Consider the following 60,948-nt stretch of genomic DNA (forward strand, 5'->3'; position numbering starts at 1 on the left):
TTTTAATTTATTTATTTTTGGCTTTGCTGGGTCTTCGTTGCAGTGCACAGGCTTCTCATTGTGGTGGATTCTCTTGTTGCGGAGCACAGGCTCTAGGCACACAGGCTTCAGTAGTTGTGGCACGTGGGCTCAGTAGTTGTGGCTCGCGGGATCTAGAGCGCAGGCTCAGTAGCTGTGGCACACAGGCTTAGTTGCTTTGCGGCATGTGGGATCTTCCGGACCGGGGATCAAACCGGTGTCTCCTGCATTGGCAGACAGATTCTTAACCACTGCACCACCAGGGAAACCCTACTCTGGGTATTTTTACGTTTTGAAGGCCATTGTATAAACTTGCTCTTTTCTGTTTGAAATCTACGCTATTTTTATAATTGTTGATATTTCCTCTCTCTTTTTAAACTGCGGTGAAATTCAAATAACATAAAATCAATCGTTTTCAAGTGTACAATTATGTGTCATTAAGGACATTCACAGTGTTGTACAAACAACACTTTTATCTAGTTCCAAAACAGTTTCCTTGCCTCCAAATGAAATATCCCATATCCATGAAGTAGTTACTCCCCATTCCTTTCTCCCCTTAGTCCCTGGCAACTATGGTTCTGCTCTCCATCCCTATGGATTTACCTTTTCTGGATATTTCTTATAAATGGAATCATACAGATGACCTTTTGTGACTGACTTCTTTCACTTGGCATAATATTTTTGAAGTCCATCAACATTGTAGCATGTATCAATACTTCATTCCTTTTTATGGCTGAATACCGTTGCATTCCATTGTATGTATATGTCACAATTTGTCTATCCATTTATTGGTTGATAGATATTTGGTTTGTTTCTGTTGTTTAGCTATTGTGAATGGTGCTGCTGCGAACATATGTGTACAAGTATTTGTTTGAGTACCTGTTTTCAACTTTTGGGGGCATATACCTAGGAGTAGAACTGCTATGGTAATTCTACGTTTAACTTTTTGAGAAACTGCCTTTTTTTCCTCAGCCACTGCACCATTTTATATGCCCGCCAGCAATGTATGAGGGTTCCATTTTCTCCACATCCTCATCATGCTTGTTACTTTCTGTTTTTTTTGGATTACAGCCATCCTAGTGGATATGAAGTGGTATCTCATTGTGGTTTTGGTTCCTTCTCTTTTCTTTTTTTTTTTTTGGTCTTGCCATGCGGCATGTGGGATCTTCGTTCTCTGACAAGGGATTGAACCCTCGTGGAGTCTTAACCACTGGACCACCAGGGAAGTCCCTCATTGTGGTTTTGATTCTTACTTTTAGGAAGTAACAAGGTACCTTTCATATTACCACCACTCCAAGCCAGTATAAGAGCTAATAGATGCCAGGCAAATCCTTTGGCAAAATTCATTTGAACCACCAATCTCTTCTGTATACCTGGCCACTTACTTTCACGCCTGTCTCAATCTTGTTCCTAGGGTACAACTCTGTGTCTTTGTGTGAAATGTCTTTTACTGACCCTTTGTTTGTCCTAACAGAAAATACTTAAAAAAAAATCATATGCAAAAAAGGGTATGAAAGCCAAGATTCGAGGAGGGAAGTGTTTTGTTTTGGTCAATATTCACCGAAAGATACTGGGTTCTTTTCTCTGGGAGAGGTTCTAGGTGAGATAGTTAATTACTCCTGGTCCTATGTGGAGTTGGGTGCACCAAGAGCATCTTCTTGGACAGACGTCTGGAGATCCACACCAACTGATTTAAACACTTGGTCTCTTTGAGGCATGCTTGAAGTTGCTTTTTGTACCACACTCAAAGGGTAGTCTGTACCTCACCCACCTGAGAAGTGCTGCTTCTGCAGAGGATGCCCTTGGATTTCTAACTGCAGTGGTTCCATCCTGAGGGAACTATACTCAGGTGGTTGATCAGCACAGAGGAAGGTGAACAACTTCCCCTTCTGAATTCCAGACTTAAGAGTGTCATAGTCAGTAAGGTCTGGTAGGCTGGCAGGTGGCTAAGATTAGCCGGGGTTAGTTGTTTCCCATTGCCATCTGAGTGACCTTTCAAATCAGGAATTTCTTCTCTTTCCTCATACACCATTCCTCTTGCCAGTCAGTCAAGGCCAAGGTCAACATTTTCTATGGACAGTCCAGTTTTTAAAAATTTGAGGAGGGGAGGTTCTCTAGCTTCTGTGGTTAATGAGATTTGCCCACCCTCTATTATAAAATAAAGCACCAAGGAGTTAAGAAAACTTATTTAAAACTTGGAAGTAAGACAGAACGATAGGTACTATATGTCCTTTTAACATCATCTAGGGGCATAGTTTAGCAGCTCCACCCGAGGGGTATTTAGGCAGGAGAATATGCTTTGTTCATCCCAACCATTATTTTTCATTAAAATTTCCAGACTCAGTGAAGTCACATGTTAACATGTAGATTTGGCAAATAATTTCTGTTCAGTATAATAGATAACCCCAAAGGTTATGGCTTATTGCTCTCTAGGTCATTAGCCAGTTTTGTATTTAACATCGTGATCTTGTTCTAATGTTGTTCCACATGCTTATGAAAATCTAGATCCTGAAAATGCTCTTTGAAGGAGCTTTACCATCTTAACGTTTCCCTCATTAATTAACAAGTTGGATAACATCTTTGACACATGTTCATTTGATATTTGGATGAGAGTCATGTTTTTCACTTTTTGAAAATTACAGTTTCAGAAGATTTTACTGGAAACCCAAGGGAGGATGGAATTGGGTCAAAGCTAGTATCAGTAAAGGGATTATGTCCCACAGGGAGTGCTATCATATGCTTTTCTAGACAAGATGATCATGGGTCTGTTTGCTGGGTCTAGCTGAGCAATGCAGATTTTGGGTTGTGGGGTGTATTTGGCTCTTCTAACTTTAAGACTATGACTCACGGTGTTTCACAGCCTTGCCTTCCATTGCCAATGATAATTCTGCCCAACATTGGGACTTCTGCTCCTGGCTTCTCTCTGCTCTTCCAGCTCTTCAGTGTCTTTCTATTCCCAACCCAAACAGACAACTGGTGAGTCCTTTCACTCCCAACTTCTTTTAATCTCCCTCTCTTGAGAGTGAGACTTCTGTACTTAGAGGTTCTAAAAGCTGGATTTTCAAGCCACTCATCAGTACTTGCTGACACTCGTTTCACCTCCTGGCTGTCTGTGGGGCACATATCTGATCTGGCTGGAGAAGAAACGCTGGGGCAGTATTTTTTACAAGAGCAACTTGTGAGTTCTAAAGTAAAATCTTGCCTTCAGACTGAGTTGAGTCTTTTCTAGTCTTTGGGGATGAGTGATCCTGTGTGCTCAATTATATCACTGCTGTAATTGGAAATCTACTTGTCATCAGTTCGTCAGGCTGTTTAATCTCTTGGTCACTCATTGGCAGCTTGGGCTGTTCTGTTTTTCCCTCTGATGTGTTATTTCTTCCCACAGTTCAAACCAGGATTTTCTGGAATGTGGGCTCCTTTTGTTACTCCTTCCTCTTCTCCCACCCCTCAGAGAGCATTACTCCTCTTTCTTTTAGCTCAGAGTTAGTTTGTGTTTTATCTTCTCTCTGCTTCTTGGATGGAATGAGCTCTTGAGAGGCAGATCATCCTGTCTTGATTTAGGCTGAGGAAAGATTAATTTTATTGGTAGGGCTTCTTTCTTGCCTTTCTATTCTCCTCTCTTCTCATAATGGCTTCTCTGAGGTGTCTCATTTCTCTCAACTTCTGGGATTCCAGGGGAGGTCAGGGCCGAAGAGCTGAGGGACTGGCTCTACATGCAGAGGTCCTGTCTGTCCTGAGGTAAGCTCAGCTTTCCCCTCCAGCCGTATATCCATGTTGACGTCCATCTTTGGGTCAAAGGTGTCATAATGCCTGCTCTGGCACAGGCTTGTTAGAGTCTGGAGGAAGCTATGACCTCACCTCTGTTTCCCAGGTCATCAGAATCTTTGTAAGGGGCTTCTCAGGGGCAGCAGGGAAGGAAGTGTCTTTATGCCTCCCAGAAGCACTTTTTACATTTTGCCATGGGATGTGATGATGTACGCTTTATAGGTCCCCCACAATGCCCAGAATAGTTGCAAAAAGATGTTGCTCAGTCTGTGTTTGATGAATAAATGAATGAATCAAATTAGTGGGATTTATTTTGACACTTGAGTTCCACTTCGAGCCTGGATTGGTTCATATAGCATTTCCATAGATCTAGCTTTATAGTCTTCATTATTTAAACTGTTATTGTAATAATAATTTAAGAAATTTCATATAAAATACAGATGCTGGTATAAGTATAGTTGCCTATATAATTAAAAGCTGGGGTCTTTCTGTTTTTAAAATTCTGCAAAACACAATTTCTAGCTATATTGAGAAAATTCCAGGCATGGCAGGTCTATGAGGTGCACGTGAGACCAGGACTGCATTAACAGCTCAGCCGCCGCCTGTGGTTGCACCAGGGGAAGGAGGTCAGTTGTGGAGTTTAGTCCTGACTAAAGACTAATAAATGTTATTAAACTGTTTGATTACTTAATACAAAAGAAGAATAGAATCTTCCCTGTATAGACTGACTGCACACTGATCGCCAGAGTTTCCTTTCTGTACACAGACTGAAGAAAGATTATTTTAATTTTTAAAACTTCTTTTTGTTTAAAACATCTTTATTGGGGTGTAATTGCTTTACAGTGGTGTGTTAGTTTCCGCTTTATAACAAAGTGAATCAGTTATACATATACATATGTTCCCATATCTCTTCCCTCTTGCGTCTCCCTCCCTACCACCCTCCCTATCCCACCCCTCCAGGCGGTAACAAAGCACCTAGCTGATCTCCCTGTGCTACGCGGCTGCTTGCCACTAGCTATCTACTTTACATTTGGTAGTGTATATATGTCCATGCCTCTCTCTCGCTTTGTCACAGCTTACCCTTCCTGATCCCCATATCCTCAAGTCCATTCTCTAGTAGGTCTGTGTCTTTATTCCTGTCTTACCCCTAGGCTCTTCATGACATTTTTCCCCCTTAATTTCCATATATATGTGTGTGTGTGTGTGTGTGTGTGTGTGTGTGTTAGCATACGGTATTTGTCTTTCTCTTTCTGACTTACACTCTGTATGACAGAATCTAGGTCTATCCACCTCATTACAAATAGCTCAATTTCGTTTCTTTTTATGGCTGAGTGACATTCCATTGTATATATGTGCCACATCTTCTTTATCCATTCATCCAATGATAGACACGTAGGTTGTTTCCATCTCCAGGCTATTGTATATAGAGCTGCAAGGAACATTTTGGTCCATGACTCTTTTTGAATTATGGTGTTCTCAGGGTATATGCCCAGTAGTGGGATTGCTGGGTCATACGGTAGTTCTATTTGTAGTTTTTTAAGGAACCTCCATACTGTTCTCCATAGTGGCTGTACCAATTCACATTCCCACCAGCAGTGCAAGAGTGTTCCCTTTTCTTCACACCCTCTCCAGCATTTATTGTTTCTAGAATTTTTGATGATGGCCATTCAGACTGGTGTGAGATGATATCTCATTGTAGTTTTGATCTGGATTTCTCTAATGATTATTGATGTTGAGTATTCTTTCATGTGTTTGTTGGCAGTCTGTATATCTGCTTTGGAGAAATGTCTATTTAGGTCTTCTGCCCATTTTTGGATTGGCTTGTTTGTTTTTTTTGTTATTGAGCTGCATGAGCTGCTTGTAAATTTTGGAGATTAATCCTTTGTCAGTTGCTTCATTTGCAAATATTTCCTCCCATTCTGAGGGTTGTCTTTTGGTCTTGTTTATGGTTTTCTTTGCTGTGAGAAAGGTTTGAAATTTCATTAGGTCCCATTTGTTTATTTTTGTTTTTATTTCCATTTCTCTAGGAGGTGGGTCAGAAAGGATCTTGCTGTGATTTATGTCAGAGTGTTCTGCTTATGTTTTCCTCTAAGATTTTGATAGTTTCTGGCCTTAGGTTTACGATTTTAATCCATTTTGAGCTTATTTTTGTGTATGCTGTTAGGGAGTGATCTAGTCTCATACTTTGACATGTACCTGTCCAGTTTTCCCAGCACCACTTATTGAAGAGGCTGTCCTTTCCCCACTGTACATTCCTGCCTCCTTTATCAAAGATAAGGTGACCATGTGTGCGTGGGTTTATCTATGGGCTTTCTGTCCTGTTCCATTGATCTATCTTTCTGTTTTTGTGCCAGTACCATACTGTCTTGATTACTGTAGCTTTGTAGTATAGTCTGAAGTCAGGGAGCCTGATTCCTCCAGCTTCGTTTTTCGTTCTCAAGATTGCTTCGGCTCTTCAGCATCTTTTGTGTTTCCATACAGATTGTGAAATTTTTTGTACTAGTTCTGTGAAAAATGCCAGTGGTAGTTTGATAGGGACTGCATTGAATCAGTAGATTGCTTTGGGTAGTAGAGTCATTTTCACAATGTTGATTCTTCCAATCCAAGAACATGGTATATCTCTCCATCTATTTGTTATCATCTTTAATTTCTTTCATCAGTGTCTTATAATTTTCTGCCTACAGGTCTTTTGGCTCCTTAGGTAGGTTTATTCCTAGATATTTTATCCTTTTTGTTGCAATGGTAAGTGGGAGTGTTTTCTTGATTTCACTTTCAGATTATTCATCTTTAGTGTATAGGAATGCCAGAGATTTCTGTGCATTAATTTTGTATACTGCTACTTTACCAAATTCATTGATTAGCTCTCCTCTCACTGTTGTGGCCTCTCCTGTTGCGGAGCACAGGCTCCGGACGCGCAGGCTCAGCGGCCATGGCTCATGGGCCCAGCCGCTCCACCGCATGTGGGATCTTCCCGGACCGAGGCACGAACCCGTGTCCCCTGCATCGGCAGGTGGACTCTTAACCACTGCGCCATCAGGGAAGCCCTGTTTGTAGATTTTTTGATGATGACCAGTATGAGGTAATACCTCATTGTAGTTTTGATTTGATTTCTAATGATTACTGATGTTGAGCATATTTTCATGTGTTTGTTGACAATCTGTATATCTTCTTTGGAGAAATATCCGTTTAGGTCTTCTGCCCATTTTGGGAGTGGTTGGTTTTTTTTTTTTTGATATTCAGCTGCATGAGATACTTGTATGTTTTGGATATTAATACTTTGTCAGTTGCTTCGTTTGCAAATATTTTCTCCCATTCTGTGGGTTGTCTTGTCATCTTGTTTAGGGTTTCATTTGCTGTGGAAAAGCTTTTTAGTTTCATTACGTGCTATTTATTTTTGTTTTTATTGCCATTTCTCTAGGAGGTGGGTCAAAAAGGATTTTGCTGTGATTTATGTCATAGAATGTTCTGCCTTTGTTTTCCTCTAAGAGTTTTATAGTGTCTGGCCTTACATTTAGGTCTTTAATCCATTTTGAGTTTCTCTTTGTCTATGCCGTTAGGGCGATTTCTAATTTCATTCTTTTACACGTAGCTGTCCAGTTTTCCCAGCACCACTTATTGAAGAGACTGTTTTTCCTCCATTGTTTATTCTTGCCTCCTTTAACAAAAATAAGGTGACCATATGCGCATGGGTTTATTTTTGGGCTTTCTATCCTGTTCCATTGATTTATATGTCTGTTTTTGTGACAGTACCATACTCTCTTGATTACTGTAGCTTTGTAGTACAGTCTAGTGTCTGTGAGCCTGATTCGTCCTGCTCTGTTTTGTTTTCCTCGAGATTGTTTTGGCTATTTGGGGTCTTTTGTGTTTCCATACAAATTTTGCAATTATTTGTTCTAGTTCTCTGAAAAATGCCATTGGTAGTGTGATAGGGATTGCACTGAAGCTGTAGATTAATTTGGGTAGTATACTACTACCCACAATGTTGATTTTCACAATGTTGATTCTTCCAATCCAAGAACATGGTATATCTCGCCATCTGTTTGTATCGCCTGTGATTTCTTTCATCATTGTCTTATAGTTTTCTGCATACAGGTCTTTTGTCTCCTTATGTAAGTTTATTCCTAGGTATTTTATTCTTTTTGTTGCAATGGTAATTGGGAGTGTTTCCTTAATTTCTCTTTCAGATTTGTCATCATTACTTGATAGAAATGGAAGAGCTTTCTGGGCATTAATTTTGTATCTTGCTATGTTACCAAATACAATGATTAGCTCTACTAGTTTTCTGGTAGCATCTTTAGGATTCTTTATGTATAGTATCATGTCATCTACAAACACTGACAGTTTTACTTGTTCTTTTCCAATTTGGATTCCTTTTATTTCTTTTTCTTCTCTGATGGCTGTGGCCTTTCAAATTGTTCTGAAAAAAAGAGGATACTAGTTCCACTGAAAGGTACACAGGTTTTCATTGTACATTTCTTTCAATTTTCTATTTGAATTTATTATAGAATGTTGGAAGAAATGAAAAGTAAGAACTGTCTAAATGTAACTTTCTTGATTTGGACATATTTTAACCAGGCCACAGAATGGCATAAACCTGGTGTCTTAAGTAAATTAGTTTTTTAAATGAAATATTTTGCAAGTATTATTTGTGTTTTGTGAAAGGAAGATGGTAGATATATGTTTTAAGAACTTATCACAGAAAGGTGCTCAGAAATTGTATGTAATCATACCAAGATAGAATGGTAAAATAAGCCAAGCATTTCTAGATATATCCAGGTAAATCCATATAATTTGAATAGTATATTTTCCCTTGCTCCTTCAAATGATTTGGGAAGTATAAATTTTCCTATATATCAGTGCCATATTTTATTTGATAGTTTATTTTTAATTTGCAGGAATCATGCATCTCATGCTAAGCCATATTTGCATAGATATCAGTTGAAAATAATTTTCTGAATTATTTTTATAAATTGACTTTTATTGAATTCTCTTATATTAAATATAGTAACTAAATAAAACTTTTGGGGCAATATGATCTAAATAAATAATGTCCACTAGAGATTGCCAACTTAGAATACTGTTTTGTTATTCACAATATTGATCTGAATCAAACTGTCATCACTAGGTGATTGCTGTCATCACTGGGGATTTAATGTTACATGACTAGAACAACACTTGTGAAATTGGCAGTGTGATACTGTGCTGTTTTAAAATTGAAGTATAGTTGATTTACAATGTTGTGTTAGTTACAGGTGTACAGCAAAGTGATATATTGTGTGTATATATATATATGTATGTATGTATGTATATGTATATATATTCTTTTTCAGATTCTTTTCCATTATAGGTTATTCTGATATATAGTTCCTAGAGATTATCATACTAAGTGAAGTAAGCCAGATGTAGAAAGACAAATATCATATATCATTTATATATGTGGAATCTAAAAAAATGATACAAATTAAAGTATTTACAAAACAGAAATAGACTCACAGACATAGAAGACAAACTTATGGTTACCAACTGTGATATTGTGCTTTTGCTTTACACTGTCTGTTGGAGACAACTCTCCATGGGTGGCTCACATTTCTGCATGTTTTGCAAACAAATACTGTCAACCCTTGAATAACACAAGGGTTGGGGCCCTAACCCCCTAGCAGTTGAAACTCTGCATATAAGTTATAGCCAGCCAACTTACAGTCTGCCCTCTGTATCTGTAATTCTACAACTGTGGATTCTCCCAAGTGTGGATCATGTAGTATTATGTTATTTATTATTGAAAAAACTCAGTGTATAAGTGGACCCTAGCAGTCCAAACCTGTGTTGTAATTAACTGTCCTTTGTTAACAAACTGTATTTTCAAGGATTTTGGTATACCTTGATAGAGAGAAATAGTGTCTCCTGCTGGAGCAAAACCAGGCATGCTTAGGTTATTCTGCAATTGGTTAAAGAGAACGTCTTCCTCCAGAGCAAAGGGCAGCATTCTTTCTGCCCATTCAAATATAGTCAGGTTCGGTCAGCTCAGAGTTCCTCTCCTGCACTAAAGCTACTGCATGGGCAGGCATTCATCTGACCTCATTCACACCACCCCTGTGGAACTTGGGGGCAAGGGGAAATTACACAAACATGCCATAAAATTAGAAATGCTTAACTTACTTTTAACATTACATAAAGGAAATTTAATAGTGTTTCATCTGGGCTGATATAAATGTGCTAGCAATATAGATCCATCTTAATATTGAAATAGATATACATTATGTATTATTTTTTTAAAGATTAGGCTAGAAAACTTATTCTAAAATGATTCCAGACTAGATAATGAAGATCAACCTGCATTTTGTCATCCATACACTTATCGTGCACAGTCAAAGTTGTATTATAAGTAGATGGAACCATGATTGACAGGTGTTTTCACAGGTATCTAATACAAATTAAATAAATTCCTTTCTTTACATTTATAGTAAAACTCTCCACATTCATATATATCTATAACCACACCCTCATCTCATTTATATAGCCTCTTATTCACATCAGATGAGTTTCTGAAATCCAGCTCCATTCCTTGCCACTGCCTTGATTTAGGCCTTCCTCTTCCTTTGGCTGGCTTTCCACCATCAACCTCTATGCAATTTGAACAATCTTCTATACCATTTTCATAATTATCATCTAAAAATTGTAGTATTCATAGCACTTTTCTTTTTTACATATGAGTCGTTTCTAATATTTAAGTTTGACTGAGGTCCAGTCTTTCTTTCCAGTTTCTCTATGGCTACCAGACACTTTCTTAATATCTTATCTTACATGTGATACATTCTGTGAAAAATTTACCACTCCTGTGCACAGAAGCAGTTGCCCCATCAGCAATGTTCCCCTTGTACTTTAGTCTTAGTCCATTCCATCCTTAATGCTGTAAAATTCCATGGGCATTTCCGAGTTGGTCTCCAGACTAAGGGTGGTGCCTGGATACCAGCATTTTGGTAATGGTGGTTTCATCTGGAAATGGAATGAGGTCATCTGTGGGTCAAAGGACACTCTGTTTCTTTTTTTAAAAAGTGAATGTAGTAGCATATTTTGCCAGTACCAGTGAAAATAATAATTTTTAATATCCAAAGCATCTCATGTAAATCTTCTAAAGTAGGGGGTTTAACTCAATCCACAGGTTTCCTGGTAACCAAGAAGGAGAAAAACATTGAACCCAGAGGACACCAATAAGAGATGTACCAAGAGCAGACCTGATGAGACTATTCTAAGACCACATCCTTGAATGTGCCTGCTGCTCATCTATCCCCTAAAACATTCTGAAATTAATTTTTAGGAAATATCTAACCTAGACAAAACTACAACTTAGAAAAGAATCAACACTTATGCAGTTTGTACTATGTTCCAAATACTATTGTAAGTCTTGACTTATATTGACTCATTTAATTGTCACAATATACCTATGAAACAGTTACTACTAACAGATGAAGAAGCCACAGAGTAACCTGTCCAAGGTCACAAAAGAAGGGGCAGAGAAGAGATTTGAACTCAGATAATTTGCTTCCAAAGTAAACAACTTAGTGTCGAAACTAACCTGTTACAAGTTAGAATAAACATTGCTGAAAACAATGTTAGGGTAAGGGGGAAGAATCTTTAGAAAACGGAGCAAAATGAAATAGAAAATAAAGCAAAGGTAACAGCATCATTTCCTTGGCAAATTTAGACATTAGCATTTAGATGTATCTTATTCTTCACAAAATATTCCATCGCATGTGTGACTCATGACTAATATAATCAGTCATCTATTGATGGACACATAGTTTGGGTACTTTCATAAATACTCTATCAAATAAATTGCTGGGTGAATGGGTATAAACATTTAAAACCATAGACACATTAAAAATCTTACCTTTAAAAATGACAGAATTTATACATTATAAACAGTAAGCAAAGTCTCTTTTCCCACTCTTTATCAAGAATGGGCATCATTAACCTTCATTCTTTGTCAATAGGATGTGTGAATAATTATTTCTAATGTCTTATATCTTAAGAATTAAATCGATGCAGAGAAAGCTTTCGACAAAATTCAACACCCATTTATGACAAAAGCCCTGCAGGAAGTAGGCATAGAGGGAACATTCCTCAACATAATGAAGGCCATTTATGACAAACCCACAGCCAACAGTGTGCTCAATGGTGAAAAACTGAAACCATTTCCACTAAGATCAGGAACAAGACAAAGGTGCCCACTTTCACCACTCTTATTCAACATAGTTTTGGAAGTTTTAGCCACAGCAATCAGAGAAGAAAAAGAAAGAAAAGGAATCCAAATCGGAAAAGAAGAAGTAAAGCTGTCACTGTTTGCAGATGACTATACATAGAGAATGCTAAGGATGCTACCAGAAAACTACTAGAGCTATGGTACAGTAGCAGGATACAAAATTAATGCACAGAAATCTCTGGCATTCCTATACACTAATGATGAAAAATCTGAAAGTGAAATCAAGAAAACACTCCCATTTACCATTGCAACAAAAAGAATAAAATATCTAGGTATAAACCTACCTAAGGAGACAAAAGACCTGTATGCAGAAAATTATAAGACACTGATGAAAGAAATTAAACACGATACAAAGAGATGGAGAGATATACCATGTTCTTGGATTGGAAGAATCAACATTGTGAAAATGACTCTACTACCCAAAGCAATCTACAGATTGAATGCAATCCCTATCAAACTACCACTGGCATTTTTCACAGAACTAGAACAAAACATTTCACAATTTGTATGGAAACACAAAAGACCCCGAATAGCCAAAGCAATCTTGAGAATGAAAAACGGAGCTGGAGGAATCAGGCTACCTGAGTTCAGACTCTACTACAAAGCTACAGTAATCAAGACAGTATGGTACTGGCACAAAAACAGAAAGATAGATCAATGGAACAAGATAGAAAGCCCAGAGATAAACCCACGCACACATGGTCACCTTATCTTTGATAAAGGAGGCAGGAATGTACAGTGGGGAAAGGACAGCCTCTTCAATAAGTGGTGCTGGGAAAACTGGACAGGTACATGTCAAAGTATGAGATTAGATCACTCCCTAACACCATACACAGAAATAAGCGCAAAATGGATTAAAGTCGTAAACCTAAGGCCAGAAACTATCAAACTCTTAGAGGAAAACATAGGCACAACACTCTATGACATAAATCACAGCAAGATCCCTTTTGAGCCACCTCCTAGAGAAATGGAAATAAAAACAAAAATAAACAAATGGGACCTAATGAAACTTCAAAGCTTTTCCACAGCAAAGGAAACCATAAACAAGACCAAAAGACAACCCTCAGAATGGGAGAAAATATTTGCAAATGAAGCAACTGACAAAGGATTAATTTCCAAAATTTACAAGCAGCTCATGCAGCTCAATAACAAAAAAACAAACAACCCAATCCAAAAATGGGCAGAAAACCTAAATAGACATTTCTCCAAAGAGTATATACAGACTGCCAACAAACACATGAAAGAATGCTCAATATCATTAATCATTAGAGAAATGCAAGTCAAAACTACAATGAGATATCATCTCACACTGGTCAGAATCTACAAACAATGCTGGAGTCGGTGTGGAGAAAAGGGAACCCACTTGCACTGTTGGTGGGAATGTAAATTGATACAGCCACTATGGAGGACAGTATGGAGGTTCCTTAAAAAACTACAAATAGAACTACCATATGACACAGCAATCCCACTACTGGGCATATACCTTGAGAAAACCATAATTCAAAGAGTCATGTACCAAAATGTTCATTGCAGCTCTATTTACAATAGCCAGGACATGGAAGCAACCTAAGTGTCCATCAGCAGATGAATGCATAAAGGAGATGTGGCACATATATACAATGGAATATTACTCAGCCATAAAAAGAAACGAAACTGAGTTATTTGTAGTGAGATGGATGGACCTAGAGTCTGTCACACAGAGTGAAGTAAGTCAGAAAGAGAAAAACAAATACCATATGGTAGCACATATATATGGAGTCTAAGAAAAATAAAAAAAGGTCATGAAGAACCTAGGGGCCAGACGGGAATAAAGACACAGACCTACTAGAGAATGGACTTGAGGATATGGGGAGGGGAAGGGTAAGCTGTGACAAAGTGAGAGAGTGGCATGGACATATATACACTACCAAACGTAAAATAGATAGGTGGTGGGAAGCAGCCGCATAGCACAGGGAGATCAGCTTGGTGCTCTGTGACCACCTAGAGGCGGGGTATAGGGAGGGTGGGAGGGAGGGCGATGCCAGAAGGAAGAGATATGGGAACATATGTATATGTATAACTGATTCACTTTGTTAAAAAACAGAAACTAACACACCATTGTAAAGCAATTATACTCCAATAAAGACGTTAAAAAAAAAAGAATTAAGAGGTTTATTAATTATGTATTCCTGTGTAACAAATAGTCCAAAAACTTTAGCAGCTTAGAACAACAGACATTTATTATCTCACAGTTTCTATGGAAACAGATATAGGAAAACAGGTGCAAGTTAGCTGGGAGTGTCAAAGCCTCAGGCTCCGGCTCTCAGGCAGGGTGCCATCAAAATATTGGCAGGGCCTACAGTCATCTCAAAGCTCAACTGGGGGAGAGTCCCCTTCCAAGATTGCTCATGTTGTTGCTGTCAGGTCTTGTTTCTTTGTCACATAGGGCTCTCCACTGGCTCCCTGAATGTCCTCATGACATGGCAGCAGTCTAAGGTGTCGAAGCCAGAGAAAGGAAGATACAGTCCTTTATTATTTAATCATGAACGTAACATCCATCATTTTTGCTTTTTCTATTTGTTGGAAACTGTCACCAGATCCAGACCACATTTAAGAGAAGGATAATACACGAGGATAAGGATCATTAGGAGCCACCTCAGGAACTGTGTATCTATGAGGGATATAGAACAACTTTTTCTATGTATTTGACTTGGAGTGTGTGTCCCCTAAAAACTCTTGAAAATGTTTATATTTTCAAATTTATCTTTTATGTTGTCTGAAGTTATTACTGTACTCAGGTCTTCCCCATTCTTAGAGTACTTTCAAAAAATTAAACCCTAGGAAGATTTCTTATGCTATTTTTATGGATTATTTTTGTATTTAAGTATTTTAGCCATTTGAGCAATTTGGAAGTTACAAAGAATGAGGTATGGATTTTGCTTTATTTTATCCAAATAGTGAGCTATTTGTCTCAAAAATATGTATTTTTACATATAATAATTCAGCTTCCCTTTCCCGGATTTGAAATGCACAATGGCAGAATTTTACCCCATTCTACTCAAAATAAATAGATTGCTCCTCAAATCCTTGTGATTTCTTATAAAATTTTCTTTTATAATCTTGTGATTATAAAATAGGTATAACCTGTGAGAACAAACCTTGTTCTGAAAAAAATCATCTAACTCTTCATATCACAGAATCATTGTTCTAACTCTTAATATATATATATATGTGTGTGTGTGTGTGTGTGTGTGTATATATATATAGTTTATGCCATCATGTATCATGACTTAAACTCTTAAGGACTTAGTTATATGATCCATGTAGGTGTAAACTTTGTATCTACTATATGAAGCAGTATTTTGAAACCATCAGCAATCACTTGATTTTGGGACTGTGAGTATATACTCCATAGTCAAAATTAGAAATTAATATTTTCTTATGACAATTAAAATTACGTGTGTAGATTCTTACTGCTACTCACTCAAGACCTAGGACTGCGGAGGAGCTGATCTATCAGGTTTTCTTGCTAGCTATCTGTTGCCAGTTACATACTTAATAATTGAGAACATAATTCACTTCTTTCAGTTTCTCAAAATCCTCCTCTATACAACCTCCCTTTGAGCTGAAAACTTTCCATTCAGTAAAGTGGGTTACTTTTGTCTATAGGAACATGGTGGGTTAATGATGGCATAACAGCTCTCATAGTTTCTTGGAAAGTCTTGCATCTACTGCCACCCTCTGAAGTGGCAGGGTACGCAATACCTATTGCATTGTTCTCAGCTTCTTATGAAAATCTAAAACTTAAAGAGTTCTGTTTCTTATTCAGTTAAACTAGTTGTCTGTATGATTCTTATTGTTGTTATAGTTACCTTGTTATATTTACCTTGCTTTCTGGCTATCAATACTTATGTCATTTCATCTGACTATTACCTCCTTGAGATCATACTATATTTCATAAGTTTTGTATGCTCTGCAGGGCTTAGCACAGTGTCTTGCACAAGACAGATAATGAAAATATGTTTTGAATGAAGTAAATCATAATGCACTGGTTGGTGTATTTTGTGTGTGACTGAAAAAAAATTTTTTTATAGTAAGCATACATGATGTTTGGCTGATGCCATACATTTTCACTTAATTCATTGTCTATTTTAACTGAAAATATTTTGTTAGAATATAAGGGAGTTTAAACTTTTATTTGGAAAGAGACGTAATTTCTTTGTAGCTGAAAACTTCAAAGGTTTGCTAGTGGTAGATTATCCTTGCCCGATATAATTATCCTATGTAGTTAGAGACTATACTATAAGACATTACCATACAAAAGTTCCTTGACCGTAAGGCTGTTTTCTTTCTTCACACATTTTCTCTCCCATGAAGTAAGGTTGTGATACACATAAAGTTAATATTTGAGAAATGACTACATTGTAGAGCTTCATTGGTGGTGACATTGGTCAATCACATGAAATTTATTAGAATTCTAGATGAACTCAATGTCATCAAATTCCAGTTCAATCTAACACTGACTTCCAAAACTGTGCCCTTCTCTCAAATTTCATGACCACATCCATAGTGCTGCATTATAATATTTCAGCATGTGGACAAGTGCAGAAATCATGCATACAGTGCTCACTTGTTATAAAAATTCAGAAAATAAATCTAAATACCAATAAAAGGAGAAAATAAAATCAACTATAACTTGATCATTTAGAGATGACATTTTAGTGTTTCCATCTAGATGTGTTTATTTGCATATAATATGAGTCTGTCATATAGATATTCAATTTTTCATTGAATGTGTCATGAACATTATTTTATGTCAACCATGTACCGTGAACATTGTGTACTAAATATGCTTTTTAGAAATCAAATTCAGTGGCTTCATTAGAGTGGAGAGTAGCGTATTTATTTTACCAATCCCTGATTTTTGACAATTTAAGCTCTTTCCAAATATTTATTATTATAAAAATTCTCACAATAAAAATTCATGTGCCTAGGTACTTACACACATACACTATTATGATATTCCTGATGTACAATATTGCTGTATTTCTTTCAATTACTGTATTTGTTTATATTAAACCCCACTTTTCCTGACTCTACCATTTCAGTCTCCACATATCATCAGAGTAATCATTTCACAATGACATTTATATGCCATGCCTCAGTTTAATCGTCTTCAGTGGGTCCCCATTGCCAGCCTGCATATCTAAAAGATCAAAGCATCCTCCTAGCCTTTGAATTCTGCCTCTTCCCAATTAGGATCTCTTGATTTTTACCTGTAGGCTTAGTTCTTCTCCAAATTCCCGGAGCAAATCCTGGTGATTTTATACTTAAAGGCATACATTCCTCAAAAAATTCTATTAAAATTCAGAACCTTCTCCCAATGACAAAACAAAAAATGTAGATAACTCCACGATGAAGCAGAATTTGGGTCTCACTTAGTCATAAATTCAAACTGTCATTTCAAATAGACATGATTTGGCTGATGTGAGCATTTCACAAAATAAGTGGTAAGAAACAGTTTTGTAAAGACAGTAGTACACAGAGGAAGCGTTTAATGTTATCTTTTAGATGTGAAAGCAGAAACTAAGGTTCAGAAGAATAAACTTACTTTTCATCCTGCTTAGCTACGCAGTCTCTTTCTATGGAAAGCAGTAAATATTTATTATAGGTTAAAGGCAATGAAAATAATGGACCTGTAGCTGGCAGCCATGCCAGGTAGTTCTTGGCACTGACAACATTTACCATATAAGCAATGACTGTCAAATTTAAAGAGCAAACACATTTTCCAGGAAAAATCATTTAATATTCATTTGCCAAGCACAGGGTATATTCAATTTGAGGGTTAACACTTAAAAAATACAGACACGAGGCAGAAAATATTGATTTTAAAAGAAGAAAAGGGGGAGGACATTTAAAAATCCATTTAAAATTAAAACTTTTCACAGAATCTCTAAAGTGGATCTAATAAATCCTGTGTCTCATATAAGAAACAGGCTTATTTCTGCTGTCTCAGATCATTTTGCAGACCCTTCGTTTAAGTCATGGCAGCTTAGCCAGTCTGGCAAAGACTGAAGGAGAAGGAAAACGTTATTTATAGGCTTCTTATAGGATATGAATTGCTCTTATTTCTTCATAAAAATTCTATTTAAAAAAATTTTTATTACTGTATTTATGTAGCCCACCATACAAGGGGCTCAAAAATACCACCACTCCACACACACATACACACCCACCAAAGTGAATTGGTATGAAACGGGGCCCATAATTTGTGAAAGAAAGGATCTGGCCTCAGCTTGGATCCAATTAGGATTAAATCCCACTCACTACCACCTGGAAATAAGAAAGCAATGAGAAGAGATGAAATGAAAGTAATGAAAGTAATTAGAGAGAGACAGAGACAGAGAGAGAGGGACAGAGACAGAGAGAGGGAAAGAAGAAGGTGAGGGGAGAAAGAGAGAGAGAGAGACTCTCAAGCTACAAAAATAGAAGCCATTGCCAGTCTAGTAATACCTGGATAAAGACAGTTAATAGACATTATCATAGGAATTCATCAAACTAGACACATAATGAAGAATCTTTAAAAATGTACTAGAAACAAATACAGACTAGGTGGAAGTCAATTTTATAATTACACAAAATTCTATCCCTATAATGGATAGAACACTATGGTATAAACAGAATTTAAATCAAAACTAATATTTCTGAATACTAGCTTGAAGAAAACATTACATATATTATACTTTTTAATTCTCAGAGATTAAATTTTATTTTCACTCACTCCTCACATTCAATTAAGCACAAAATCCTGTTGATTTTACCCGCATAACATCACTAGAGTATTCCCTTTCACTCCATTCCTTCTACCATATTTCCACTTCAGGGTTCTATCATCTCTCATTCAGAATATTAAAATATCTTCTGAGTGGAACTCCTTATCTCCTGTCTTGAGCACTCCTAACACATTCTCTACATTGAAGCTAGAGAAATCTTCCTAAAACTTTGTATGTTTTCATGTAATATTCCTCCTTAAAATTTGTCGGTAGCATCTTTTTACCTTCAGGATGAAAAACATCATCTATCCTATGGCATCCATGTCCTTTCACAACCCAGGCTTTGATTACCCTGTCAGCCTCATTCCTCACGCCCATCTCAGATTCACTGCCCATGTGCCATCTCTGCCAAGTCATCTGCAGTTCCCTCAAAACCGTCAGCTCTTTCTCCTCTGAACACTTGCTTATTCCATGCTTTCTGACAGCAGTTATTTACCTCAACATTTTGCCTGGGTAGCTCCTGATTATCACTTTGGCTAACCTTAGGTTTCTTCTCCACTAGGAAGCCTTGCATAATGATTTCTAGTTCAGATTTGTTATTTCCTTTAGAGAGTTCCATAATATTATCATGTCCAATCTCTCATAATACTTAGTAAAAGTGTTACAGTGATTTCACTTGAGGTCATGGACATACTGAATGATCAGGAATGAAGAAAGTACCAAACACTGAAAGATGTTTGAAAAGTACTCACAAAGGGAACATGCCAGATAAAGGCAGTATCTGCCTATATATTATAACCTGCCCTAAGCATTGCCGTGGTGACTAACATAACGGTGTAGGTGGGAGATTTTGAGGCTTTAGGACAAGTTAGTGGAATAAGAGTCAAGACAGGAAGAAACAGTAAACAATGTAAAACAAGGAGAATAAAGAAGTCATACAACTGTGAATTAAAGAATGAAGTAGGAGCTAGAAGAAAACTCCAACAGATCCGCTTTGGTGAAAAACAGGCTTGTTGTTTTCTTTGCAAGATTATGTAATCTACACAGTGGCCTTTCATGCACCACTCTTGGGAAAATAAGCTACTTTTTCACATTTTAATGAATGGAGTCATTTGTTTTTCATACCTCTCCTATTCTGATCTTCCAAAGGTCATAGAGTCTTCATCAAATATTTTAAACTATAAATATCTAACAAATTAAAATAGAAATGTTATAGGAAATAAAAAATCTTTAATAGGAATCTTGCTTATACTAGCTAATGAAAGCAGCATACAGACTGAAGTATTACCAAACAATGAATCCCATCAAACTGCTAATGGAAAGCCTTATAGCAAAATAATAAAAATGGTTTTTGAATGTGGTGTATGGCTACCAGTGGCATCATGCTAATCAAAGCTCATATATGCCCACAGCTCTCCACAATTTCGTACAAACTCTTACCCTAATTTTGTTTCTCAGTCTTCCCTTACATATTTGTTTTCACTTACATCTATTTACTCTCTCATGAGCAGAATCTGAGTTGTCCAGTATTGATGCCTTTGTTTACACAGTTGTTTCCGCATAGAGTGCTATCTTTATCTCTCTACACATCTCCAAATGGTACTTGTATTCAAGGTCTAATTTAAATCTTACTTCTTTCATAGATAATTTCTTGGCCAATGTCTATTGAAATGCTATCTCTTAGCTCTGAATTATATTAGGATTTATCTTTTCATTTAGTGTCCTGCATTAACGATAACCAAACAAAAATGAGATTAAGTCTTTCACATTACTTGTAAACTGAGTCTAAAGGCACACTAAATGGCTAATTTAAGAATATTTTAGCAATCATAGTATTATTATATTGCTTACCTAGATAATTCTGAAAAGAAAATCATTCATGGATGCACATATTCTGTTATATAGTTTTATAATGAACAAATTATTTTTAAAATATTCCCTTAAAGCAGTGAGCTGATTGCTCTGTGTGGAGCAGATGCCCTGTCATTCCTTAGTCAATCTCTTGAAATGAGTTTTTCCTACTCTAAACTATGGTGGACTTATCATCTCTTATTTACTCGTTTATATTAGCTATAACTGTGCAAACATGAGATTGTAAATTGAGTCTAAAGACATCTCCAAACAAATGGTTCAAAAATATTTTTTAGTAACAGTAGTATTATCAGAATAAGTATTACTTCTTGAAAAGATTCTATGAAAGGAATACCTTCAAGCTTTATGCATTCTGTGAACATTCATGTCATTACTTGACTATTTTAAAGGAATTTTCCCAAAGCACTGTTATGTATACTTTACGAAATTAAGTCTTATGGACCCCTGCTTGCTCCCTAGCCCTGCTGAGGCCCTCTGCCTCAGTGGGGAAGGTTCTTTCTCCCTTTGAGTTCATGCAGCCAAAATAAAACCGAGGCTGAGATTGAAGCAGCTTTATTCAATGGTCAGAGAATGGAGAAGTAGAAACTTAGTTCACGAATCAACTTCTCACCTTAATGGTGAGAGGGATTTGCTTTTAAGGAATAAGGACGATGAAGGTAGGAGTGAGACTAATGACGGTGAGGCACGTGCATTGGTTTTCTGGGAAAGAAGCAGGGCTTCCCTGGAAATGGGGTACCATCCCTTTTCTGTCCTTTTTTGCTTTGTGACATCCGGTCATAGTCACCTGTAGGTGTGTCATATAGTATACTATATAGTAAAATCAGCATAAAATGAGACTCAGGGTCTGCTGGAGGTCAGATTCGTAGCCATTTTGGTTTCAGCTGATTCTAACCAGTTTTTGTTTTTCTCTACCTATAACTTCCTTTGTGTCCAGACCCTGTGACTTAAAGATATATGTTAGTTCCTGTTCAAAGGAGGGATTGGTGAGTTTTGAGCAAGGGTCTGGTGGCAACTCTGGTAATACATAGAGCAGAGGCTCTTTCTCTAAATATTAGCCAATTGACTGGTAAATTTAATAAGGGTAAGCACTAAATTGAAAGGTAAAAGGCCACTTATGCCTCATCACAATAGAAGGGATTTGGGTGTAAAAAGTATTAAAACAAAGTTGTCCTTAGTACCCCTAGCAATTCACTGAATCCCAGACCTGAAAGTGGTGGTTATTCTCCATTATGTGTGAAGTGTTCCAGTTGGTTTTACTGGAAGAAAGCTGAAAATTTAGAGTTTGCTCTGAACAATAAGCAAACAATAAGCAAAATAAACCAAAAAAATCTTAGTCATCTATGTTTTGAATAGGTAATATACTTATATGTTTCAAAATTCAAGAATTACAAGAATGCATAAAGAGTTTCTCTTCTTCTCCCTGCTCTTCAGCCACTTAATATCCCAACTGTGAGGCAACCAATTATACCAGTTTGTGAGACCTGTTTTAATTAAATTTATATTTCCTAAGCTGAAACAGGTCTGTATTTGCCTCATGAAATGTAGGTCAACAAGACAGTTATTGAGTAGCACCTTTGCCGGGAAGGCTCCTGGATACTCTGAGAAAGAATTATAGAGAGGGCATGCTAGGGGATATCTTAGTGATACTTAATATACTAATTCCTCCTCCCATTAAGAGTATGATGCATTCTTCCTTCTCTTGTGATCCTATTCTGTGTTGGCCACTTTACTACAGTTGGTTTCATTATCCCTACTTTATATATGAGAACACTAAGCCTCACATAAATTAATAGTTTCTAATGGTCATGCCAACAATAAGTGGCAGATTTGGAGTCAGATTTGAATTGCAATTGTGGGACTCTAAAGCCTTTGTTTTTTCCACTCACTGCTTAATCAGAGAAGGAAAATTCTTGAAGTCAGATTTCAGGAAGAATGAATGGGAAAACAGAGAAAGCCAAAACAGTTTAAAAATAGGTTTTTTTATTAAAAAAATTAAAATGTAAAACAGCTTTTATAGACATATTACCTAAATTACCCATAGCAAATTTCAGTTACAAAACAGTTACACTGTTTACACAAGGTATTTGAACAACCTATCAGACTCACCTACTCATAAGGCGTTGGGAGATTGTTGGGGAAGGTCCTCTCATGGGCAGAAGTCAGGTTACAGAGAATAATTCACCAATCACTAAAATAAGAACATGTTACAGCACATAAACTTATTTTTCTTTTGTGATCTCAAAGACCAATGCAAACATTATCCACACCAGAGCCCAAGAAGTACCTGTATCTGTTATTCCCACTTCATAAGTGAGGACATAAGACACCCTGTGAGTCAACTGCATAGCCCAGTCCTATGCTCAGACTACATAAATACCGCTAATGTTAACATTCTAGGAAACAAGTGGGAGAAAAATGTGATGCAGTAATGCCAGAGTGTTGCACTGTTCCTTATGGCTTCTTTGACGGCAGAATTAATTTCCTACCCGATTTAGTGAAGAATTTTAGATTATGAAATTGTTAATGAGCACGAAAGGGAGCTCCCTTCATTTCTTGGTCCCAAATGGCACAAAACTTAGATAAATTAAAATCTTGAGAAGCAGCATCCAAAATGGGAGGATCAATCTCCTTTAAAATACCTAAGGAATCCATCAGTGCTAGATTTCCATATATTTTAATAGTTGATTCTAAAATACATCTACCCTCTCTAATCAACCACCACCCTTCAAAGTTGACTAGATACACATAATTTCCCAGTAATTGCTCCACAGAATTCAAGACCCAGGGTAAATAGACCCTGTATATCACTAAATCAGGATTATGGTACACAAAAAGCGGGAACAATTTCTAGAGGTGTCTCAAACTTACTGTGAGATCTAGCCCATCCAAGCCTGATCGCAAGAGAGCAAGTAAAAGCCACAGGCAGATGAAAGTCAATACCATTAGCAGGGCTGAAGCTGAGGAATTTATCTGCTGTTGGATACTGACGGCCTCTGGCTAATCAGGCATCTAGCATGATGTATTTTCACTTTAGGTAGAGGGGGAGGAGAGGAGAATGTTGTAATCATGGATGTTAACTCACTAAGAATTGAATGCAGGGCCTAGTTAAATTCCTATTGGAAGGAAAATACACAAGGCTAGTGACTAGACTCACTGATTAATATATATGGTTGAAAGGTTTTTCTGGAAACAGGAACTAATCTAGCCTTCCCTTGAAATCTGGACATTGCACTAAACTTGTTCCAGGATGGGAGAGACATTCAAAAGTTTTGGTCGTTTAACAGCTTTCTGATTTCCGTTTATTGTTAGCAAAGATAATACAAGTTTCCTCTAGAGACAGGTTTCCCTCCCTGTGACGGTAAGAGGAGAAACTAAATTGAGTTTGATATCTAAACTTTCATGCCTACATGTGTAAACCAAAAACAACAAAAAGCCCAAACCAAAACGTCCCAGACTCTACAGCAGTGCTGTTCAATAAAAATATAATGTGAACCACATATACAATTTGAAATTTTCTAATAGCCACTTAAAAAAAAAAAGTAATAGCCACCTGTGGCTAAGAGCCTACCTATTGGGCAGTGCAGCACTAGAATTCGACTTCAAAAAAAAAAAGGGAAAAACAAAGCAAACAGAACCCAATTTCAATAAAGAGGACGTTTAGAGTTGGGCTGTGATCGCTGATTTTTGGTGTCTGGAGAAAGGAGGCCCAGGAGTAAGAAACAAAGGAGAGGGCAGTGAAAAGAAGCGTGATTGCTGCATCTCCAGAGAAGCCTGCTCTCCCCACCATGTTAGCCCAAGCGTTGAACGGCTGCCTAGAGGTGACGAGGTGTGCGGCCGATCCTAAAGGGTCACCGTCGCTTGGGCTTCAAAGCCCGCTTGCCCGGGATTAGAGCCAGTGGGGTGGGGAACGCAGATTTCGGGGCTCCGCGGTGGAGCCGCCAGGGCGCCCTACCTGTCGAGCAGCGGGGTGTGAATGTGCAGGTGTTTCACGGCCACCTGAACGCGCCAGTCTGCGTGGCGGGCAGAAGACACGATGCCGGACGCGCCGCGGCTCAGGTAGCGCAAGTCGGCGAGCTTGTGGTACGGGAGGGTGAGCAGGACGCTGCAGATGGCCTCCTCGTTCATGGTAGCGGGTGGCGCGGGCACTCAGGCAGCCGGTCGATTCCGGAAGTGCCCGCCGCTCCCCCGGCTCCACCCCCTGCGCGAGCCGCGTCGGCAGGCCCTACAGCCTGCCGGACATGAGGTCACGAGGCCGTCCATTCTCCGCGCAGCCCACGCCAAGCTGCTGCTTATCCGGAGCCGGAGCGGACTCTTCTCTTCTAGAGACTGGTCAACTCTGCGGCGGCGGGGCGCACAGCGGAGAAGCTTCCTCTCTCCGACCTGGCCCTCCCAGTTGCTGCCTGCCACCGGAGCCCGCCTGTCGGAGCTCCACCATCCCCAGACTTCTCAGGCGACGTCAGCGGCGGATGCCGAGGCGGGGATGAGGGCCACTGGCCCGCGATCCTCCCAGCAAGGCTCCGGCCTCGGCCTGAGGCCCGAGATCTCTGCCTTGTGGCGCCCAGATGACGTGTGCCACACCGGCGGGGCTCGGGCGGGGGCTTGGGAGTGGGGAAGTGAGGCAGGGGCGCTCAATTTGTCTTCTCTCCACCCAACCCACTAGGTTGGAAAGGTTTTCTTTTGGGGAAATTTCCTCTTCGCAGCTCCACACCCAGTCAGCGGACCCTCCCACCCAGGAGGAATCGCCTCTGGTCCCATCGGCGCGTCTTCGGGAGTCACCAAACACCAGATAGAGGTAGTGGGGTGGGTGTGGCAGCTGCCGTTTCCTGACTCCAAGCCTGCGCGGAAAGCCCTTTGAGGACGTGCAGTGGTGACTTACTAGGGCTCCGCACTTCTCAGCCCGGTGAGTCAGGTAGGGGTGTAGATTCACTTGCTTATCTGGACTCCAATCTAACCTCACTTCCAACTACTTTAGTCGTGTGGGGGTGGCTGATAAGCCCTGTCAGAGTTTAATCCTGTCTAAACGTTCAGATGTTTAGTTCCTGTTGGGTGCTTCTCTACTAGGGACCTATTTTTCTGACTTTTTTTTTCTCTCCTGACGTCCATAATTACAGACAGAGATTGAAAAGTAACCTTGAGAGAGTCCTTCCCTTGATTCCAGGTAAGCCTGCAAACATTACTTTCTTATAGATCTGGGAAGAATGCGGTGTTTAATGCCAATCAAAAAAGACTGCAAAGATCTTTTTACCTTAAACAAACACTTTTCTACACCAGAAATGATTATTTTGCAAAGTGTGGTGCAAATATTATACACAATACCAAGTCCATGCTAGGCATTTAATGAATTCTAAAGCAAAAGTAATAGGGAATGCCTGACTTCAATCAGGGATTTCTGCCTACAGAAAATCAGTGCTTCCTGTATTTTTGTATTGCCTGAAATGAGAGTAGCAGTGTTACATTTTACAATAAATGGAAGCTGTAATGAAAGAGTGTGTTTTAAAATTTGATAATTTAAAATAAAATACTTAGCTCTAAAGATATGGTCTGATAATCTGTGGTTCATTCCTTAATAAGCTTTTTGCTACAAAAAGTGCTCAGAAAACTTTTCCCATTCATTCATTCATGCAGTCAGTTTACAAACTAAGAATTCTAGAGAAAGAGAACAAAAATTAAGAAGGGAGGAAATGATCAAAATAATAATTCAAGAATTTCTTCCAGGACCAAAAGACAAAGATGTTCATAGTTAAAGGACCCACCAGCTACCCACAGTGAATGAAGAAGGACCTATGTTAAAGCACGCCATTAAAAAGATCAGAACACGAAGAGTAGAGAGGATTTTAAAAGTTTTTAGAGGGAAGAAGCAGGAATAAACGGATGGGAATTAGAATGGCATTGGGTTTCTCAACAATAACTTTTATGCTAAAACACTACAGTGAAATTTCAAGTTTTGTAAGACAATAACTTCCAACCTAGAATCCTGTAGTCAAACTATCCATCAAGTGTAAGAGTAGAATAAAAACATTTTCACATATACAAGGATGAAAACATTTATTTTCCATCCATCCATCCACCTTTTTTTTTTTCTTTTTTTTTAGGGCAAGTTACTAGAGGATGTGCTCCAACAAAACATGAGAGCAAGATAAGAAAGAGAAAGACATGGGATCCAGAAAAAAGGACCAGGAGAATGTGAAGGGAAATGCCAGGGTGAAAGATATGTGGCAGAATTAGAGAGCAATCGTTTTCACCGGAGAAGGAAGATGGCAGACTCCAAGAAGAAAGACTGGTTAGTGTAATTGAATTTATATAGATTACTAATTTTGAGTATTTGGGTAGTTATATTGATAGATGTTTGATAGATCTAATGAAATACGTGATAAAATTCGAGAGAGAACTTAAAAAATATAAGCAAGTAAAAAACGGAAGCAATTATTAATTCCATGAAAACTAAAAATTAGGCAAGAATGGAAACAGCGTTTCTCCAACTGTTGTGTGGTGAAAATTCTAAGACTTTTTAGAGCTTCTGAAATACTCGTGTATTATAAACCTCGAAGGAGAGAACATGCAGCATAGAGCACTCTGAAATTTATGTATATTTTTAATTACATTACTTTAAAATTTTTAAAAATTAGTATTCACATGGTTCAGAATTTAAAAGTGTAACAGACAGATAATTCAATAGAAAATTAGGCAAAAGACCTAGATACTTCACACAAGGGTATATCTAAATAGCAAATAGTACATGAATGTGAAAAGGTGCTCGACATCATCAGTCATTAGAGAACTACAAGTTAAAACCACAGTGCAATATCACTACACAAATACAAGAATAACTAAAATTAAAAGGACAGAATATAGCAAGTGTGGGTGAGGTTTTGTAACAATTGGAGCTCTTGTACATTGCTGGTGGGAGTGTCAATTGGTACAATCAATTTTGCAAACTGTATGGCAGTAGTATTAAAATTGCAGTTATGAGGATCCTCAGCAATTCCTTGCCTAGGTATATGGACATGCATATGCATGTATTAGAAAGTTCATAGTAGTGCTATTTATAATAGCTTCAAACTGGAAATTACCCAAATATCCATACATAGTAGAATGAGTAAATGATTTGTGGCCCATTTACACAGTGGAATACTAAACAGCAATGATATTGAGCAGTGTACAATATGATGAATTGCACAAATACAATACTGGATGAAAAAGCCAGACACAGAAGAGTATACATTTTATGAGTCAATTCCTATTAAGTACAAAAGTAAGCAAAACTAGCCTATGCTTTTAGAAATCAGGATAATGTCTGCTCTTGTAGAGTGGTCATAGTGAGTAGAAGGGACAGGATGAGGCCTCTGGGGTGATAGAAATATTCTGTTTCTTGATCTAGGACCTAGACTCTTGGTGCCAGTTACATGGGTATGTTCAGTTATGAAAATTCTTTGAGGCTACACAATGTGCACTTTTCTGTGTATATATATGTTATACTTCAATAAAAGGTTAATAGGTTTAAATACAAAAATAATATATGTGGGTGTATATTATGTCTCTTACTTTTATTTAATTAGTATTACAGTATATACCTGTTCACCTTGCTTGTCTTTCACTTAGTAATCTATTTCGGATATCTTTCCATACAAATGCATATAAAGCTTTCTCATCTTTTTTTTGTAAATGATGGATATGCCATAATTTACCCCTCATTGGTGGACACTTAGCTTGTTTCCACATATTTACTATTACAAATTATGCTGCAATAAGTAATCATATATGTCATTTCATACATGTGCAAGTGTATCCATATATATGCCCTAGAAGCTGAACTGCTGGACAAAAGAGTTATGTTCGTTTGTAATTTTGGTTTGTATTGTTGAATTGACCTTCACTGAGGTTGTTCCAGTTTTCTTTTTCTGCAGACAAATGAGAGTGCTGTTTCTCCACACACCTTCTTGCATTTCTTTTCGAGATAGATAGTATAATGTTGATCTGCTGATTCCTGTATTTCAGTGCTTTTAAAGTCATTTAAATGCTAAGATTCTTTTTATTGCAGACCTTCTAAATATCTGGCTTCAATTTGCTTATCACAACATCAAACCTTTAGCTTTCATGATAGTTTCACCATTATAGAGCTAAAACTATGTATTCTTAGTGATATGTACATTGTTTAATTAATGCCCATAATGAATGGCTAATGACAGAAAACCTAAATAATACTAATGCTAAACTACATCAACTAAATGAGAAACAAAAAACATGAGAATAATTATGCAAATTAGGCTTAAAAACAAGCCTCACACCTATATGTTGAATTCATCTATTCAAAATTCTGTAGAATCATATTAAGTCATATTTTCCATTTACTGAGAATAAAGGTTATTTATATCTGCATGTGCTATTTTAGGGACATGGTAGCTTGAAATGGCATGCTTGAAATCTCTCATAGTCTGTTTTTTTGTTTTGCTTGTTTTTTTAACTTCAATGCCTTTTATTCCTGTAAGTTCTTTATATTTATTTATTTTTCTAATTTTTTTAAAAATTAATTTTTATTGGACTATAGTTGCTTTACAATGTTGTGTTAATTTCTGCTGTACAGCAAAGTGAATCAGCTATATGTATACATATAATGTCCATGGACAGAGGAATGGATAAAGAAGGTGTGGTATATATATGCAATGGAATATTATTCAGCCATAAAAAGGAATGAAATTGGGTCATTTGTAGAGACGTGGATGGAGCCAGAGACTATCATAAAGAGTGAAGTAAGTCGGAAAGAGAAAAACAAATATCATATACTAACGTTTATATGTGGAATCTAGAAAAATTGTATAGATGATCTTATTTGCAAAGCAGAAATAGAGACACAGACGTAGAGAACAAACGTATGAACACCAAGGCAGGAAGTGGGGGGGTGGGTGGGATGAATTGGGAGATTGGGATTGACAGATATACACTATTGCTACTATGTATAAACTAGGTAACTAATGAGAACCTACTGTATATAGCTCAAGGAACTCTACTCAATGCTCTGTGGTGACCTAAATGGGAAGGAAATCCAAAAAAAGAGGGGATATATCTCATAGTCTTTAAAATTAGAAACAAGACAGAAAAGTTGAAAAATAAACCCCTTAAAAAAGTACAAATGCAAGAATTAAAAACATCTCATATTCTAATTTTTTCTATTTTTTGGTCTAAAAGCATCTGGTAACCATTGGGGGAAAATGGGTGAAGGATATGTGGGACCACTCTGTATTATTTTTACAATTTCCTGTGAGTCTATTATTATCTCCAAATAAAAAGTTTTAAAAAGTTGTACCTGGGTGTATTACAACAAAGAGCCACAAGAATTATAAAAAGGTATGTAAAGGAGAAGTAAGGCTTCCTGATTCTTCAGATCTCCAGTTCACCTCCCCTAAGACAGCAAATAAACTTAACAAATATTATGTGCCATAATGCTAGGTGCTGGAAATACAGGGATAACAAAAGACACATGGTCTCTGTCCTTAAAATGCTTTTAGTGTTCTAAGGGAGATAGAACCTAAGCATACAATTACAGTAGAGTGTGATAAATGTTCTGGTAGGGAAGTCCAGGGCACACTCAGAAATTAGGAGAAAGAAGCCTGCATGGTAATTTAATGAAGAGAGGTAAGGCAAACTGCCCAAAGTCATAGAGTTTTTAAACTACAGAGACATGATTCCTGCACAAATCTATTTGAATTAAAGCTCATATTCTTTCTGGGAACTGCTTGCTGTGTCACTAGGGTATTACATTTTCAGTTTCACTTTATATGATGTCTCAGGAGAGGAATTTAGTAGCAAGAGGGAATTTCCCAGCTACAAAAAGACAGTGATGGACAAAAATTTATTATTAATGGACATTTCATGGGAAATTCCATTTTCTTTTGACATTTTAATTGGCAGGTTTCCAAGAGTGTGGAAAGGTATGTTACCAGTAGCTCAGTCTGCATTTAAAAATTTTAGCTCCTGAATTAAGCAGGATATTTTGCTTTTTCAAATGTCTTCAGAACTCAAAATCATTTTCTCCAGCTGTCACTCCTAGCTTGTAAGCAAAATATACTAAGATATATTTTTTAGGCAATACACACACACACACACACACACACACAGACAAAGCCACACTTTTTTTTTTTTTTTTCTGCTTTAGGCAGTGGCTATATGAAAGAGATTATAAGTTCAGCACCCTTTTTAGTATCCTTTTTTGGGCAAGTATAGACCAAGTTGTAGAAGAAGGCAGAGCTTTTCTTATTGTAGTAGCCAATATAGTGTAGGTCAGGAGTCCCCAACCCCCGGGCCGCAGACTGGTACCGGTGTGCAGCCTGTTAGGAACTAGGCCGCACATCAGGCGGTGAGCGGCTGGCAAGCGAGAGGAACTTCATCTGCAGCTCCCCATCGCTCCCCATCGCTCGCCATCCGCCCCACCCAGTCCGGGGAAAAATTGTGTTTCACAAAACCGGTCCCTGGTGCCAAAAAGGTTGGGGACCACTGGTCTAGGTCATAACAGCGCCGGCTGGTGCAATTTGGAATCGGAAACATGACTGAAGCAGGGGTCCAATGTCAGCAGCTGAACAGGTTGCCAGAGAGAACTCTAAGGTTTATTGGGAACTAAGGAACACTCAGGAAGCTTCTTTGACTTAATTTTTATAATTGTAAAAAGGAATAGAAATGTCTGCCCTGCCAGGGAAACCTTGTTGCACAACTCCTGCCAAGGACACTGTTCACACTGGGGAGGTGCCATTCACGTGGAATACGTTATGAATGGGCCCCCTAGAGTTGTGCGATGTGGAGGCCCTATAGCCTACCTGTCTCCCAGGATTGTTCTGAGAGACTCAAGTTTTACAATGAATATAAAAGAACTTTATAAGTTATAAACCTGTCAATCTATGTAAATAATAATAATAATAGTTATTTTCCTGGCCAGCTCTGCCCTTCAAGCAAAACATTCTTATCTAGTTTAAGAAAGAGAAAAGCAGCCCTTATTAGCTGGGAGCTGGCCTGGCACTCCCAATGAATCTGTGGCATTCTCCTGTTCAATATAAACACTTTCATAGAACATCAACGTCAGACAGGACTATTTTGTCACTGTAGTGGAGCAAGAAAAAATAAGACCACTTCATTATCATGTTTGAACAGACAGAGGTAAAAACATTGTTCAAACCACAAAAATGAGCAAACATTGCCCTTTCCTGGCTAATAATAAGTGCCTGCTTCTTCTTTACCAATTATAGCTTTATCTCAATTTCATTATTCTCACTGTCTAGATATAAATTATTGAGATACCTGATCAGAGAATCACTCCTGCTTCCAGACAGCATCCAATGCAGGGAAGATACCCGTTTCCTTGAATGCTCCACAGAATCACCTACAAGAAGTCCAAATCCTATGATAAATTATTTCTAACATCCTCTTACTGAGATGTCCTGATTCTTCATGGTACACATAACTCCTGCTTGCAATGAGTCAGTAAACCCAGATTTATAGAACTGCAGATGTGTTCCTGGTGGTCTTTGGATAGAGGACATTGGCAGATTCATAGAGCAGTTATTATGAATGCTCTATGGAGCCCTCACTGTCTGCATTTCAGTTAAAGAACTGGCTCCTCTAACTTCTCTAGGGACTTAGCTATGGTGTAGGTTCTTTTTCATAGCCCAGAACTCCTGAGGAAGAGATTCTGGTTGGCCATAATATCCCCCTTCAAGTCCTTTGTGGATTATGGGGATATGGACATGAGGTACTGAATTTCTAAAACAGCAACAACAACAACAATATCGACAACAGCAATAATAACTAAGACTTATAGGTTAAGAATCCGCCTGCGAATGCAGGGGGCACGGGTTCAAGCCCTGGTGCGGGAAGATCCCATATGCTGTGGAGCAACTAAGCTCGTGCACTACAACTACTGAGCCAGCTCTCTAGAGCCTGCAAGCCACAACTACTGAGCCCACGTGCCACAACTACTGCAGCCCACGTGCCTAGAGCCTGTGCTCCACAGCAAAGAGAAACCACTGCAATGAGAAGCCCACACACCACAACAAAGAGTAGTGCCTGCTCGCCGCAACTAGAGAAAGACCGCGCACAGCAACGAAGACACAATGCAGCCAATAAATAAATAAATTTATTAATTTTTTAAAAAAACAACCTAACACTTATATAATGCTTGCTACATGTCAGGGACTCTTCTAAGCAATTTCCATAGAGTCACTCACTTAGGACACCAACACTGTGCAATAGATGCTCTTATGACTCTAACTTCGCAGATGTAGAAACTGAGGCACAGAGATGTTAATTACTTGTGTAAGGTCCCACAGCTATTCAGAGGCATAGCCAGCAATTGAACAAAGGAAATTATGTTGCTGTATTCTGAATCAGTTCAGCTGTTCTCATGAAGTAATAGAGTACTGAGAGATGGAGTGTGAATGATTTGGCACCACTCAACACACTTTTATATGAAGAGTTATTTTATACGTGAGCAAGGATATCTTTTAAAGGAGTTCAGTCTAGCAATCTTAAAGTGTTGATGTGTCTCTTTAATAATAGTGTCTGTTAGGAATCATTTAAACTTTATGGAAGTAACTCCATTGGCTATAATTTGCTTTTTCTTTTACATATGAACATTTTAATTCGGCATTTATTGACTGTCTATGATGAGAATGGCTCTTTGGTATGTAGTATGGGACAAAAGCTCTACATTGCTATCTACAGAATAAATAAGCTCTACACTGCTGTCTACAAAAGTGATGACTAAAGTCTTTATATACATCATGATGATTTAAGTCTTTATATACATCATTTTTATCGTTTAGAAATCTTCCTTATTATAATAACAACTTGGAATTGGAATATAATTGGCATTAACTGATCTGATGCTAGCAGAAAAATATGGGGCTTCGGCACCCAATAGAGTTAAAAGTCTCCTTCTTCATTAATCTATGTGCATGACCTCTTTGGTATTTTGTAATCTCAGTGAGTCTCATTTCCTTCAACTATTAAATAGTGAAAATAATACTTTTCTTAAGGGTGTTAGGAGAATTAAATAGGATAATGTGCATAAGATTATACCCAATAAGTATTAGTTTTCTTTCTCAAAGTAAAATATTTGGGCCTTGCTAATTTTAGTCTAAGTGAGAATTATCAACTTTATGATTGTCAAGGCTGGGTTATGAATAGTGAAAAATGACTTAAAAACTGTGTAGCCATGCTGTTGTTTCAAATGTGATCTCTATGCAGACATGGACCGTATCTGTTTTGTTCAACAGTGCCTAGGACAATGAAAGTGACAATAATACACCTACTATCACCTTAGACTGTGGAAGGATGTTATGGTCAGTAGAAGACTGCAATTCTTGGGTGAAAAGCATGCAGAATTCTCTAGTGTGCTCATTTCAAGTTTTTGTGTTTTCACAGTTACACGTTCATGTTTAAAAATCATTATAGTTCACAAAGGTAAATAGTAATAATAATATTATGACATCTATTATGACAAAAGTACAGGATTTTAAAAAATCTTTGCAGCCAATATTCTGATAACTCTCTGAGTCTAAACTGTATCTCTAAACTCTTAGACTGTAGTCTAAGTAGAAGTAATATATTCTTTCACCTATTTAGAAAATTAAAGTATTATTAAAGAAACCACGTACAACTGAATATGTTGGATGGAAGATATTTGATTTCAAGCATAATTAGGTATTAACTTAAGTTTATTCCTTTTAGTAGATTTAGTGAAAACTTAGTCATCTGATTGAATGAATATATCAATCTTCTTTAAAAACTTATTATGAAATAGATGAAAGAAGTATTAAAATTGAAATACTAACTTCTCACACATAAAAATGTTTTACATTCTACCAAATACAGTATCATTAAGACAAGCTTGTGTTGTAATTATTATCTCTATTGAGATATGATGGGGCTAATAAATGATATTATAAAGACAGGAAGATTCCAAAAAGAAAGGGAAGAAAAAAGATAAGCTACTATGTTACCAAACCTACAAGTCAGGTAAGATACTTCTCTTCCCCTAGGAAGGAGTACTGGCCTGATGAAGGAAGGGGAGTGGATGGTACAGCGAGAGCCTGGGTACGTTATTCCAGTGAAAGAACTCCTCCTGGAAGAAAATACGTGGAATGAGGGGATGGTGGTAAGTGTTCTCCCCAACAATTCCCATTTTAAAGATGGGAAAACTAAGTCTAAGAGTAGATTGACTAGCTTCAAGTATTACAAGTAAAAGGTGATAGAACTGGGAGTAAACCAGATGGTTTATTTCAGGTTTATCAGAGGGCCCTTATTAATGAGGTACACGATATAGTATCCTAGAATCACAGTAAAACCAGGACCTATACATGTAAAAGTTAGAGCCGCATATCATAAATTTGCAGCTTTCTTTATATTTGCTTTGTGATGAGGTAATGAACTTATTAGAATAAAAGCATTGTATATATTTTTATTTAGTGAGTACTCAAATGGTGCATACATCTGAATTAAATGCCTGAAATATCTCAGTTATTAAGAAGCTATCATTGGAAACGTAGCAGAGTGTACATATGTTTATGCACGCAAACATTTAACAGAAACACAGTAAAAAGGTTCAATTATATTCATGCTGAAGTATGGAAGTTACCAGAGAGTTAGTGAACGAGGAATTTAATCACTATTATTTTGTAGAGTGTAAATGATTGAGAAAAACTTACAGAAAGAGGTGATCTGAAGGTCAGTTCAAAGGAGAGAATCATTTTTCGTTGTTTCCAGAGAGTTTTTGGTACATTTTAGAGAGGGCTACAAAATCCAAGAATGAGAACCACGTCCCACCAGGACAACTGGTGGGTCTGCATGTTGCAAAGAAGCAATAGCATGGTGAATGAAGTCTGTACCTCACTACACTCTGGGCAATAAAATGTTTTAAGAGTCAGGTTCCATAATATGAGTTTGTAACATCTTACCTATAATTTGTGGGTAGATGGGCAAAGGCTTGGCCTTAATCACACATATAAAAACACGTTAACAAGATCATGTTTGGTTTTAACCCCAGTCTCTATTTTCGTACCTGCATTGCTTATCCTTACTGAAACTTGCTTTCCTCATCCGTAAGGGAAGTACTTTATGAACTGTGACATACTAATTAATTTTAGTTTTGAATCATGGTTCTTCTTTAAGGTTTTCTTTGTTCTAGTTTAGTGTCATTTGAGGGTGAGCACTGCACAAGGCACATATAGAAAAACACAGGGTATTTCCTGCCTTCCAGGAGTTTCAAGAAAAGAGAGAACAGTTTTTAGAGGCTTAGCACTTATTCCACTCTTGCATGTTTCCCTACTAACACGGTTTCTAAAATTACTCATCTGTGTGGAGCTCAATAAATATTTCTCCAGTAACTAACATAAGACAGGCAGATCAAATAATTAGATGTAACACTTTCATTCATACAATATAGCGTGTTATCTTACAGATGAAAATTGGCAACATGTTCAAAGAGTAACCAAGCTGGCTTTTAGGATCTAGCTGTGTCAGTCAGTTTTGGTTTATTATCTCTCTCCTCTGCCTGCTGTATCTTGTATTTATTTATGTCATCTTCATGTATAACTTCTAAACTATAAGAGCTAGCCACTATGGCTTTGAATGTAATGAAGTCACAGTATGATGAAGGAATTGTTTTCTAATGCAACTCTCCCTAAACCTCAAAACATTAGAATAATTCTGTAGTCGTCCATTTGTCTCAGTTACTGCTCAGAGCGCTAATGCAGCAGGTTGTGTGCCTGGGCAGTATGGGGTACTTGCTTTCACTGCTGAGCTTTCTAACACTACAAATAAAACATAGATTATTCAGAAAGTACAAAGGTTCAACATCTTCCCACAAAATCGTTGATGAAGTTATTTCATTAATTAGCTCTTAAAAACAAAACAACTGATAACAACAGGATACCTATTGATTTATGAGGTAAACAATTTCCTTTGAAAAGATAAATATTGATGCCAATACACTGGTGATGAAGTGGAGCCTAGGGGATGAGGGGCTCCTCATGTGGGGATGAGGCCAGCTAGCAGGCATTGTCTGAGTCAGGACCTTGAGCTGGGTCAGGAGGTATAGACCTTATAACTCTCTTATTGATCATTGATCCTGGGGGTGAATGGCAACATCCTGTGAGATTTCTGAGTCAGTTCTGAAGTAGGTTCTCGTTCGAGTTGGGCAAACATGTAAGAGCAGTATATAATTGCTTGGGCACCAGCCCAACCTGGAGTTGATGCTTAGGATGAGGTAGGTAGACAGAGACTAAAGGATCAATTTTTTAAACCAATGAGAAAATTGCTGAAGTTGCTCTACTCAGGGCAGGCGTTGCGGGGTGCAGAGTACAACTGAGGAGTGGTTTATCCTTAGTTCTTATGTGTGCTAAAAGTAGAGGTGTAGTTTTATTATATGGTATTTTGGGTCAGTAATGATAGTCGTACATACATGTCTGCTTCTATATGTTACTTATACATTATATATATTACATATGTGTATCTATATATGACATTAGTTCATACATGTACATTGTATAAAATTTAGAAGAATCAAAAGGGGTATAGTGAAAAGTTAGTCTCTACCCCTTTCTATGCCTCCCAGCCACCAATTTCCCTCCTGGAAGGTGAATTACAATTGCCAGTCTCTCACTTCCTCCTTTCAATGCTCTTTGTTCTAGCCGATTAATCTCCCCAAGCCCAAGGGCTCCTGCTCAGAAATTTTCCAGCTTCTGCATTTTCCTGTCTGGTTAAATTTAACCTTATTTACCTATCTTTCAAAGCCTCAATGTTTTATTTATTCTTCTTTAATTTCTTTTGTCCAGTTCTCCTAACAAGCTCCCTAATGTCTCATTCCTACATGTACTTGTTCTCACTTCTCATTCATGATCTTCTCTCTTCTCTAGTCTATGTGAAATTTGTGCTTCTTTGAGACTGAAGTCAGACCCTATTTCTTCTGACTGCTCCACCCATCCCCATTGATTTCCTTCTTCTCTGAACTCCTAGGCATCTACAAAGTGGGTTATGCTTCAGTATCCCAAAATGATGCCAAAATATGTTAAATAAAATATTAAGTTGCATTATTTGGCTGGAACTATATAAATCCAAAGAGGCAAAGAGGTTAGCTCAAAGCTATCAGCTGTTACAATTATCTTTGATTAATGAAAAAAGTTAACATACAGAATTTTTCAAAATATGGTTCTTGCGGGGAAAGAGAAAAAGGAGTACTTGCTGGGGAGAAGTTGCAAACCACTAACTGTACACACATCTAGTACCTAATTATGTAGTCAAGTGGTTGAGAGCATGAACTTTGAAGTCAGGCACACCTAGGTTTGACACTCTCTGATCTTTTGGAGCCTTGGTTTCTCAACAAGGAAATGAGTTAGCAGGTAAAGCACTCAGCACAATGCCTATTGTATGGTAAATGTTCAATAAATGTTATGTGTTATTGTTGTTGTTGTTAAATCTTATTTGCTATTTTGTAAGGTTTGTCTCCTGTGTTGGGCAGAATAGTTGACCCTCTTCCCCCTCCAAATGTCCACATCCTAATCACCAGAGCCTCTGAATGTTACCTTACATGGCAAAAGGGACTCTGCCGATGTGACTAAATCAAAGATATTAAAATAGGGAACTTATTCTGGATTATCAGGTAGACCCAGTATAATCACAAGGATCCTTTATAGATGGAAGACAAAGGCAGAAGATTCAGGGAAGAAGAATCCGTGTCAGAGTTAGAGTGATTTGATGTGAGAAGGAGTCAACCTGCTGTTGCAGGCTTTGAAGATGGAAGAAGAGCCAAGGAATACTGGCATCTGAAAAGAAGCTGGAAAACATAAAGGGATTGTCTCCCAGAGCCAGCAGAAAGGCTTTTAGCCCAGTAAGATCTGGTTCAGATTTGTGAGCCCTAGAATTGTAAGATAATAAGTGTGTGTTGTTTTAAGCCACTAAGGTAGTGGTAATTACTAAAGCATCAATAGGAAATGAGTGCACCTCCCCAGCTGAAGACCAATTTCGTAAAGCTCATAGTGTCCAGAGTAGTGCGGGATGGGAAGATAAATGCAAAAATTGGGTCTACTGAGGGTTCCAGCAGAGAGGCATAGCAACTTGTAAATTGCCCTTTATAGTGAAGAAGAGGAAATCAGAGTTAGCTACAAGCCAGGTCTCTTTCTAAATGTGGATTTCCATTACAATATAAATTGAAAATACTGGGGAAATTCCCTATCTCACTGCCCGGGAAAGATGCCAACAGGCCATAAATTCACCTATACTCCAGTCAGGTTTTCCCCCTAAGTGTCCTTGCCTCCCTTACTTACTGCTAATTTACAAGATCAGTAATAATCACTATCACGCACTGGGTGCACAGTCTGTGTCAGGCATTGTGCTAAAGGTTTGTACACATTATCATATTTAATCCTCACAAAATTCCCATGGTGGTAAAAAGAAATGTAGTACCTTGTTTTTCAAAGTTCAGGTCATGGGTCTCAGTGGAAGTTGAAATCAGTTTGGTGAGGATTGACAAGGAATTTTAAACAATAAAATACAGTAGAAAAATACCAGTGTACTGCATAAAATGAATAAGTATATTTTCATAAAATTTGGTTTCAATTATACATATAACAAAGACTCTCAAGTTACAGGTGAGTCTTAATTGATAAAATATATATGTATTGGGTTGTGTTGTAGAACATATTTCTTTTTTTTGTTTTTTTTTTTTTCCTTGCGGTACACGGGCCTCTCACAGTTGTGGCCTCTCCCGTTGCGGAGCACAGGCTCCGGACGCGCAGGCTTAGCGGCCATGGCTCACGGGCCTAGCCGGCTCCGCGGCATGTCGGATCTTCCCGGACCAGGGCACGAACCCGTGTGCCCTGCATCGGCAGGCAGACTCTCAACCACTGCGCCACCAGGGAAGCCCTGTAGAACATATTTCTTATAGTGGGTTACATTAAAAAAATTTTAAACCCACCAGTAAAGTGGTTAAGAGTACAGGCTCTGGCAAAAAGGTTACCTTGGTTTAATCCTAGTTCTTTGTCTTACCAGCTCTGATCTTGAGTGGGTTACTTGTTCTCTCACACAGTTACTTTGTCTCCTTGGGTCTCCCCTCAAAGGGTCTTTTTGAGGATTAAATGGATGAATCTAAGTAAAGCAGTTTGAACGGTGCTTTAGTAGCAAACACTCAGTTACTGTTACTTTCCCAATGTTACCTGGTTAGCAAGTGGCAGAACTGGGCAGATTCCTGTTCTGTCTGATAAAGTTTAGTCTTGAGTTTGAAATCAAAGGTAATTTCAAGCTGACTTAGGTGTCCCGTCAAAACAAACAAAGAACAAAATAAGTCTGCCTTTACAATAATTTACCAGCAAATTAAAAAGATGGGAACCCTCATCTTCTCAGGAAGTTGGCCTACGTTGGCAGAGTCTTGTCTCTGAGAGAGTACAGGTTTCCTGTCTTGTTCTGCTCTGAGTTACAGGAGAAGAATATGTGGAAGGCACTAGGTTGTTTGACATATAGAACAAAGTGGTGACTCACATAAATCTTTACCGTAGGATCACCATATAAATGTTTACATCTAAAAGGAATCAGGCAAAGGAGGAAATCATGCAAGAGTCTGGAGGGAGGCCTTCAGCTAAAAGTTTGTGAGATGACTGCTTTTGTTATTGGTTGTATTTGTCTTTTGTTTTTTTCTGCTCTGTTTCCTCCCTCTGCTCCAGCAGGCAGCTGAGGCATTTTATCAATTTCTTAAAAAATTTTCTGATGCTACCTGGTGTTACGTGCTTTGAGTGTTGGTTGAAATATATAGCCAGGCTATACTGCTTTCACAGGCTCTGAAAATTTAAGAATTTAAGAAGCTAATGAGTTTCTTAAGTTATGCGTAAGCCTTAGTTGCTGAAAATTATTCTGGGCCTTTAAACTGCTGATTTTTATATTCAGCCAAAAGCCAACTTAAAAATGAATTCCATACTACCTCCAATTTGCTTGATTGTAGAGTAATTTTATATCTAGTTAAGGTTCTGTTGGAATATGTATTTCTAGATTTTACGGTTTGGAAAGTGTGTGAATCCAGCCTCTCTACCAGGATGTGGCAGGGAGTTAGCAGTGTTTTGAACCATCAGGGAAAGGAAGTAGATATATTCAGCACCCTGCCCCATCTCAACACATTCACTTTCTCATCTTAGTAGTGGTAATCTTTCATTTGTTATTTTGGATTGAATGTTGTTTGTAGCATATGGCCCTAATGCCTTAGAGCCCTAAGTAGAAGGGACAGTAGTGCTAATAATTCTCTGTCGGAGACGTACCCCCTCTTCCCCCACTTCTTTGTTCTTGAAGGATTTGCTTTCTCTTTTATTATTTATTTATACTTTTTAAAAGAGCAGTTTGAGGTTCACAGCAAAATTGTGGGGAAGGTACAGGAATTTCCCTTATACTCACTGCCCCTGCACATGCATAGCCTCCCCTATTCTCAGCATCCCCCCGACCAGAGTGGTTCATTTATTACACCTGTTTAACATACACTACCACATCATAATCAATCAGAGTCCATAGTTTACATCTGTTTACATTACATAGTTTACATTGCAGTTCATTCTTGGTATTACACATCTCACACCAGTCAGAATGGCCATCATCAAAAAATCTAGAAACAATAAATGCTGGAGAGGGTGTGGAGAAAAGGGAACACTCTTGCACTGCTGGTGGGAATGTGAATTGGTACAGCCACTGTGGAGAACAGTATGGAGGTTCCTTAACAAACTACAAATAGAACTACCATATGACCCAGCAATCCCACTCCTGGGCATACACCCTGAGAAAACCATAATTCAAAAAGAGTCATGTACCAAAATGTTCATTGCACCTCTATTTGCAATAGCCAGGAGATGGAAACAACCTAAGTGTCCATCATCGGATGAATGGATAAAGAAGATGTGTCAAATATATACAGTGGAATATTACTCAGCCATAAAAAGAAATGAAATTGAGCTATTTGTAATGAGGTGGATGGACCTAGAGTCTGTCATACAGAGTGAAGTAAGTCAGAAAGAGAAAGACATATACTGTATGCTAACACATATATATGGAATTTACGAAAAATCATGTCATGAAGAACCTAGGGGTAAGACAGGAATAAAGACACAGACCTACTAGAGAATGAACTTGAGGATGTGGGGAGGGGGAATGGTAAGCCATGACAAAGTGAGTGGCATGGACATATATACACTACCAAACGTAAAATAGATAGCTAGTGGGAAGCAACCACATAGCACAGGGAGATCAGCTCGGCGCTTTGTGACCACCTAGAGGTGTGGGATAGGGAGGGTGGGAGGGAGGGAGACGCAAGAGGGAAGAGATATGGGAACATATGTATATGTATAACTGATTCACTTTGGTATAAAGTAGAAACTAACACACCATTGTAAAGCAATTATACTGCAATAAAGATGTAAAAAAAAAAAAAGAACACTTGAACAATTGTTTTTTTTGTTTTGGTTTTTGATATTTTAGTTTAAATTTTATTTCCTGCCCCCAAACATCCATTAAGCCCCCAGGAGAAGGAAAAGTGGATGTGACTAGAAAGAGAGAGAACTTTCTTCACAACAATGGCCATGGCAAGCTTAGGCACTTTTGGTGAAATTTCTCTGGGAAGTACTGGCAGAGGAATAAAATTCAAACTGACAGAGAGGTATTGCTTTTTTTTTTTTCTTTTACATCTATATTGCAGTATAATTGCTTTACAATGGTGTGTTAGTTTCTCCTTTATAACCAAGTGAATCAGTTATACATATACATATGTTCCCATATCTCTTCCCTCTTGCGTCCTCCCTCCCACCCTCCCTATCCCACCCCTCTAGGTGGTCACAAAGCACCGAGCTGATCTCCCTGTGCTATGCGGCTGCTTCCCACTAGCTATCTATTTTACGTTTGGTAGTGTATAATATGTCCATGCCTCTCTCTCGCTTTGTCACAGCTTACCCTTCCCCCTCCCCATATCCTCAAGTTCATTCTCTAGTAGGTCTGTGTCTTTATTCCTGTCTTATTCCCAGGTTCTTCATGACATTATTTTTTCTTAAATTCCATATATATGTGTTAGCATACGGTATTTGTCTTTCTCTTTCTGACTTACTTCACTCTGTATGACAGACTCTACGTCTATGCACCTCATTATAAATAGCTGAATTTCATTTCTTTTTATAGCTGAGTAATATTCCATTGTATATATGTGCCCCATATTCTTTATCCATTCATCCGATGATGGACACTTAGGTTGTTTCCATCTCCGTGCTATTGTAAATAGAGCTGCAGTGAACATTTTGGTACATGACTCTTTTTGAATTATGTTTTTTCCAGGGTACATGCCCACTACTGGGATTGCTGGGTCATATGGTAGTTCTATTTCTCGTTTTTTAAGGAACCTCCGTACTGTTCTGCATAGTGGCTGTACCAATTCACATTCCCACCAGCAGTGCAGGAGTGTTCCCTTTTCTCCACACCGTCTCCAGCATTTATTGTTTCTAGATTTTTTGATGATGGCCTTTCTGACTGGTGTGAGATGATATCTCATTGTAGTTTTGATTTGCATTACCCTAATGATTAATGATGTTGAGCATTGTTTCATGTGTTTGTTGGCAGTCTCTATATCTTCTCTGGAGAATTGTCTATTTAGGTCTTCTGCCCATTTTTGGATTTCGTTGTTTTTTTTTTGTTATTGAGCTGCATGAGCTTCTTATAAATTTTGGACATTAATCCCTTGTCACTGGCTTCATTTGCAAATATTTTCTCCCATTCTGAGGGTTGTCTTTTGGTCTTGTTTATGGTTTCCTTTGCTGTGCGAAAGCTTTGAAGTTTCATTAGGTCTCATTTGTTTATTTTTGTTTTTATTTCCGTTTGTCTAGGAGGTGGGTCAAAAAGGATCTTGCTGTGATTTATGTCATAGAGTGTCCTGCCTATGTTTTCCTCTAAGAGTTTGATAGTGTCTGGCCTTACATTTAGGTCTTTAATCCATTTTGAGCTTATTTTTGTGTATGCTGTTAGGGAGTGATCTAATCTCATACTTTGACATGTACCTGTCCAGTTTTCCCAGCACAATTTATTGAAGAGGCTGTCCTTTCTCCACTGTACATTCCTGCCTCCTTTATCAAAGATAAGGTGACCATATGTGTGTGGGTTTATCTCTGGGCTTTCTATCCTGCTCCATTGATCTATCTCTCTGTTTTTGTGCCAGTACCATACTGTCTTGATTACTGTAGCTTTGTAGTAGAGTCTGAACTCAGGTAGCCTGATTCCTCCAGCTCCGTGTTTCGTTCTCAAGATAGCTTTGGCTATTTGGGGTCTTTTGTGTTTCCATACAAATTGTGAAATTTTTACTTCTAGCTCTGTGAAAAATGCCAGTGATAGTTTGATAGGGATTGCATTGAATCTGTAGATTGCTTTGGGTAGTAGAGTCATTTTCACAATGTTGATTCTTCCAATCCAAGAACATGGTATATCTCTCCATCTATTTGTATCATCTGTAATTTCTTACATCAGTGTCTTATAATTTTCTTCATATAGGTCTTTTGCCTCCTTAGGTAGGTTTATTCGTAGATATTTTGTTCTTTTTGTTGCAATGGTAAATGGGAGTGTTTTCTTGATTTCACTTTCAGATTTTTCATCGTTAGTGTATAGGAATGCAAGAGATTTCTGTGCATTAATTTTGTTTCCTGCAACTTTACCGAATTCATTGATTAGTTCTAGCAGTTTTCTGGTAGCATCTTTAGGATTCTCTATGTATTGTATCATGTCATCTGCAAACAGTGACAGCTTTACTTCTTCTTTTCCGATTTGGATTCCCTTTATTTCCTTTTCTTCTCTGATTGCTGTGGCTAAAACTTCCAAAATTATGTTGAATAAGAGTGGTGGGAGTGGGCAACCTTGTCTTTTTCCTGATCTTAGTGGAAATTCTTTCAGTTTTTCACCATTGAGGATGGTGTTGGCTGTGGGTTTGTCATATATGGCCTTTATTATGTTGAGGAAAGTTCCCTCTATGCCTATTTTCTGCAGGGTTTTTATCATAAATGGGTGTTGAATTTTGTCGAAAGCTTTCTCTGCATCTATTGAGATGACCATATGGTTTTTCTCCTTCAATCTGTTAATATGGTGTATCACAGTGATTGATTTGCGTATATTGAAGAATCCTTGCATTCCTGGAATAAACCCCACTTGATCATGGTGTATGATCCTTTGAATGTGCTCTTGGATTCTGTTTGCTAGTATTTTGTTCAGGATTTTTGCCTCTATGTTCATCAGTTATATTGGCCTGTAGTTTCCTTTCTTTGTGACATCCTTGTCTGGTTTTGGTATCAGGGTGATGGTGGCCTCGTAGAATGAGTTTGGGAGTGTTCCTCCCTCTGCTATATTTTGGAAGGGTTTGAGAAGGATAGGTGTTAGCTCTTCTCTAAACGTTTGATAGAATTCGCCTGTGAAGCCATCTGGTCCTGGGTTTTTGATTGTTGGAAGATTTTTAATCACAGTTTCAATTTCAGTGCTTGTGATTGTTCTGTTCATATTTTCCGTTTTTTCCTGATTCAGTCTTGGCACCTTGTGCATTTCTAAGAATTTGTCCACTTCTTCCATGTTGTCCATTTTATTGGCATAGAGTTGCTTGTAGTAATCTCTCATGATCTTTTGTATTTCTGCAGTGTCAGTTGTTACTTCTCCTTTTTCATTTCTGATTCTATTGATTTGACTCTTCTCCCTTTTTTTCTTGATGAATCTGGCTAATGGTTTATCAATTTTGTTTATCTGCTCAGAGAACCAGCTTTTAGTTTTATTGATCTTTGCTATCGTTTCCTTCATTTCTTTTTCATTTATTTCTGATCTGATCTTTATGATTTCTGTCCTTCTGCTAACTTTGGGCTTTTTTTCTTCTTCTTTCTCTAATTGCTTTAGACGCAAGTTTAGGTCGTTTATTCGAGATGTTTCCTGTTTCTTAAGGTAGGATTGTATTGCTATAAACTTCCCTCTTAGAAGCGCTTTTGCTGCATCCCATAAGTTTTGGGTCGTCGTGTCTCCATTGTCATTTGCTTCTAGGTATTTTTTGATTTCCTCTTTGACTTCTTCAGTGATCACTTCGTTATTCAGTAGTGTATTGTTTAGCCTCCACGTGATTGTAGTTTTTACAGATCTTTTCCTGTAATTGATGTCTAGTCTCATAGCGTTTTGGTCGGAAAAGGTACTTGATACAATTTCAATTTCCTTAAATTTACCAAGGCTTGATTTGTGACCCAAGATATGATCTATCCTGGAGAATGTTCCACGAGCACTTGAGAAAAATGTGTATTCTGTTGTTTTCGGATTGAATGTCCTATAAATATCAATTAAGTCCATCTTGTTTAACGTATCATTTAAAGCTTGTGTTTCCTTATTTATTTTCATTTTGGATGATCTGTCCATTGGTGAAAGTGGGGTGTTAAAGTCCCCTACTATGAATGTGTTACTGTCGATTTCTCCTTTTATGGCTATTAGTATTTGCCTCGTGTATTGAGGTGCTCCTATGTTGGGTGCATAAATATTTACAATTGTTATATCTTCTTCTTGGATCGATCCCTTGATCATTATGTAGTGTCCTTTGTCTCTTCTAATAGTCTTTATTTTAAAGTCTATTTTGACTGATATGAGAATTGCTACTCCAGCTTTCTTTTGGTTTCCATTTGCATGGAATATCTTTTTCCATCCCCTTACTTTTAGTCTGTATGTGTCTCTAGGTCTGAAGCGGGTCTCTTGTAGACAGCATCTATACGGGTCTTGTTTTTGTATCCATTCAGCCAATCTGTGTCTTTTGGTGGGAGCATTTAGTGTATTTACATTTAAGGTAATTTTCTATATGTATGTTCCTATTCCCATTTTCTTAATTGTTTTGGGTTCGTTATTGTAGGTCTTTTCCTTCTGTTGGGTTTCTTGCCTAGAGAAGTTCCTTTAGCCTTTGTTGTAAAGCTGGTTTGGTGGTGCTGAGCTCTCTCAGCTTTGGCTTGTCTCTAAAGCTTTTAATTGCTCCATCAAATCTGAATGAGATCCTTGCTGGGTAGAGTAATCTTGGTTATAGGTTCTTCTCCTTCATCACTTGAATTATGTCCTGCCAGTCCCTTCTGGCTTGCAGAGTTTCTGCTGAAAGATCAGCTTTTAACCTTATGGGGATTCCCTTGTGTGTTATTTGTTGTTTTTCCCTTGCTGCTTTTAATACGTTTTCTTTGAATTTAATTTTCGACAGTTTCATTAATATGTGTCTTGGCGTATTTCTCCTTGGATTTATCCTGTATGAGACTCTGTGCTTCCTGGAGTTGATTAACTATTTCCTTTCCCATATTAGGGAAGTTTTCAACTATCATCTCTTCAAATATTTTCTCAGTCCCTTTGTTTTTCTCTTCTTCTTCTGGAACCCCTATAATTTGAACGTTGGTGCGTCTAATGTTGTCCCAGATGCCTCTGAGACTGTCCTCAGTTCTTTTCATTCTTTTTTCTTTATTCTGCTCTGCAGTAGTTATTTCCACTATTTTATCTTCCAGGTCACTTATCCGTTCTTCTGCCTGTTATTCTGCTATTAATCCCATCTAGAGTATTTTTATTTTCATTTCTTGCATTGTTCATCATTGTTTGTTTCATCTTTAGTTCTTTTAGGTCCTTGTTAAATGTTTCTTGCATTTTGTCTATTCTATTTCCAAGATATTGGATCCTCTTTACTATCATTATTCTGAATTCTCTTTCAGGTAGACTGCCTATTTCCTCTTCATTGGTTAGGTCTGGTGTGTTTTTATCTTGCTCCTTCATCTGATGTGTGTTTTTCTGTCTTCTCATTTTGCTTCTCTTACTGTGTTTTGGGTCTCCTTTTTGCAGGCTGCACGTTCGTAGTTCCCTTTGTTTTTGGTGTCTGTCCCCAGTGGCTAAAGTTGTTTCAGTGGGTTGTGTAGGCTTCCAGGTGGAGGGCAGTAGTGCCTGTGTTCTGGCGGATGAGGCTGGATCTTGTCTTTCTGGTGGGCAGGTCCACGTCTGTTGGTGTGTTTTGGGGTGTCTGTGGACTTATTATGATTTTCGGCAGCCTCTCTGCTAATGGGTGGGGTTGTGTTCCTGTCTTGCTAGTTGTTTGCCATAGGGCGTCCAGCACTGTAGCTTGCTGGTCGTTGAGTGATTCTGCGTGCTGTGGTTGAGATGGAGATCTCTGGGAGATTTTCGCCATTTGATATTATGTGGAGCTGGGAGGTCTCTTGTGGACCAGTGTCCTGCAGTTGACTCTCCCACCTCAGAGGCACAGCACTGCCTCCTGGCTGCAGCACCAAGAGCCTTTCATCCGCACGTCCAGGTACGTGGGGACTTTCTTCCCTTTTGGGAGGTCTGAGGTCTTCTGCCAGAGTTCAGTAGGTGTTATGTAGGAGTTGTTCCTCGTGTAGATGTATTTCTGGTGTATCTCCGGGCGGCGGGCGCAGGTGCCCGTTTGCGGGCTTCTCTGGGCTCCCGGCTCCCGGCGGCGGGGAGCGGCGAAGGAACCAGGAGGGCTGGCGGGCGGTCTGGGAATGTGGCGGCCGCGCAAGAACGGCCCATGGCCCTCACTCACCGCTCCAGTGCAGCCGCGACACGGGCCCACGCCCACCACCCTCGGGTTCCGCCACAGCCGCTGGACACGCCGCGGACCCGCACGGCTAAGCGGAGCTGGGCTCAGGCGTCAGCCCTCCCGCTCCAACTAACTCCCCAGAAGTATTGCTTGGTGTGCATTTCCAGGCTCTGCCTTCTTTCTCATCTCTTGGTGGCAGGTTGAGGAAGAGGAGAAAAGGTTAAAGTTTTTCATAAACCGGCAGAATAAGCTTATAACATCCTCTCACTATCTCTGCATAGGTTCTAGTCTCTGCAGCACTACATAAGCTTTGCCCGAAGTAATGAACAGTTAAAAGTCAAGTGTAGTACTTCACCAAACGACTTAAAAATGCTTGCGCACTGTAAAGGATTACGTTGCAGAGAGCACACATGGACCCAGAGCAACTTTTGCCAAAAGAGAATATTGTGCTAAATGTACAGCCATAGCTCTTTTCCATATGAAGAAACAGTCAGAAGGATAAAAGAACTGGGTCAAAATCACACAAGTAAGTAGGACAGAATCTGGTCTGTCTGTCGTAAGGGTTGTGTTCTTTAACCAGCAGGCTAGCTTTTCTCAAATCTGATTCATGCATAGAATAACTAAACACCTCTGTTTGCCTTGAATATTCCCTGTTTATACGTAGGGCTGCTGCGGTTTCTCATATTGCCCACTTTGACTCCCAAAAGCAACCGAGAATACACAATAATTTGGTCATTCTATCCATGGACCACTGTGGTGGGACTGCCCAGGAAGCTTATTAAAAGTGCAGCTTCCTGAGCCCTACTCCACATCTAGATAAGTTTTCTTAGGGTTGGCTCAAGAATCCAGGTACAAGTCTTTTTAAGTGCTTTTGTGGAACCCCCCAGGTGAGTCTCTCGCTCCCGTAGTTAATAAACCATTTATTCTGCCTCCCCCAGATGCCCAGCCAGGTCCTATTAAGGTAGAAGTTCCCCCACCACATCAGAGGGATGCTCCCAGCCAAGTAATCTCTGGAGCCTTGGAGAATCTGAATGGTCTCATGCTGGCCCACCTGCCATGACAAAGCTCCTCCAGAGCATTCCCCTTCACATTTTACATTCTACCACTCCCAAAGGCAGTCTGCTCCAATGGGGCCTGACTTCGTGTGTCCTAACGTGCACCCGCTGATTCAAGCAGTTTAGGAATAGAAGGTGCTGTGGTTTTCAACCAGGGTGGCCCAACCTCTAAAATGGTAGTCGAAGCAGTCTCTACCTCCCGGGCACATCGCCTCTGCAACAGCCCCAGTGAACGAATGTCCCATCTTTGCTTTTTCGAGGTCGGCAACAGGGAGTCCCCTCCTAAAGAAGGTTGTCTCTCATTGCCACACTATCAAAGCCTGCCGCAAATGTTCCTTCCCGTAGGCTTGATCAGGCTAAGGGCAGAGTTGTCTCTTTCCTTCTCTGAGTCGGACCAAATCGTCTTAGAAACACCTCTTCACACTGTTGACCATGTTTTTCATGGGAGCTGCTGCTGAGTCTTTCTCTCATCCTTTCATGGTGGAGAGAAAGAGGATTCTAATGAGTTTTACTTCTAGGGGAGAGGGGAGTGTAATGATCATGTTGTCATTTTCTATTATGTCCTTGTGTCATGAATTTGTTTTCAATTTCATGTTAAAATGGGCCCACCATTTCCACTTTGTGAGGTCATTCAGCACCCTCCTTTTGCTCCTTTAACATCTCTCTCAGTATCACTTGGAAATATTTGAAATGGCATGAGCTTGTCCTCACGTTCCTATTAGCTGTAAATCTGGAGCCCCGACGTGAACCTAACCATTGAGCAGAACACCTCTCCACTACCTGTGTAACACTGGGTAGGCCCCTTAACCTCTTGGTTTTCTTAAGTCCTCAGTTGTAAAAATGTGAGGGTGCTATGGATTTATATTTGGGGCACGACAAGGTCGAGAGGAGTGTGTCTTTTCCTTTATTCTTCCAAACTGGAATGTCTTCCCTCTCTTCCGCATGGGTCCAAATCTCACTTGTCCTTCAGGCCGACTGCCAAGGAGCCTTCCCTGATTCCCCAGGCCACACAAATCTCTGCCTCTTAGGGTCAGTGCCATACAACCTAGCTGTCTCTTACGTTAATCTTGTCTCTCAAGCCAAACTCAGAATATGGGTCTCTCTTGCCCTCCCGTGGCCCCTGCGGCTGTGCCAGCCCACCGGCACGCCCCACGTGGGGTGTCTACTAGACTAGGGCATGGGTGGGGAGGCCCAGGGGTGAGGGGCGAGGCAGAGTACCTTTGCCTCTACCCTGTTCTCCTCCACAAAACTGCCCCTCCTCCTCAAGCCTGCCCCTCAAGTCAAAGGTTCCATATATGACGTCACTGGGTAGTGATGCCCTCACAGGCGTTCTCAGGGTTTCCATGGCAGCATAACTGTGCAAACGGGCTGCACTCAGAGAAACTTCGCTACCCGTTCTCCACCAGATACCGATCTTTTTGGCTGTCTGTGTGAGAATGTGTGACCGGGTAGTGTCTGTGTACTCTAACCTGTGCTCTGTTCCCTGGGTGGGCAGTGCAGCAGGTACACCCAGACAGGGCAACTCTACAGGCGGTGTGATATACACACAACCTCACCCGGCTGGCACATGTTCCTGTGGGGGTTGCCAACTACGTACAGCTGAGCACTTTCCCCCCAGATGTAAGTAATACCAGTGACCTGGGACGCCTTCAGGGACGCACAGTTCTCACTGCTGAGGACAAGTGAAAGCTCATCCCTGGACAAGTGTGCGGGACGGTTCTGAGCTTTATAAATATAGCCTTACCCTTTGGGCTACAGGATGCTTCCATTCAGACCCTTTCCTGATTGGCCTCTTAACAAAAGACAAGCGCATTTTTGTTGGCAAATTGCAAATGGAGCGGTTTGAGGAAGAGGGCCACTCTTGAACCGCACCTTCAAACCCAGGCACCACTGTGCTATCATGTAGACATCTATATCGGTCCCCTCAGACACATCCCTTACCGAGTTGCTGAGTACTAGGGGTGAGGGTGTTGCCATATTGATGGGAAGACCGTAAGAACGAAGGGGGGGGCGGTGATGAAGTGCTAATGAGACTGGAGGGCTGAGGAGATGGTGTCCCAGGAGGCTAGGTTGATGTGCGCCTAGACTTGGTACCCAGAACCCGGTTCTGAGTCTCCTGATCACTCTGCCTCAGTATTTGGCCTTGTTCTAATCGACATAAAAGTATTAGACAGCTAGAGTTCAGTGTGGTTGAAATAGGCAGTATAAATGGGGCCCAAGAGGGGTTGCCAAGGTGGGCGGGGTTCTTAACCAATTTATATTAGATTATTTTTTTCCAAAACTTGAAAGACATTTCCATGAAAGCCCCAGAAGTGACACACTGCAAGAAATGTTTTCTCTGCTGTGGAAGGGAGAGATGGAGAGGATCATGATTGCAATTACTTTCGGGTTCTACTGTTTTCCCTGGGAACGGTGAAGAGACTTCCTCATGTGCTGCAGCCCTAGGCTCTAGGGATTGCTTTTGCAGCCAGTGTCCCTTCTCTAGGGACTCATAGAGATGATGCGCCAAGGCTGTGTTTTGGACGTCAAGTAGATTAAAAGGTCTTCAGCCAGAAACTGGGAGAGACATGAGAGAGGGAAATTCTGGCAGGAGACTGTGCACAGCAGAAGTGACTGATCAGTTCTGATTTTCTTTGCAGCAGCAGTGGCTCCCGCTTCTCATCCTACACCTGGTCATTACCATGTCCTGTACCGCGGGTGTGGAGAAACGCAGTTGGGCTGGCATGGGGAGACATACTGCCTGGTTGGTGGCTACCGGCTCTACGGGGATGTTCCTTTGGCCACGCCAGCTAAGGTAGAAGCAGAGAAGCCAGTCCCCAGACGTGCTCCGAAGAGAAAGCACTCTCTGGAATGGTCGGACGAAGACCTGGGTTGCCCCAGACCCAAAATCCGGCGATTGGAGCTTTCAAGCAGCACAGGAATACAAGGTGCTTTGATTGTCAAGCAGGGTGGCCCAACCTCTGGGCACATCGCCTCTGCAAGAGCCACAGTAAACGAATGTCCCATGTTTGCTTTTTCAAGGTGGCAGCAGGGAGTCCCCTCCTAAAGAAGGTTCTCTCTCATTGCCACACTATCCAAGGTTGCCACACATGTTCCTTCCTGTGGGCCTCATCAGGCTAAGGGCAGAGCTGTCTCTTTGCTTCTCTGAGTCGCACCATATGGTCTTAGTAACACCTCTTCACCCTGTTGACCATGTTTTTCACGGGGGCTGCTGCTGAGACTTTATCTCATCCTTTCATGGTGGAGAGAGAGAGGATTCTAATGAATTTTACTTCCAGGGGAGAGGGGAGTGTTATGATTATGTTGTCATTTTCTATTATGTCCTTTTGTCATGAATTTATTTTCAATTTCATGTTAAAATGGGCCCACCATCCCCACTTAGTGAGGTCATTCAGCACCCTCATTTTGCACCTTCAACATCTCTCTCAGTATCACTTGGAAATGTTTGAAATGGCATGAGCTTGTCCTCACATTCCTATCAGCTGTAAATCCGGAGCCCCACCATGAACCTAACCATTGAGCAGAACACCTCTCCACTACCTGTGTAACACTGGGTAGGCCCCTTAACCTCTTGGTCTTTTTAAGTCCATAGTTATAAAAATGTGAAGGTGCTATGAATTTATATTTGGGGCGGGACAAGGTAGAGAAGAGTGTGTCTTTGCTTTTGTTCTTCCAAACTGGAATGTCTTCCCTCTCTTCCCCATGGAAGATGCTCCTTTGGCCTCGCCAGCCAAGGTGGAAGCAGAGAAGCCAGTCCCCAGACGTGCTCCGAAGAGAAAGCACTCTCTGGAAATGCCGGACGAAGACCTGGGTTGCTCCAGACCCAAAATCCGGCAATTGTAGCATGGTGGCAGGAGGCGGACCCCACAGAATCTTGCAGGTGAGTCATCCTGAAGAGAAGGCAATGGTTTAAATGCCTAAGGTAGCGAATGCCTCTTCCTGCACTGACACCCCCCGCCCCCCACTGCCCACTGCCACAGATTAGAACCTGCATCGTTTTGTCTGAGCCTTCCCCAGCCAGGAGCCTCCTTCTATACTAAATGGCCATAAGCCAGGAGCCTCAGAAACTGAGGTTTGTAATGAGAGTCTGCCCTGAACATCCCAGGGCTGAAGCTGGCCTGGAAGAAACCCTGACGTTCCTCTGCTTAATCCTCAGGGGCCCCTTTGTGAGCTGAAGAAAGAAAAGTCTAGAAAAAACGGATACCTGGGAGGGGAAGATGGCGGAAGAGTAAGACGCGGAGATCACCTTCCTCCCCACAGATACACCAGAAATACATCTACACGTGGAACAACTCCTACAGAACAGCTACTGAACGCTGGCAGAAGACCTCAGACCTCCCAAAAGGCAAGAAACTCCCCACATACCTGGGTAGGGCCAAAGAAAAAACGAAAAAACAGAGACAAAAGAATAGGGACGGGACCTGCACCAGAGGGAGGGAGCTGTGAAGGAGGAAAGGATTCCACACACTAGGAAGCCCCTTCGCGGGAGGAGAGTGCGCGTGGCGGAGGGGGGAAGCTTAGGAGCCGCGGAGGAGAGCACAGCCACAGGGGTGCGGAGGGAAAGCGGAGAGATTCCCGCACAGAGGATAGGTGCCAACTGGCGCTCACCAGCCCGAGAGGTTTGTCTGCTCAGCCGCGGGGGTGGGCGGGGCTGCAAGCTGAGGATCGGGCTTTAGTCGGAGCGCAGGGAGAGGACTGGGGTTGGTGGCGTGAACATAGCCTGAAGGGGTTAGTGCACCACGGCTAGCCGGGAGGGAGTCCGGGAAAAGATCTGGAGCTGCCGAAGAGGCAAGAGACATTTTCTTCCCTCTTTGTTTCCTACTGCGCGAGGAGAGGGGATTAAGAGCGCTGCTTAAAGGAGCTCCAGAGACGGGCGCGAGTCGTGGCTAAAAGCGCGGACCCCAGAGACAGGCGTGAGACGCTAAGGCTGCTGCTGCCGCCACCAAGAAGGCTGTGTGCGAGCACAGGTCACTATCCACACCCCGCTTCCGCGGAGCCTGTGCAGCCCGCCACTGCCAGGTTCCCGGGATCCAGGGACAACTTCCCCGGGAGAACGCATGGTGAGCCTCAGGCTGGTGCAAAGTCACGCCGGCCCGTGGCGCCGCAGGCTCGCCCCGCACTCCGTGCCCCTCCCTCCCCCCGGCCTGAGTGAGCCAGAGCCCCCGAATCAGCGGCTCCTTTAACCCCGTCTTGTCTGAGTGAAAAACAGACGCCCTCCAGCGACCTACACGCAGAGGCGGGGCCAAATCCAAAGCTGAGCCCCTGGGAGCGGTGCAAACAAAGAACAGAAAGGGAAATCTCTCCCAGCAGCCTCAGAAGCAGCGGATTAAAGCTCCACAATCAACTTGATGTACCCCGCATCTGTGGAATACATGAATAGACAACGAATCATCCCAAATTGAGCAGGTGGACTTTGAGAGCAAGATTTATCATTTTTTCCCCTTTACCTCTTTTTGTGAGTGTGTATGTGTATGCTTCTCTGTGAGATTTTGCCTGTATAGCTCTGCTTCCACCATTTGTTCTAGGGTTCTATCTGTTTTTTAAAAAATTTTTTTCTTAATAACTATTTTTATTTTAATAACTTTATTTTACATTACTTTATCTTCTTTCTTTCTTTCTTTCTCTCTCTCTTTCTTTCTTTCTTACTTTCTTTCTCTCTTTCTTTCTTTCTTTCTTTCTTTCCTTCCTTCCTTCCTTCCTTCCTTCCTTCCTTCCTTCCTTCCTTCCTTCCTTCCTTCTTTCCTTCCCTCATTTAGACAAAGAATCATCCCAAATTGAGGAGGTGGACTTTGAGAGCAAGATTTATGATTTTTTTCCCCTATTCCTCTTTTTGTGAGTTTGTAAGTGTATGCTTCTGTATGAGATTTTGTCTGTATAGCTTTGCTTCCACCATTTATCCAAAGGTTCTATCCGTTCGTTTTTTTTTCTTAATAAGTAATTTTTAATTTAATAGCTTTATTATATTTTACTTTATTTTACTTTATCTTCTTTCTTTCTTTCCTTTTTCCTTCCTTCCCTCCTCCCTTCCTTCCTTCCTCCCACCGTCCCTCCCTCCCTCCATCCTTTCTTTCTTTCCTTCTTTCCTTCTTTTCTTCTTTCTTTCTTCCTTCCTTCCTTCCTTAAATTAAATTCAATATAGATATTTAAATTTAAGGTAAAACTAAATTATAATTTGAAATTATATGTGGAGTTTTATTTCCTAAAGAATATTTTGGAAATTTCAACTCCTATTTTAACTTATATTTTCAGAGAAGGTATTTGGTCCAAATGAAGAATATCTTCAATTATTGTTCTTCTATTGCAAGCAAAAAAGGATTTATACTTCTTTTCATGAAGTATGGTTGTTTGACAACAGAAGGATAAATATTTTATATTTTTAGAAACAACAGTCAGGCTACTGATATTCTTAATGAGTTTTAATAAATCTGAATGCTTCTTATCATCTACTCTTTAGCTGGTACCTGAGGAGTTGTATACCTCCGGGAAGATATGTGCTCCAGACCCGTAAATATGCAGTTCACAGAGCCCACCACCAGAGGACAATAATGAAGTAAAATCTTGAAACCATGTAGTGAAAATAGTGGGAGTTTAAATAAAAGCAACATTTCACAGTATGCTTTTCTGACCAATGTTATATCTAATAACCTAATGGATTATATGTACATGGATTCTGAAAAGTCAGCAGCACACTTCGCTGGTCAATTTCTATGATAAGGGGAACGGAATTTGAGTGTAGAAAAACAGTATACTTACATCTTAAAATTCCACCCCTACAGAATCTACTCACTATTGAAAACTGGTAAGAATAATGGCTTTCTGTGTCTCAGTGACCAGTTAACATTTTCAAGAGTAGAATTTATCTTCCTATGATGCTCAAATACACAGGGAAAATGCATATCTAGGACAGTGGATAAACTCTATATGACATGAGAAAATAGTTATTCAAATGGAAAAAGTATAAGATCTACAAGGCACAGTTTTATATGCATTAGTGTGGATATATACGTAAAGAAGCTCTAAGAAACATAAAAATCACTTCCAGGAAGTAATTTTAGGTAGAAGAGAATTAACATGGATGAGGAAGAAAAGAGAGTTGGTTTTAAAATGGTTTCATTTACTTGTTTTTTTGTTTGTTTATTTATTTGGTCTTTGGAATATAAGAAAACAGTGGCTTTCAGATCAGTATCCCAGTGGACCAAAGGGACCGAGGTCTATCCTGGAGCCCGGCCATTGTTTGACTATCTTGTAATAATACTGGTGAAATACAACCAAATCATTTGAACTATAAGCATCCTCTCTGACAATAAACTTAAGACACCAACATTATATATTAAAGAAAGTAAAGAGAGAATACTGTTTTCTTTAGAGAGAAAATACAGACCCTGGACCAAATCAATAATGTCAGCAAACCTCATGGGTATAAAATATTCTGCTGCCTATCATTTAGAACATGCCTCTACAAGAGGGAAACTGGGCGATAATTTCCCCAGATTTTATGTTTAATCCAAATATTTTAGATAAGAGGCATCTCTAGTAAAACATTGTATTATTGATTCTTTCCAATATGATAGCTCACAGGAGTTCCTCTTTCCTTCTCAAATACATATGGGGAAATGGAGGTGGGTGGGGGTTAGAGGAAGTATCTAAATAGAGCATAATAATCAACAGTGTGTTTTTTAAAAATAGAAATTTCTATTCAAATTGTTTCCAGAGACAGAAACACACAGAGACAATTCCATGTGACAAGAGTGAAAGAGACCAGAGTGATGCAGCTGCAAATCAAAAAACTGCCAACACCAGTGATTGATGGCCACCACCAGAATCTGGTTAAGACAAAGAAGGATCCTCCCTCCCCTTGAGGCGTCAGAAAGAACATGGTCCTCTCAACACTTTGAGTTTGAACTTCTGGCCTCTAGAGCTGTGATAAAATAAATTTCTGTTCTTTTAAGCTAACAAGTTTGTGGTATCTTGTTATGGTAGCCCTAGAGATGACAGTATTTGATTCCTGAGCTGGCAACTGTATGTTGATTATGTAATGACTATGCCAAGATAATCAACAGACACAAAGATAAAGGCAAAACTGAGACTAAGCCCAGTTCTTTTTATTCCCAGAATAATAAATGATTTTTTAATTAATTTAGATCTCTTTGTCTAACCCCTCTGCTTTTCAGAAGAGTATGTGGGACCAATCAAGTATTAATATGTTATACTTTCATTTTAATTCATCTCAACTTATTTCTAATTCCCCTTACGAGTTCTTACTTGACCCATGAATTATTTAGGAATATATTCTTTAATTTCCATTTGTGATTTTCAACAAATTTCTTTCTGTTAACGATTTCTTATTGCATTCTGTTGTCATCTGAGAGCACTCTTCGTATGGTTTATATCCTTTAAAATGTACTGAAATTTGTTTTATGCTCTAGCATATAGTATATCCATGTGCATTTGAAAAGAATGTATATTCTGATGCTGTTGGGTGGAATGTTTTTTAGATGGCTGTTAGGTCTACTTGATTGATAATGCTGTTCAAGGTTTTTATTTTCTTGTTGATTTTCTGTCTGTTCTGCTATTGAAAGAAGGGTTTTAAAGTATACGACTATTATTGTAGAACTGTCTGTTTCTCTTTTCTGTTGTGTCGATTTTGCTTCATTGTATTTTGAAGTCCTGTTGTTACGTGCATATAAGTTTATAATTATTATGCATTCTAGATGGAATAATCATTTTATCATTTTAAAATGTCTTTGTCTCTGGTAAAAATTTTCGTCTTAAAATGTAATTTTTTTCTGATATTTTCTTAGCCACTCCGGTTTTGTTGTTGTTGTTTTGTTTTGTTTTTACTGTTATGGTATATCTATTCCAACCCTTTTACACTTCACCTATATATTTTCTTTTTTTTTTTTTTTAACATCTTTATTGGGGTATAATTGCTTTACAAAGGTGTGTTAGTTTCCGCTTTATAACAAAGTGAATCAGTTACACGCATACATATGTTCCCATATCTCTTCCCGCTTGCGTCTCCCTCCCTCCCACCCTCCCTATCCCACCCCTCCAGGCGGTCACAAAGCACCGAGCTGATATCTCTGTGCTATGCGGCTGCTTCCACTAGTTATCTACCTTACGTTTGTTAGTGTATATATGTCTATGCGTCTCTCTCGCTTTGTCACAGCTTACCCTTCCCCCTCCCCATATCCTCAAGTTCGTTCTCTAGTAGGTCTCTGTCTTTATTCCTGTCTTACCCCCAGGTTCTTCATGACATTTTTTTTCTTAAATTCCATATATATGTGTTAGCATACGGTATTTGTCTTTCTCTTTCTGACTTACTTCACTCTGTATGACAGACTCTAGGTCTATCCACCTCATTACAAATAGCTGAATTTCATTTCTTTTTATGGCTGAGTAATATTCCATTGTATATATGTGCCACATCTTCTTTATCCATTCATCAGATTACGGGCACTTAGGTTGTTTCCATCTCCGGGCTATTGTAAATAGAGCTGCAATGAACATTTTGGTCCATGACTCTTTTTGAATTTTGGTTTTCTCAGGGTGTATGCCCAGGAGTGGGATTGCTGGGTCATATGGTAGTTCTATTTGTAGATTTTTAAGGAACCTCCATAGTGTTCTCCACAGTGGCTGAACCAATTCACATTCCCACCAGCAGTGAAAGAGTGTTCCCTTTTCTCCACACCCTCTCCAGCATTTATTGTTTCTAGATTTTTGATGATGGCCATTCTGACTGGTGTGAGATGATATCTCATTGTAGTTTTGATTTGCATTTCTCTAATGATTAATGATGTTGATCATTCTTTCATGTGTTTGTTGGCAGTCTGTATATTTTCTTTGGAGAAATGTCTATTTAGATCTTCTGCCCATTTTTGGATTGGCTTGTTTTCTTTTTTTGTTATTGAGCTGCATGTGCTGCTTGTAAATTTTGGAAATTAATCCTTTGTCAGTTGCTTCAGTTGCAAATATTTTCTCCCATTCTGAGGGTTGTCTTTTGGTCTTGTTTATGGTTTCCTTTGCTGTGCGAAAGCTTTGAAGTTTCATTAGGTCCCATTTGTTTATTTTTGTTTTTATTTCCATTTCTCTAGGAGGTGGGTCAAAAAGGATCTTGCTGTGATTTATGTCATAGAGTGTCCTGCCTATGATTTCCTCTAAGAGTTTGATAGTGTCTGGCCTTACATTTAGGTCTTTAATCCATTTTGAGCTTATTTTTGTGCATGCTGTTAGGGAGTGATCTAATCTCATACTTTGACATGTACCTGTCCAGTTTTCCCAGCACAATTTATTGAAGAGGCTGTCCTTTCTCCACTGTACATTCCTGCCTCCTTTATCAAAGATAAGGTGACCATATGTGTGTGGGTTTATCTCTGGGCTTTCTATCCTGCTCCATTGATCTATCTCTCTGTTTTTGTGCCAGTACCATACTGTCTTGATTACTGTAGCTTTGTAGTAGAGTCTGAACTCAGGTAGCCTGATTCCTCCAGCTCCGTGTTTCATTCTCAAGATAGCTTTGGCTATTTGGGGTCTTTTGTGTTTCCATACAAATTGTGAAATTTTTACTTCTAGCTCTGTGAAAAATGCCAGTGATAGTTTGATAGGGATTGCATTGAATCTGTAGATTGCTTTGGGTAGTAGAGTCATTTTCACAATGTTGATTCTTCCAATCCAAGAACATGGTATATCTCTCCATCTATTTGTATCATCTGTAATTTCTTACATCAGTGTCTTATAATTTTCTTCATATAGGTCTTTTGCCTCCTTAGGTAGGTTTATTCGTAGATATTTTGTTCTTTTTGTTGCAATGGTAAATGGGAGTGTTTTCTTGATTTCACTTTCAGATTTTTCATCGTTAGTGTATAGGAATGCAAGAGATTTCTGTGCATTAATTTTGTTTCCTGCAACTTTACCGAATTCATTGATTAGTTCTAGCAGTTTTCTGGTAGCATCTTTAGGATTCTCTATGTATTGTATCATGTCATCTGCAAACAGTGACAGCTTTACTTCCTCTTTTCCGATTTGGATTCCCTTTATTTCCTTTTCTTCTCTGATTGCTGTGGCTAAAACTTCCAAAATTTTGTTGAATAAGAGTGGTGGGAGTGGGCAACCTTGTCTTTTTCCTGATCTTAGTGGAAATTCTTTCAGTTTTTCACCATTGAGGATGGTGTTGGCTGTGGGTTTGTCATATATGGCCTTTATTATGTTGAGGAAAGTTCCCTCTATGCCTATTTTCTGCAGGGTTTTTATCATAAATGGGTGTTGAATTTTGTCGAAAGCTTTCTCTGCATCTATTGAGATGACCATATGGTTTTTCTCCTTCAATCTGTTAATATGGTGTATCACAGTGATTGATTTGCGTATATTGAAGAATCCTTGCATTCCTGGAATAAACCCCACTTGATCATGGTGTATGATCCTTTGAATGTGCTCTTGGATTCTGTTTGCTAGTATTTTGTTCAGGATTTTTGCATCTATGTTCATCAGTTATATTGGCCTGTAGTTTCCTTTCTTTGTGACATCCTTGTCTGGTTTTGGTATCAGGGTGATGGTGGCCTCGTAGAATGAGTTTGGGAGTGTTCCTCCCTCTGCTATATTTTGGAAGGGTTTGAGAAGGATAGGTGTTAGCTCTTCTCTAAACGTTTGATAGAATTCGCCTGTGAA

At 39.3% G+C, this 60,948-nt stretch overlaps 1 protein-coding gene and 1 long non-coding RNA gene across 5 annotated transcripts; one reads left to right on the forward strand and one right to left on the reverse strand.

The window, feature by feature from the left end:
- Positions 1 to 14,244: 14,244 nt before the first annotated feature.
- Positions 14,245 to 24,900, reverse strand: LOC149746957 (uncharacterized). Its single transcript, XR_016388247.1, has 3 exons — positions 24,620 to 24,900; positions 22,774 to 22,855; positions 14,245 to 14,513 (listed from the first exon to the last, which is right to left on the reverse strand). It is a non-coding gene; the product is annotated as an uncharacterized LOC149746957 (long non-coding RNA).
- A 45-nt stretch (positions 24,901 to 24,945) lies between these two features.
- Positions 24,946 to 57,240, forward strand: LOC149746958 (DPEP2 neighbor protein-like). Of its 4 annotated transcripts, XM_089898553.1 has the most exons (12): positions 24,946 to 25,567; positions 25,779 to 25,825; positions 26,760 to 26,947; positions 29,249 to 29,414; positions 33,927 to 34,113; positions 34,692 to 34,807; positions 48,511 to 48,755; positions 51,924 to 52,211; positions 52,994 to 53,164; positions 53,441 to 54,690; positions 55,739 to 55,834; positions 56,996 to 57,240. In XM_089898553.1, exons 7-9 carry the CDS (start codon positions 48,683 to 48,685, stop codon positions 53,125 to 53,127), a joined length of 495 nt encoding a protein of 164 aa, XP_089754679.1. In that variant the 5' UTR covers positions 24,946 to 25,567; positions 25,779 to 25,825; positions 26,760 to 26,947; positions 29,249 to 29,414; positions 33,927 to 34,113; positions 34,692 to 34,807; positions 48,511 to 48,682; the 3' UTR covers positions 53,128 to 53,164; positions 53,441 to 54,690; positions 55,739 to 55,834; positions 56,996 to 57,240. The 4 variants fall into 4 exon arrangements, 1 of the variants encoding a protein (XP_089754679.1); XR_016388230.1 differs by lacking the exons at positions 24,946 to 25,567; positions 48,511 to 48,755 and having other exon boundaries at positions 25,577 to 25,825; XR_016388231.1 differs by lacking the exons at positions 24,946 to 25,567; positions 48,511 to 48,755 and having other exon boundaries at positions 25,577 to 25,825; positions 51,927 to 52,211.
- The last annotated feature ends 3,708 nt before the right edge of the window (positions 57,241 to 60,948 follow it).

The sequence above is a fragment of the Delphinapterus leucas genome, chromosome 17, assembly GCF_059928025.1.
Source record: "Delphinapterus leucas isolate spDelLeu-1000000601 "Yukka" chromosome 17, BTC_Dleu_Yukka2, whole genome shotgun sequence".
NCBI classification, from domain to species: domain Eukaryota; kingdom Metazoa; phylum Chordata; class Mammalia; order Artiodactyla; family Monodontidae; genus Delphinapterus; species Delphinapterus leucas.

Coding starts and splice junctions, on each gene's coding strand:
- LOC149746958 (XM_089898553.1), top strand. CDS start 48,683: ATGTACAGCCATAGCTCTTTTCCATATGAAGAAACAGTCAGAAGGATA. Junction 48,756..51,923: donor ACTGGGTCAAAATCACACAA/GTAAGTAGGACA, acceptor TTTTCTTTGCAG/CAGCAGTGGCTCCCGCTTCT. Junction 52,212..52,993: donor AAGCAGCACAGGAATACAAG/GTGCTTTGATTG, acceptor TCCCCATGGAAG/ATGCTCCTTTGGCCTCGCCA.